General features: G+C 42.2%; 1 protein-coding gene across 1 annotated transcript; it reads left to right on the top strand.

Moving 5' to 3' along the window:
- The first annotated feature begins 12301 nt into the window (after positions 1-12301).
- On the top strand, positions 12302-44160 carry LOC121462058 (protein mono-ADP-ribosyltransferase PARP14-like). The gene is made up of 16 exons (XM_041673479.1): positions 12302-12488; positions 17151-17281; positions 18256-18289; positions 22186-22419; positions 25638-25874; positions 28102-30341; positions 31622-31676; positions 32250-32399; positions 32659-32721; positions 33083-33247; positions 34385-34591; positions 34679-35278; positions 39071-39264; positions 40812-41252; positions 41726-41943; positions 43853-44160. The coding sequence occupies exons 1-16, from the start codon at positions 12302-12304 to the stop codon at positions 43986-43988; spliced, it is 5292 nt and encodes a 1763-aa protein (XP_041529413.1). The 3' UTR covers positions 43989-44160.
- The last annotated feature ends 27929 nt before the right edge of the window (positions 44161-72089 follow it).

Below are 72089 nucleotides of genomic sequence, written 5' to 3'. Positions count from 1 at the left end.
GGCGCTGTTAATCAGATCATTTAGGGTGTAACCTGTGTGCCAGGTTTATCTCAGTTGCCAGTTGAGTGAAGTAATTTTTTGAGGGTGTTCACAGGAACTTTTCGGGAGGTCGTGGTCTATCATACCATATCGGGATAGATGCAATCCACAGGGTCTGGTCCTCTGTGAAAACAAAAGAAGACCCTCTCCAAAGCATCATATTCTTAAACCCAAATTTTGAAATCGTAATACCCTTATATCCATTTTGGTTTAGCTTAGCAGCCCATGTAATGAAATGTCTCTCTGTACTTAGCTCCTTTATAGTCAAAAATTTTAAAGAAAACACAATGTACATAATCCAGACTCTCTGTGAATTTTCCATTTTTACGTGGCTTATTTTTCTTTATTTCTTTTAATCTCTTAACTATCTGTACTCTGTCTCTTTAAAGACTTTACCCTTTTTTTAAGACATTTGCTTTATTCTCTATATTCTTATTCTTCTCTCTCTCAAGCCTATGTACATTCATCCAACTCTGTGATCCACTGAGGTCTGTTATGTCTGAATCTGTTTTATTGTGAATCTGTAATATTTTTACTATCCAGGAGCATTTCTTAAAATGTTAAGCACTTCTTAAAAACTTAAGTTGCACCATGTACAGGTAATAGGTACCACCTGTGTCCTGCCCAGTCTAAACCTTAACTGTGCTGTTATTATGGTAATTACGGTAGTTCCTGCCAACCAGCACAGTTCAGCAAGGAGCAGCAGCTCCTGCCTCAGATCCATTTGGTGCCCCTGAGCTGTGCACAGTTCCAGGCACACAGCAAGTCCTCATTGGAGCTGCACTCAGTAGTTTAATTTTGAGACTGAGCATGCAGCACAGAAACTCTTTTTATCCAAGTTACAACCAAATCTGACACGCAGAGCACTGCGCAGTCTGAAAACACCTCTCTTCCACCATGCTCTTCCGCCTGCCTAAGCCTGATTCTGCCATCTGCCCAGGTGCAGGCGGGGAGCGCTGAGAGCACTCTCCTTCCGATCCCAAGCGGGAACACAAACATCCAGTCCCATAAAATCCATTGAAATGCTTTAAAGCCAGAGTTTGCATTGGCGGCACAGTCCCAAGAAGCCGCACTTTAAAATGACGCAGCTTTTTTTTCTGCTGCTGTTGCCGAATCAGGAAATCTCTCTACAGCACGCCACCAACAAACAGCAAAAATCTGTGTTAAAGTCTCTCTCCCTTATTTTTAAGCCTTCTCAGGTTTTTAAGTGGATTTAGTCCATCACGTCGGGCGCCATTCTGTTGTAGTATGGAGCGGCAGGCTGTGTCCCGCCACCCGGCTAGCTTTACCCGAAATAATTACACGGAAACTGTATTCTTTTAAACACTGCCTGACCCATTAGTTTCAGTTTCTTATTGGCTAGCTTTTACATATTGATCTAACCCATTTTTATTAATCTGTGTAGCCCACGAGCTGGCTTACCAGGAATGATCTTAACCTGCGTCTGTCTGGAGTGGGAGAATCATGGCGACTCCCTGAATCAGCTTCTTTCTCCCAGCATTCCGTTCTGTTTACTCCGCCTACCTAAAGGTTGGCCTATCAAATGGGTCTAGGCAGTTTCTTTATTAATAAGAAATCACTCCCACATCACAGGTTTAATGGGGCTCCTGCACTCTTGGGTGACCAGGAAGACACAAATGTGACCACCAGTGGGAAAGGAAAGAGACCATGTGGGAACTTTCCAGAAAAGCATTTTAAATAGTCTGGGGGAGTGGTCAAGATTTTGGCGGGCTGTATTGACCTCCCTCTGAGGAGGGGTCAAGGCTTGGCAGGCCTAGGGATGGGGCCTCCAAAGATGGAGGCCAGAGATCAGGACTTGGGACTTACAGAGGTAGTCATGGCAGGTTGAGGAAATTGGGATAGTAAGTTCTCAAGATTGCTTCCTGCTTACTTGTGGGCATCAAAGACTTTCTTGGGGGTCCCAGAGAAAGCTGGGTGCTAGTCACATCCTGGGGTAGCTGGTTGCTTTACTTCTGTCCAGGAATTGTGTCTCTTGGACCTGGTAAGATGTTGGCAGAGCACAGGATAAATTTAAGTTTAGGACAAAAAGATTTTTTAGGCTCAGGGAATTGAGGGGGGTGTATCTGACCTGTTTAAGATGGATCCTTCAATTAGGCTCCCTGGAACTCACAAAAATGTTTTGAGTTTGTGAAAACATAAGTTTTAGACACACACATTGTATAAACAGCAGCAATTTTATGTCAGAATGACTGTGACAGGTGTTTTTATACAATGAAAAGCATCTGTAGAGAGTGAGCAATGAACAGTATGAAAGGCAGTATGAGAAATTTGATAACTTTCATTTGTCCTCAGACCTTTATAACTTGTAGGTATATACCTCAATAACTTGCATTTGCATATTTCAAACATCTTTTATTTAGAACATGTTAAGAAGTTATACTGAAATTTGGTTGGTGAGGTTGTCCTTTTAAACAGTCAAAACTTCTCAGCTGTCATACTGCACCAGAGATCATTGAGAAGGATAAAATTTTACTTGAGTTATTAATTTAAAAACGACAGAGGTCTTACTCTATTGGCTATCTAGAGCCATGGTCGTCAAGGACAAGGGCATCTGGACTGCATTTCTTCTGCTGTAAGAAGCAGGGCCTACCAGGCTCCAGAAGATCCTGCTGGTTAGGAATTCTGTAGGCAGAGAAACCTACCTTGGCCTCAGCAGCTAGGCAAGTCAACTCCATCTGATTCTTTGTCTGTGTCTGGAGATGTCTTCAGTTTAGATGAAAGGCGGTTTTTCCCAGTGGTCAGTGCTTTCACTTGATGAAGCTAATTGAGAATGGATGTTGTTCTGTGCCCATCTGTCTTCTGCACAGAAGGTAGAGTTTCTGGAAAGGGAAAAGTACATTATCTCATCAGGGGGCTAATATTTCCTCCCATCTCTTTAGCAAGGCACTGGGTAAATCTGCCTTCTTGGGGGTGGTCTCTTAGGTGATTGTCTAGCCCAGCTGGATTAGTGGTTATGTCTGGGGCAGCTTGGAATATTAGGCCTCCATCATTTTCATGGTACACAGTCACTGGAAAATCACCATGCACGTAAAATGATTTTTTATGTTTCAGCTAATGGAAAGAGAACATGTGGTGCAGATGTACAGGAGAAATTTCAGCTGTAGAGAAAAATAAAATCCCAGCATGCACAGAAACAGATGAACTTAAGATCATTATGTTAAATGTAATAAGCCAGATTTAGAAAGACAAAGACTGCATGTCTTCTGTCATATGCTGACTCTAGGTGTGTGTGTGTGTGTGTGTGTGTGTGTGTGTGTCTGTGTGTGTGTGTGTGTCTGTGTGTGTATCTGTGTAAAGTGGAAGGAGGAAGCCAGGATTCAGACATGAGAGGTAACATGTCCTTGTCTTGCTGAGTCTGGGTATCTCATTTAATATAATTTCAAGATTTACTCATTTACCTACAAGACATTTTATAGTTTCATTTTTTCTTCTATGATACCAAAAAGGAGCCCTGTTGTTGTTAGGGAAATACACTGTTATACATTGTTATTAAGTCTCCATACCTTATAAGAATAAGCTTCTGTTTCCTAAGCCTAAGGATCCTACAAACTTTATGTTTTTCAACCTATGCTGAATGAAGTATGCACTGCTAAACTCCTGAGGCTGTGGCATATGATTGCCCTTTTGCCTTATGAAAATGTGTGTTCCCAGGAATCACGATGATCCCCCTTCCACACAATCAATTCTCACACTTCTCTACCCCACAGGCATCCTTGAGCCCTGAAGATCCCACTTTTATATTCCGGTGCTAACAGCCAGTTGTCTTGACAAGAGTTTTCTATCAACCCTAACCCTTCCGCATGAAAGGGACCTCACAGTCAGTGAGGGGCTGCTCCCTAAAATTCTGACATTGGGAGAGGAAGCCAGTTGAGTAAATATAGCTTGCTTCAATCAGACATTTGTGAAATTGGCTTTTCTCCCCTCCTTTATGGGTAAATAAAATTCCATTGTGTATTTGTCCCATATTCTTATTTTGATTATTCAGTGATCATTTGATGAACTAGGCTGAGACAATTTGCATCTGTGTCTCTCTAGCAGGATATAGATTTCTTTGGTAGATGCCCAGGAGTGATATATCTGGGTCATAATGTTAGTCTTTTGAGAAACTTCTGAATTGGTTTTTAAATTTTAATTTACTATTTTTAGACAGACTCTCACTATCCGGCTCTGACTGCCCTGGAACTCATTGTATAGACCAGCGTGGCCTAAGACTCAAAAGATTCACTGGCCTCAGTCTCCCCAGGTATTGGTATGAAAGACGTGTGTCACCAGCAATTTTGTAGGTATTTCATTGAGCATTTTTATATCTATATTCTCATGGTGTCCCTACTCTAGAGGCAGTGAGACCTGGAAGAATGGAGTATAAAAGAAAGGAGACTAAAGTCTCATTTGATAGCCAGCTTTATTTATCAGTTTATCCCCTGAGCGTTAAGCAGCTCCTTGCTGACTTTTGAAGTCCCATTCACAGGGAAGTGTTAGGGTTGATAGAAAACAGTTGTTGAGAAAATTGGCTGTTAACACCTGTACAGAAAATTGGGGCAATCAGGGCTCAAGGCTGCCTGTGGTGTGATACATCATGTGGAAGGGGGCTCATCATGGTATCTGGGAAGACACAGTTTCACAAGCAAAAAGGGTGACGAGCAAAGTTAACTTGAACAAAACTACCATGATTCATGCTGTGTACAATCACATGAACAGGGTGTGCCTGGAGACATTATCTAAATGACAGTATTGAGATAATGAGTAATTTGAGTAAACCCATTCCTACTTATTACACCTGGCAGGGGCACAAATGCACATTCCAAACACAAACTGATATTTAGAAGGAGCAAAGGTCACAAGCCTCTTATCTTCTTTTCTTGGAGTTTTCTCCCAAGCACTCAGAATTCCCTCACAGAGCTCCATTCTTGGACCTGTTCCCACACATGGAAATTATCTTGTGATTTTTTTTAATTGTGTCCGATGTAGTTTGAATGACAACAACACCAGAGACTCATATTTGAATACGTTGTCTACAGAGGGTAGTACTATTTGGGATGAAATAGGAGGTGTGGCCTTGTTGGAGGAAGAGGTGTGTCACTGGGGGGGAGGGCTTTGAGGTTTCAGAAGAGTCCTGGCATTTCCAGTATGTTCTCTGCCTCTGTTTGCAGTTTTACATGTGAGCTCTCAGGTGCTGCTCCAGGTATCTGCTGCCTGCACCTCCACTTGAAGGGGCGTAAATGACCAACAATTAGAATTAACCAGACTAGCTTTAATATAAAATATTCAGCTTTAATAAGGGGAAGTGATGGAGGAAGGTCATTGGCTAATAAAGGCACTGCCCTGGCCCGTTTAATTGGTTAGAGGATAGGTGGGAGAGTTACTTCAGGTCAAAGATACAGAGAACCTGTCTCAAAAAGCAAAGAGTTAAAAGTAAAAATAAACAAAATAGAGGTTAAAACAAAGCTGCACAAAGATGGAAAATACACAGAGAATTTTGATACTGTATGCTATTATGCTCTCTTTGAATTATTTGAATGCTGAGGAAAGAGCAAAAGCTACTAAAAGATATTTGTTTATAAATGCTGCTGAACTAATCCAACATAGATATTTTGAATTTGTATCTAAGGATATGATACTTTGGAAAGGAGTTTCTTATTTTGTTTTCACAGAGGATGAGACGCTGTTCATTTCTATTCCGATTTGGTATGATGGACCACGTCCTCCTGAATGGTTCCTGTGCACGCCTTCAAAAAATTGCTTCGCTCAACTGCCAACTGAGATGAAACTAGCACACAGGTTATACCATGAAAGACCTAATTAACGACGCCCCCATTCAGCAGGAAGCAGTTTGGAGAGAAAAAACTGCGCCCATGTTCCCAAATATGGTTTATAAACGTTCTTTTACATTTTAAGGGGGATATGATATAGATATGAATAATTTGCATTAGTATAGATTTTGCTTTATTGATAGAGATTTAAGGTCAATTTTGTTATATGTATAAGTGTTTCTGATTTTGATTAAGGTGTTGTGATTGTGTAGTTCATTTAAATATGTACTGTATAATTAAGAAATATAGGTTGTTAATGGATAATCATCGATAATAGTAAAGCTTGTAGTCATGTTAGTTAATATTTTCTAGATGTGCGTAGATATATTTTAGATAGACATTCTTCATGTCTTTCAAAGATTACAGAATAGGACATTTAATGTTTTAATAACTGAGGACTTTTCATGACAATGAGACACTCTGCTCCTGGCAGCACCAATGTACTTCAAGAGGAAGATGGGCATCGAAGAGGCACCTTATGGAGTTTGATAGCCATTTGGGCAGGAAACTGCTCTTGCCTGGACTATTGCATAAACTGGACACAGAGAACCCACAGAGAGAGGACTACTGAACTTGTCTAAGGTGAGATGATCTTTCGGGGTTCCTGATTCATGAAAGAGTCCGCGAGACATTCTGCAGGACACAACAGATAGTGACTGAACTGACTTTGAATTTTCCTGCTTTATGGAAATGTCTGCTGGATACCATGGGCCTGAAGGCTGAAGATGGATGCCCCAACGGTACAGAGGAACTTTGGGTGACTGTCCAGGCAGCGAGATGTCTCTGTCATTTCTAGAGTTTTAAAAGTTGCTTTTTTCTTGTTTGCTTAGGTAGTAGTGTATCTTTCTGGAGTCTTTGATGGAGTTAAGAATAGTTAGTTATAGTTATAGTTTTCCTTAGTTATGATAAAGATTGTTGTAACTTTTACTTGATAACTGTTTTGTTATATGTAATTTTGCTATGTTAAAGCCTTTTTTTTGTTTAAACCGAAAAAGGGGAAATGATGGAGGAAGGTCATTGGCTAATAAAGGCACTGCCCTGGCCCGTTTAATTGGTTAGAGGATAGGTGGGAGGAGAAAACAGGACAGAACGCTGGGAGGAAGAGGAAGTGAGGTCAGAGACTCGAAAGCTCTGCTCTCAGCAGCAGACGCCAGAGAGAGACACCATGCTGCGCTCCTGGGCAGACACACGCCATGAAGCAAGCCGCCAGGTTAGACATGCTGAACCTTTCCCGGTAAGACCGGTGCTCACCGATTATTAGAGATGGGTTGATCAGGATAACAGAATTAGCCAGTAAGGGCTAGGGCTAAAGGGCCAAGCAGTGATTAAATGAGTACAGTGTCTGTGTAATTATTTTGGGCATAAGCTAGCCGGGCAGGCGGCTGGGGGTGCTGAGAACGCAGCACCGCGCCCCTAGTACTACAGGGAAGAAGGGGAGCTTACAAAGCCAGCGTTCCAGCGGAACGCAGGAAAACAAAGAGGAAGCGAGAAGCACACCCACAAGATTTATAAGTAAATCTTGGCCTTAGGGGAACTCACCCCACAAACAAGGTAATTGGCTGAGCTTCCCCTTCATCCACTCTGCCATCATGGACTGTATTGCTTTGGGCCCATCCTTTGATGAGTTTCCTTGGCCATGCTGTTTTACCACAGCACATGAAGTAGCCGAGACAGAGTAATACGTGCTAGTCAGGGTTCTCCAAAGAAGAATGGATAGAATTGATATTAAAGAGGATTCATTAAACTAACCTATAGGATGCAGTCCTGTAGGCCAACAATGGTTATCTCACACCAGAAATGTCAAAAATCCAATAGGCTTTAGTCTGTGAAGTTGGATGTTGCTGCAGTCCTGGTCTGGTTCTGACATCCCAGGTTGGTAGAAACTCGTAACTGTGACTTGGCATGGGTGCTTGAGGTTTCTGTGCTTATAAACCCACTTCTGCCCTGCTCAGGGGCCAGGAGGATCAAGGTAGCCTGATCGATCAGTGACCCCACTCATGTGCTGATTTACTAACAAATGTGCTGTTTCACTGCCCATAGGCGTTGTCTCTCTCCCTCCTCATGGTACACAATGCACACAGAGTCCATCCAATAGGACATAGAAAGGAGAGCATGAGCTGTCATTAGCATCCAGTCCTGCTCTGCTCCTTGACTGTCAGTGCAGTGTGACAGCCACCTTGAATCTTGATGCCATCCGGGACTCCTGGTTCTGTGACTTCTGCACTATGATAGACACCACCTGGCACTGTGACAAAATAACCCTTCTCCCTCCAGCTGCTTTTGTCAGGTGTCTCAGCAGAGCAACAGGAAAAGTAACAAAGGCAGCAGCATCCACCTGGGGTATTAGAGAGCCTACGTCACTCCTAGTTTGGAGATGCTCTATTAGAGACTGCTGTACCAGCAGACTGACACTGGATTACACTAAGGGGTCGCCCAGAGTGGAAAGACCCAGTGTTGATGGAAACTTCAACTGTAAATATCACTTTTATTGTGACTGTAAGAAGGAGCCAAACTGAAGCCATTTTGAATAAGACTTCCATCTTGAAAAGTAGGGTGAAGCCAGGTTAAAGTTCCCAAGACTGCCCCAGACCTCCCTGGGGAACTGACATCACTGACCTCCTAGTTAAGACATGTATGGTGGGCAAGTCCCCCTGCTACAGTTGGGTAAACCACTGCAGGAAATCTTCCTAGGAAAGTTCCCTATCCCTGAACCTTGACTGGGGAACAATGTAACTGTGACTTGGTGCAGATGTTTGCAGATTTTCTGCTTAAATAGTTGCTGAAAGGAACCTTCAAAGATGCAATCAGCTCCCGAGTTTGTACTGTTGTCCCTGGGCGGTTGATTTTTGATGACAAATCCAATAAAGAACTTCCTTTGTGTGGACTCTTGAGCCTGCTTGGGCTGTTTTGGACTCTTGGACCTACAATTTGGTTTCGTTTCTTAGAAGTTGATTGTGTGAGGAAAATGAGAAACTGCTTGCCCAGCCTGGAACTCTAAGTTTTGGGAAAGGGGTTGCCTGTTTCCTTTGTGGTTTGGGTTAGAGAGACAAAGACCAGCAGAGTTGACACTCTAACCTGCCCAGCTGTGTCCTCTATGCCAGGGTCCAGAGCTGTTTGGACCAGCTGACAAGTGCCATATGCAGGCAGAAAACTGGAGGACACCTGGGCACTGTTCAACACTATTAAAGATCAGGAAAACAAAAAAAAAAGCAAAATAGTATTCCCTTCTGTGAATCCCTGTCCCTCACTATACTGTTTCAGTTCTTTGGAATTAAGTAACAATTTGCTTTCTCTGAACTGTCTTTCTCCAAAGGGTCTCTGAAAGTATGGAATATATACATATTAGAGTACTACTCAGCAGTAAAAAACAAGGACTTCTTGAATTTTGCATGCAAATGGATGGAAATAGAAAACACTATCCTGAGTGAGGTAAGCCAGACCCAAAAAGAGGAACATGGGATGTACTCACTCATATTTGGTTTCTAGCCATAAATAAAGGACATTGAGCCTATAATTCGTGATCCTAGAGAAGCTAAATAAGAAGGTGAACCCAAAGAAAAACATATAGGCATCCTCCTGAATAATAACCTTCATCAGGCAATGAAAGGAGACAGAGTCCCACATTGGAGCACCGGACAGAAATCTCAAGGTCCAAATCGGGAGCAGAAGGAGAGAGAGCACGAGCATGGAACTCAGGACCTCGAGGGGTGCACCCACACACTGAGACAGTGGGGATGTTCTATCGGGAATTCACTAAGGCCAGCTGGCCTGGGTCTGAAAAAGCATGGGATAAAACCGGACTCGCTGAACACAGCAGACAATGAGGACTACTGAGAACAATGGCAATGGGTTTTTGATCCTACTGCACGTACTGGCTTTGGGGGAGCCTAGGCAGTTTGGATGTTCACCTTACTAGACCTGGATGGAGGTGGGAGGTCCTTGGACTTCCCACAGGGCAGGGAACCCTGATTGCTCTTCGGGCTGACGAGGGAGGGGGACTTGATTGGGGGAGGGGGAGAGATATGGGAGGCAGTGGCGGGGAGGAGGCAGAAATCTTTAATAAATTAATTAATTAATTAAAAAATAAATAAATAAATTGCTGAGCTAAAAAAAAAAAGCGTCTCTGAACTTGACAGACCCTGAGATAGGACTTTTTCTTCTACTGCTGACAGCTGACAAACTTTAGTGCAACCTCATGAATACAGATATATAAAAATGTGTATATAAACCAAGCACCTCCTGATAATAACTCATAAAGTTATTTTAAGACAGTTCTTGAGTTCATATATGCTTTTATCATTTACTAAAAATGGAGGCAAATTTGCAGATTGCAACAGATGTGTTTTTTTTTTTTACATAAAGAATTAAATCTTGCTGAATATTTGCTACTGCAGGACATGGAACTTTTCCATTTTTTTCCGGATTTAATGAACATTTTTCTTTCGCTGTTGTCGATGCTAAGAACCCTACTATGATTTAATACTCAATATAAAATGGCAGATGCATGTTGAGGACCATTTTAGAAATAGAAAGAAATTCTGTCTTAATTCCAAGGCAAGAATTATTGAAAGAATTTTTTTTTATAGTGAGTGTTTTGCCTGCATGTGTGTCAGTGTATGACATATGTATGAACAGTCCACATGTGTATGAAGAGAACACAGAAGCCGGAAGAGTGTATTAGATTTCTTGGAACTGGAGTTACAGAAGGTTGTGAGCTGCCATGCAGGTGCTGGATTCCAATCTGGGTCCTTTGAAAGAGCAGCCAGTTCTCTTAACTGCTGAGCAGTCTCCCCAGCCCCCGAAACAGTAATTTTTAAAACTAAACGTTCTCACATGACGCATGATGTCAGGAGACAACACCGGGGAAGCTGGGCCAGAAGCAAGGATGTGTTATACAGTTGATTTTGAATTAATTTTTGGTGGTTGTGCTTTCATAAATGTTTTGGTGTTACCAAGATTTTCACAAGCCTCACATGGAGTTGTGTGACCTGTTGGATTATAATCCACAGAGAAATGGGAGCCATCAGTAGAAACCGCCTAGATCTTCTCCAAGCCCCTGTCTTCATTCACGATGCTTTGCTGCTGGTGCCTGGGGAAGTCATGGCTGGTGCCACCAATATGTCCCACATTCCTTATTTGTGTTAACATTTACACATACCTAGGACTTTTCTATCTTCAAAATATTTATATCCAAGAAACAATCTCTCACCCCCACCACAGCCTGACTCCCCATCTTCCAGTTCAGTCACCTTCTGGGAAGGTCTGGCTAGGTTTGCAGCTTCTACTTCCTCCTTCTGTCAGAATTCAACCTCCCCAGACTCCCTGCCCTCTCTGTTTTCATCAGACTGGGTTGCTAGGGCCCACAGAGGGCCAGCCCACCCTAACCCTGGAGTGGCAAAGCCTCTAACTGTCTCACACATCCGCTCATTGCATGTTGAGGAAACACAGTTCCCAGCTCTTCTCACCCCTGTCCCAGTCAGCCCTCTTCACTCCTGCGCTAGGATCCAGTCTCTTGCCCCACTCCAGACCGAACTTTTCATATCCGTCAGCAAATGCTGCCTTCAGTGGCAGCTGAGAGCCCACGTTTCCTCCAGGCCTCTCTGGAGTGTGCAGGTCGGCAGCCTTTTTTCTCCTGTGCCCACTCCAGCACCAAGCAGCAGCCCTAGTGATTCTGTGAATGTGAGTCACCACCCAGAGTCTCCCCTCCCCCAATCCTCTAAGGTCCTTTCTCGATAGTCCTTAGGCTTCAGGTGCCATGTCCACCTGCCCATAAGCTCTTCTGTCCTTCCCTTAATTAGGCTGGGAGCCCCTGCTCTCCTGCTCCAGCAACACCCATTTACTGTCTTCTCTCCTGCGTCCCCACATCTGTGTCCCTCCCTTGTACACCCAGAAAGCATTGGTTGGTGTCTAGCACACGTTTCTCAAAACTGGGAGTTTTTAGACACAGTGTTCACGAATGAGAAAATAGAATTCAGAAGTAGGAAAAAGGCAGATCAAATTCTGAGGGGTGGTCCCCAAGTGAACAGGGAGTATCTGTAGAGGACCATTTGTGAGCCCCTTTTCTTCTGTCATACAGTGTGGGTTTCAGGTATACTGAAGTTATCCTAGGGATGGAGTAAAGCTCAGCTGTGGCTGGGGTGAAGTGCAGGCTGAGCCCCGCTAGGGAGCCAGTGTGAAGGTGCACTGGAGACCAGAGTCCATGGGACTGCCAGCTTCCTGGGGTTGACTCACTTCTGTTGAGGGAGGGAGAAGAAAGAGGGAACTGGGAGTGCCCAGGGTCCTTGGGTGTGTGGGGGGGATAGGGGTGGGGTTTACACTATTCCAATCCAGGGACAGCTAGTTGAAACAGAAAGCAAAAGAGAAGTTAACTCAAAGTGAACTCTGAGCTGCTTTGGGTGACTGGGCAGTCGAGGTTTCGCAGGCCTGCCAGGATGGCAGCATCTGGACCCTTCCCGCTGCTGGTGGAGGGGTCTTGGGGCCCCGACCTTCCGAAGACCTTAATCAACAAGTTGCAAGCATACTTTCAGAGCCGGAAGAAGTCAGGCGGAGGGGAGTGTGAAGTTGTCCTGCAGCCTGGGAGCCCTGCCAGCTTTCTGGTGCTCTTCTCTCCAGAGGACGGTGAGGGACACAAAGGTCACACCCTGCAGGGTTTGGAGCCATGGATGGCAGGTCCAGTATTGGGCTACAGCTTCATGGGAGCAGGAGGTCCTGGGGGCCAAATCTGGGTGGAAAGCACATTCTGTAGTGGTGGTTGTTCCCCTTTCTCTTCCATGAGTTTCCTGGCTGTTGTGAACCTTCTCTCTCTCTCTCTCTCTCTCTCTCTCTCTCTCTCTCTCTCTCTCTCTCACCCTCCCTCCCTCTCTCTCTTCTTCCTTCTTTAATTTTCCCGTTTTTATTATTCAAGTGGTACAGTTAAATTAAGAATCTTGAGGAATTGTAGATCATCTAGCACCGCGGGGTTCTAGCTAGGGAGGGGCGTCTTTGTGAGGTGAGCTTGAGGAGGGAAAAGCCCAGGAGCTCTGGTGGCACAGCCTGGACAAAGTTCCTGCTTTGTCCTCTGCCCCAGGGTGGCCTCAGGTGGCTTTGAGCCTGGGTGGGGTTGGAAGTGGGGTGGCGGTGGGGTTCCCTCATCTCTGAGAGGCTCCAGAACAGTAGAGCAGTTGAAAGTTCCCCACTCCTGTCTGCAATCTGCAAGGGAGGCCCAGCCTTGTTTGCTTTATCAGGTGGGTGACTGGAAGCCCCAGACCTGTGGCTTCTGGAAGGCCACCATCAGTTCCCACCTAAGATTTTGTAGACCAGGGTCATCCTCAGAATGTAGACAATTCCTCCTTCTCCTTGAATTTGGAGAAACATTTGGGGCAGAGGAGGGGCAAAGAGGCCTAGGAAGCAAGGCTGTAGTTAACAACCCATCAGGGATCCAAGAAGAAAAAAAGTAGAGAGAGACTGGTGTGGGGGCTGTAGACACAGGTTTTCAGAAAGCCTGGGTGAGAACCTTATTGTCCTAGGTTTGATTTCACCAGGGCATGCTCCACAGACAGCTGGTAGCAAAACCTGTTTCCTCATTTTCTCTTTTCCTAGAGCAGTGGTTCTCAACCTTCTCACTGCTACAACCCTATAATACATGCTGTGGTGATCCCCAATCATAAAATTGTTTTTGTTGCTACTTCATATCTGTAATTCTGCTACTGCTATGAAGTGTAATGTAAATATCTCTGTTTCTGATGGTCTTAGGCTACTTCTGAGAAAGGACCTTTGACCCTCATAGGGGTCGTGACCCACAGGTTGAGAACCACCTCAGAGGGTTAGAGGGTTCCCAGTTTGATCCCAGCTGTCACTATCCCAGTAGACACAACCCTTATGGAGTGTGTTCTTCTCTTGAGCTCTCTCCCAATGCTGATTGCATGTTAGGGGTACAGACTACTGCATCCTGGTCACAGGGACGTCGGGGGGAACTAGACCCGGCCCAGCTCTATTCTAGACACTTTAGTACAGAGAATGTGGGTGAGTGGGGAAGCATTTGCCACCAGCACTCTGAAGTGACCGGGATATGCTGAAGTCTGAAAAATCTCTGTTGTTTATTGAGAGCCTCAAACCAGCAAAATGGAGATCTCTAAGATACTGGTAGTTTAGTGACATACACATCACGGGGAAGTATGGTTGTGAGGATCCAATCCCAGCTGTAGGCTTCGCAGCAGGCCCTGGGTAGCTGAGGTGAAGGCTGGGCTCACACCCCCTTCTCAGCTTTCTCCCTCAGGGGCTCCCAGTCCACAGCCCCCTCTTCTCCCAGGTGGCTCAGCTGATTCCTCTCATTCACTCCCAGCACAGATTACTCAGAACACTAAAATGGAACATTGTTGCAGGCCAGTCTTTGGGGTGACTAGAACTTCTATTCACTTTCAGTTTCCTATTTGAGGCCCCACTTCCTCCTCAGCAAGGCAGCTGGAATTTCCCAGCAGATTTACCCTGCAGTCCTAGGGCAGCAGCTTTCCTTTCCTATAGAGGCCCCACCCTCCTTCACAGAAATACCCTGAGCAGACATGAATTCATGTAAACCTACACCAGCTGGGCAGTACTACTGAGCCTACCAGTGCAGTAGTGTATACCAGTACCAACAGGGAGGTCTCACCTTTGTAGGTCAACTGGGTTTTTTTTTCCCCCTTAGGACAGTGAGCTATACTCTCAGACCCAAACTCAAATCCCTGTAACCCCATTTCAGGTGGATACACTTTATCATAAATTCTAGTCCTAAATGGCCTCCTGTTTATTAAGTGAGGGCCTAGGTATTATTGAAGTAAGGGAACTCATATTCTTCAAAAAAAAAAAAAAGCTTTGACAGGTCAGTGGTGGGGCACGCCTTTAATCCCAGCACTAGGGAAGCAGAGGCACACAGATCTCTGTGGGTTTAAAGTTAGACTGGTCTACAAAGCAAATACCAGGACAGCCAGAACTGTTACACAGAGAAACCCTGTCTCTGAAAACCATACATGCATACATAAAAATCTATTTTTATTGCATGTGTATGGGTGTTTGCTCTTTATATGTCTATATAACACATGCATGTAGTGCTTACAGAGGTCAAAAGAGGGCATCAGATCCCCTGGAATGCATACATCTAGGAAGAGACGGCCATGCTTGGATGCCTTGGATAGACTTCACCAAAGTCCAGGAAAGAGGAGGAATGTAACACAGAGGTGCAGGACATTTGGGAACAGGCTTCATACTGTTCACACAGAGGTCACACTGAGGTCACACAGTCCTCAGTCCCCTCACCAGCCTGTACAGCTTCTCTGGAAACTCCTGACTACTCATAGAGTAGAATTAGAGTCCCATGTTCCTTCTCAGGGGATTCCAACGTCTGTATCTGTGTGGACATCTACGTGAAGTCACTAGACCTACCGACTTCATGGTTGAGGTGGGAGAGCCATCATGTTTCCCTTTGTGACAGGCTCTGAGCTCATCAGACTAGCTGTCCATCAGAGAACAAGGGGACCCTGATGTTTTGCTATATCTGTGAACACCAGGGCTCAGGTATCTTTTTCCTTGGCCATGCCCCTCCTGTTCCTTTTGTTTCTCTATGTTGGGCATGCCCCTTCCTGCTCCTTTCCTGTTCTCTATGATGCCCGCGCCCCTCCCTGTTCCTTTCTGCTTCTCCATAGTGTGAGCGACAGATTTTCCTCTTCTCTCTCTGGCTGCAGCTTCTGATATCACAGTTCACATTTTCTTAGCTCTTCATGTTGTTGACAGTGTTCCTAGAAAATACTTTCAATGGGAAACCTTTGCTCCAGAGTGTTTATTTCTTTATAGCCACTCAGCTAGACTGTGGGTAAATTGCAAATCAAATGGCAAGTCTTTGGATTCCGTTGAGTTTCACTAAGGTCAGCTGTCTGGTGTTCTAATTCTGTTTTTGCAATATCTCCTCTATTCTTGTTTTTTTCCCCTTTACTACCATATGTGGGTTGTTTATCATTTCAATCTAATGGCTGGATTCCTGTTCATTCTGATGATGAACAACTGGGTCACCTCTGTACAGCATGGCTCTCACCCCGTGTACCCAGTTGTCCCTGTAATTATAAATATTCCCACCTTCAGAGCCCACTGAGTACAGTACAGGTTCTGTACTACTACACTCTATGTTTCTTCAATGTAATGCACTGACTGGCTCAAAACAATTCTACTGACCTCAGTAGTCAGTAAGAATACTGAGGCTGTGTAAGTAGGATTTGTGTAGCAGGATGCTGACGGGATTCACCAGAGTTCCCTTGTGTGATAACATATCCAAGATAATCACCTTTAATAGAGGAAGGGTTTATCTGGGCGCAACAATTTTGGAGATTTTGGTTAATAGTCATTTGGCCTGCTGCTTTTGAGCCAATGGCACAAGGTAGTACACCCTATCGGGAACTCTTGGCTATGTAGTGATACAGAAAGGAGAAAAGGGCTGGGGTCCCAGGATCATCCCTTCTCCAGGGGGAATCTGACTTCCTCTAGGCTTCACTTCTTAAAGTTTCCAGGACCTTCCTAATGAACATGAGCTGGCAACCATGTTTGTAATCTCAAGGCCCTTGGTGTGCACTCAATAACTAAGATAAAGCAATGAATATTAAAAAGTAATCTGGGCGTGGCAGCATATGCTTTGACCCCAGCATGTGAGAAACAGAGGCAGGCAGGTCTCTGTGAGTTTGAGTCCAGCCTGGTCTACAGAGCAAGTTCTAGGTCAACCAGGGCTGCATAGTAAGACCTTGTCATAATAAATAACATAAACAAATAAACAACACCACCCCAGTAAGTTTAGGGGCAGCGGAATGGCTCACTGGGTTAAATAACTTGCTGTGTAAGTGTGAGGGCTGGAGTTTGAATCTCCAGCCCCCTTGTAAACATCTGGGCATGGCTCCATGTGCCCAGTGTAGAGGGCAGAAATGGGCAGATCACAGAAAGCCTAACCAACAACCGAACTTCAGGTTAAGTGAGAAACCCCATCTCCAGGCCAGAAGGCAGAGAGCAATGCAGGGAAATACCCAGTGTCCTGCTGTGGCCTCCACGTGACCAGGGGTGTGCACTGCTCCATATGCCCACACATCTACAACATGAATAATGCACACACAGTGACATTCACATCCCCGTGCTGAGTTCTCCTTCTTTTACAAGGGCTTGCTGCTTAGGGAGATGGGCTGAGCTGCTGGCTCATAACAATAAATTTGTAGAAATCATGGACTAATTATGTAGGTAAAGATTGCTTGCAATTTGGCTTAAAATATTTTTTTTCTTTTTTTAACGTTTCAGTTAGGCAGAATGTTCTGGAGAAAGACAATCATGAGTTAGTGTGGCCAGGAAAAGGGACATTCAAGTTAACTGTCCAGTTGCCCAAAGACCCAGATGAAGCCTCAGTCTCTAAGGAGGCAGTTCCAGAAAAGGTAAGGACATGGGGTGTTATTCCAAGGTGCTTGGATTTTCTATGATGAATATGGGGTAGATGAGCTAGGTGAGGTGGCACCCACCTTTAATCCCAGCACTCGGGAGGGAGAAGTAGGAGGATCTTTATGAGTTCAAGGCTAGCCAGATCTAAATAGTGAGTCCAGACAATGAGACTGTGTCTCAAAAAGAAAAATGGTTGATGAGGGCCTAAGTCACACTAGCCTGAGAATGGCAGTTTGGGACTATGGAGAGGGCAAGGACTGTAAGCAATGGAGAAGCTGTCATTTTTTGTCACTTTTGGAAGAGTCAAGACTGGGGAGCTCAATAGTAATATATTTGGGATGTCAAAGTTGTATCCATTGGTCTTGGTGTCTTTATAACCAGAAGCCTGCTGTTCTGTTTCCATCATCTTGAGGCCAGCAGTGTACCCCGTGTGTGCTGTTCCCTCAGCTGTGAAGAAGATTGTCAGGGACCTCTCTGAAGCACGTGCACCATGTTCATACAGTAAACATGAACTAAGTGCCAAGTCAGGCAAACCTCTGGCTAAGCTGCCTCACGGGAGTCTACTGTGTGTGTCTCATTTCATCAGTGATTATTGTGACCAGCAAAGAAGACACCATGTGACATGTAGCTTTTGATCCATTCACTAGCCTAGTATTCAAATGTGTCATTATCATTTCAATTAATTTACATCTCCAGTCTGGCCCAAGAAGTGTTTTATTTATATATGAAATGATTCACAGTCGCTGGGCGGTGGAGACACAAGTCTATAATCCCAGCACATGCGACATAGAGGCATTTGAGGCCAGCCTGGTCTACAGAGTGAGTTCTGAAACAACAAGAACAAGTTACACAGAGAAACCCTGTCTCGAAAAAAAAAAAAAAAACCAACTAAACCAACAAAAACCAACCAACCAAATAAACAGAAAGAATTGATTCTTATATTAATGCTGTCTTACTGTTTTGGTTTTAGGAATCGAAGACTAAAAAAGGTACTGCAGGAAAAGGTAAGTCTCCACTAAGGCAACTCTAGTGTTCATCAGGCAGTTTGTGTTTATTAAACAAGTAGCTTGTGTTGTAGGAGGCTGCTCATTCATTTCCGGCCACAAAATAATCACTCAGAAACCATATTATTTGCAATACTGTTTGGCCGATAGCTTAAGCATATTTCTAGCTAGCTGTTATATCTTAAATTAATCCATCTCTGTTAATCTGTGTATCGCCACATGGCTGTGGCCTACTGAATAAAGTTCTGGTGTGTCTGTCTCTGGCAGAGGCTACATGGCTTCTCCTGACTCTTCCTTCTACCTCTCAGCATTCAGTTTAGTTTCCCTCAACTAGCTCTGTTCTGCCCTGCTATAGGCCCAAAGCAGTTTATTAATTCATTAACCAATAAAAGTAATACATAGACAGAATGACTTCCCACACCATTTCCCCTTCCTGTTTAAATAAAAAGGATGGTTTTAACTTTAACATAGTAAAATTACATATAACAAGACAGGTACTAAGCAAGAACTACAATTACAACATTTACATCTACTTTATCTCTTATCATAACTAAAGAAAAGTATAACTATAACTATCTATTCTTCAACTCCATCAAAGACTCCAGAAGGATATAATATTACCTAAGTAAACAGGAAGTGCAGTGTGAGCAACTTCCAAAACTCTAGAACTGACAGAAACATCTTGCTGTGTTTACAGTCACCCAAAGTTCTTCTGCATCATTGGAGCATCTATCTTCAGCTTACAGGCCCATAGTACCTTGCAGACTTTTCCATGAAGCAGGAAATTTCAAAGACAGTTCTGCCTATATTGACAGTTTGTCAGTTACTTTTTTCCGTGTCCTGCAGAATGGCTGGCAGATTCTTTTATGAAGCAGGAACCCCTTTAGGCAAGTTTATCAGTCCTTTCTCTGTGGGTCCTGCATCTCCAGTTCATATAACATAACATCAAGCAGTCCAGGGAAGATCAGGTTTTTGCCCAAATGGCTAACAAACTCCATGAGGAGCCTCTTTGATGCCCGTCTTTCTCTTGAAGTAATTGGTGCTGTCAGGAGCAGATATGTCTCACTGTCATGAAAAGTCCTAAATTTTTAAAGTATTTTAAATGCCATATTCTGAAGAGCTCTGAAAGATTTGAAGAATATCTAGAAACCTAACTAACATGAATACAAACTTGACTACTATAGATGATTATCTATTAGCCTATATTTCTTAATTATACATTGCATTTTTAAATGAGCTACACAAACACAATGCCTTAATCAAGAGAAGAAATATATATAACAAAATTTACCTAAAATTTTTATCACTAAACCACACCCCCTTAGTATGTAAACAAGCATTTTTACACATTATTTGGGAATTTGGGCATAGTTCTCTCCAAACTGCTTCCTGATTTTTGTTGGGCAAAGTATTTTGGGGGGTGTTCACAGCAATCTTTCAGGGGGTCTTGGTCCATCAGACCACATTAGTCTGGAAGACACCCACAGGTCTCATCCTCTGTAGAAACAAATGCAGAACTTTTTTCCAAAGTAACAAATCTTTAGATCAAATTATGAAGTCAAGAAACATTTAAAGCATATATGTTGGTTTAGCTTAGCAGTCTGTACAATGAAAAGTGTCTTTGTACTTAGTTCTTTCACAGTCAAAAAATAAAATGTAGCAAATAATATTCATAATCCAGACTCTATGTGCATTTCCTTCTTTATGTGGCTTATTTTTCTTGCTGTATTACTTTTTCTACAAGTTAAATATTTTACTAACTTTACTCCTTTAATCTATGACTGTCTGTACTCTTATATTACATTTATTGTCTCTTTACACTTTCTGCTCCCTCCCAAGCCTATATATATATTTTAAAACACACTGTGTCTCATTTAGAGGTCTTTTATGTCTGAATCTGTCCTATTGTGTATCTGTAAACCTTTCCTGTCCAGGAGTGCTTTGTAAAATGCTAAGCAGCAGCATGATGTGGGCTAAGGCTTCTTTGCCTTTTAGCTCCTCCCAGTCCATCATGACAGAGGTGTATTCACCACCTCTATGAACTCTGCACACTGCACCAGTTCCGGGTATAAAGCTAGTCTATGTAATGCCATTAAGCAGTATGTAACATGCTGCTCACAAACCCCAAGGGAGCCTCCAGCTCTTTGGGCTTCCTTCTGAGAAATGGGACCAGCTTGTTTGGTGTTGGGAGATGTCTACAGCTGAAGAGAGGAGAGGAAGATCTGGGAAATAGTGATAGACACTTGTGTTTTGGTGGCCAGTAATAGGAAGGACAGGACAGGACAGGACAGTGGATGCTTGCTGTGTGCCTCTCTGGGTAGCAGTGCTCTGTGAGGTGAGCACTGGGTATATCTTAGATGGACCCTACCTTCTGAGCACAAGCCTCATCTACTACAGGAAACAGCCAGCACTGGGACTGGGGTGGAGTTTCCTGTTTCCTGGTCGGTGGGCAGGGCCATGTCCTTCCCAGAGTTAAATGAAGGAACAGCTAATAATACCCATGAAAAGGGCACCAAATGAAGAACCATACTGGATAAGGTGAGCAAGAGCAACCAAGATATGCAGACACCCAAGTCATAGGGAAATGAACTCTTTCCCTCCATAACTCTGCCTTCCGCCCTGGAGACTGGGTCTCTCACTGAACCTAAGTTTGCCCTTTTGTCTAGGCTTGTTGGTCAGGGAGCTCTTGGGATCTGCCCATTTCTGCTCTCCACACTGGGCACATGTAGCCATGCCCCGCTCTTTACAAGGGGGCTGGAGATTCAAGCTCCAACCCTCACACTGACACAGCAAGCTGTCTAACCCAGCCAGTCATTCCTCACTGATGCTGTTACAGTGTAATCCTTAAACTCTTACTTTGTCCAGCACGAGTATGTACACAGCTTCCTATACCTTTGCTCCTGGGGGAGGCCAACAGTAGTTCTCTAATGCAGTGGTCACCTGATGAGCCTCAGCTGTCTGCCGTGTGCCGCAGCACAGAGATGAAGACTCTACCCTGACTGTAGAAGCTTGGTTCTGTAACCACAGTCAAGTACTTGAAAGACATATATGAGGGAGGATTCCCCTTCCTCAGAAAGACAGAGCAGAAAAAGTAAATGAAATTGAGTTAGTGATGACAACAACAACAACAAAGGAAAAGAAACCAATGCTACTTTTTGTTTATAATTTACTAACAACAAGAGCAACAAAAACTCACGGTATTACATTTTAGAATTTTGTTTTTCTTTGTTTTTGAACTTCCTCTGTAGACCAGGCTGGCCTTGAACTCACAGAAATCTGTTGACTAAGGTTTCTGCCCCACATGGTCCACAGCTGTTCAGTCCCAAGGAAGCATACAGAAATTATAAACAGCTTGACCTATTAGCTCAGGCTTCTTATAAACTCTTAAACCTTACAGTAACCCATAATTCTTGTCTTTGTTAACCACATGGCTTGGTACCTTTCATCAGCGAGGCATTCTGATCTTGCTTCCTCTGCGTCTGGGTGACGACTGTTGACTCAGTCTTTTCTATTCCTAGAATTTTCCTGTTCTGGTTGCCCCTGCTATACTTCCTCCCTGGTCACCCCACCTATACGTCCTGCATGGCTACTGGCCAATCAGTGTTTTATTAAAACAATACAGGCAACAAATCTTTACAGGGTAGAAGAAAATTGTCTCACAGCAGAGATCTGCCTGCCTCAGCCTCCTAAGTGCTAGGACTAAAGGTGTACACTACCATGCCTGGCTACATTTTAATTTTTAATTCACTAAAGCAAAAGATCCACTACCTAATGTTTCTTTTTAGCAGAGTTAGCCAAGATATGGGAAAGGGAGGAAGATTGTCTTAGGATAATTTACATAATAGAACCACGATTTAATACTTTACACCTGTCATTGTCATTTCTGATTTCCTCAGATGATTTGGATACAACACATTCTCCCAGCAAGAGATCAGAAAAAAAGGAAGATGTCTCCAAAGAATGTGAAACTGTTCCCTCCATGGTGGCTTTTGAAAACCTGCCTGAGAAGGTGACTGACATAGTGCTGACCTTCCTGGTGGAGAATATAAGCGGCTTCCCCAGTGATGACTTTAAGGTGGAAGTGATCCGAGATTTTGGCGTTGCCGTGGTTACCTTTCAGAAGCCTATAGGTGAGCCCCAGGCCCAGGGAGGCCCTGCATCCCCAGACTTCTGTCCACCACACCCCAGAGTTTGGGACATCTCTGAGTATGTGACACTTTGTTGTATTGTGTAAACAGGGCCTCTAAGCCAATACAGGTGGCTTTTCCCCTCAGATTTTCGAAAGATGAACAAATTTATTTTGAGATCTAATTTAGGTCTGTTTAATATACTGCCCTTTATTATATGTTTGCTTGAGTGGGTGGGGTGAGATGGGGTGGGGTGGGGTGAGAAATAGTAAGTCCCAGGTGATTCTAACTGGAGGACTTGAAACTCTTCCTCTACTTCCCCAGGAGGAGTTAAGACTGGCCTGTCACCATGCCAAACTTCTGTAAGGCAATGATGCCAACAGACTTACCCTTAGTGCTCAGTGTCAGGCACCTGCCAATCTCTGCATGAGTTAATTTATTCCTTCCTTTCAACAACCCTGTGACAGGGCTCAATGTTGCTGAGAGATTGAGCCCGGGCAGCCAACTTCCACTCCCCTTTTTCCTATCATATAACCACACAGCACTTCTCATGATGTAACCCTTTCATGGTCATACATGTGGAGAAGAGAGAGCCCACTTAATGTAGAAAATGAGTGCCCCAGCCAGCAAGATGGCAGAATGGGCAAAGGCACTGCCCCCAAGTCTGACAGGCTGAGTTTGATCCCTGGGACTCATACAAGTTGCCCTCTGACGTCCAGTTGCACGCACACACATGCATTGGCATGTGCACACACATAAACATGGAAAAGAAAATTACTGCTCTGTTAGGTCATTGTCATAAGCAAGACCCAGCTCCACCTAAAACATGGCAGATTTCCAAATCTAAGCCCCATGTCCCACGGGCACAGCAGTGGGTGTCAGTCAAGTTCACAAGGGGTGTGGTCAGAATTCTGGTCTTGTCACTTAACTAGTTGTATGAAGATGACCAAGTTATAATTTTCTCTGGTCCTCATCCACTCATCCATAAAATGGGGATGATCTTACTTATGTAAATTCCTGTGAAGATTAAGTGAGATACTTCTTCAGGCATGTTAAGGATTTGTTAAAGACACTTATTAGAAATTTATTATTATTTATTATAAAGGGACATTTAAAGATTTGTTTATTTTATGTGTACATGCCTGCATGTATCTGTGTACCACATGCACGCAGTGCCTGAAGCAGCCAGTAGAGGGCATTGGATTCCATGTAACTGGAGTTACAGATGGTTGTGGGCTTCCAAGTGGATGCTGGGAACTGAATCACAGTCCTCTGCAAAGGCTACAAGGGCTGTTAACCTCTGAGCCATCTCTCCAGACCCATAAAGGGAAATTTAAATTGAAATGATCTTGCTTCATTGAGCAACAATCGTGAGTGCATTCTGTGTTAGCTTCTGTTACTGTAATAAACACCTGAGGTCATCAGTCTCCAAAAAGAGAGGTTTATACCAGTTCACAATTGGGGTGGCTTCAGTTCATGGTCAGTTAGTCCTGCTGCCCTGGGGCTTATGTTGAGGCAGTCTGCATGGTGGTAGCATGGAGGAGAGAGAGACAGAGAAAGACAGACAGAGAGAGACAGAGACAGAGACAGAGAGGGGGTCATCTTGTCCCCTATCTCCCCCATCAATGACTGGGACATTTCCCACAGGCCTCACTTGTTAAAGGATCCACTACTTCCCATAGCACCTGGGTGAGGACTAAGGCTTTAACACATGGGCCTCAGGGACAGTTTCCTTCCAAACTATGGCCACTGTTATGGGCCAGGTATTGGTTTAGGGGTGGTGGCACAAAGGTCCCTAAAATCATAGTTCCCTCTCTAGAAGAACTAAGTCTGGGAGGAGGAGGGAGGCATGTGTGTCAATGAATAATGGAGACGAAAGAGAGTCTATCTCCCAGGTGTAGTAACCTGAGAGGGGTGGAGACAGGACCGTGCATAGTTGTCCCCACCTGAGTGTGTCCTCCAGCAGTGTCACCTGACCATCTCCACAGGACACCACGCTTGTTCATACTGGCACTGCTCCCTCCTCTTATCCATTTGGCAACCCCTGCTTTAGTGTTCAAATTAGAGACCATATATAGTCCTTATACACTCTGAGTCTCAGTCCCTGTTTCATCTGGTCCTGATTGGAGCTCCAAAAGGCAATTCAACTGTGCTCAATACCCATATCTTCCCAGTGATATACAAGCAAGGACTTTCTCAGATCCCAGCACAATGATTGGCACATGACAGACCCACCATCCAATCTGTTAATTTAAAGAGACAGTTAGGATGAGTCTTGAAGATAAATAGATCAACTGAAAAAAATAAAGGAGGTAGGGCTGTAGACATAGCCCTATTTTGTTACCATGGTTCAATTTAATTCTCAACATAACAATAAAACAAAAATACCTCTGTATCCCATGTTGGAGAAGAACATCTCACACATGGGCGCTGCAGCCACGGATGCTGCAGACACAGGCGGTGCAGACACGGGCGCTGCAGCCACGGATGCTGCAGACACGGATGCTGCAGACACGGATGCTGCAGACACAGGCGGTGCAGACACAGGCGGTGCAGACACGGATGCTGCAAACACAGGCGCTGCAGCCACGGATGATGCAGACACAGGCGCTGCAGCCACGGATGATGCAGACACAGGCGGTGCAGACACTGGCCCTGCAGATACGGGCATTGCAGACATGGGCGTGCAGACACAGTACAAGGACAAAAGGAATGTCAAAAACATGACTAGTTGGTTTTTGTCGTTGTTGGCTTTTTTTTTTTTGGTTTTGACTTTGGTTTTTTGAGGCAGGGTTTCTTTGTGCATCTTTAGCTGTCCTGGAACTAGCTCTGTAGACCAGGCTGGTCTCAAACTCACAGAGATCAGCTTGTTTCTGTCTTCCAAGTGCTGGCATTAAAGGCATGCGGCACCACCACCAGATTCATGACTAACTTTTCATGGCAACATGAAAATAAAGCTGAAAGTGTGACTTGGATGCGTGTTTGGAGTCAGGAGCCTGGCTGTGGATGTGGGCTCCTGCCTGCAGGCAGAGTAGGCATCAGGGTCTTGAGAAAATGGAGAGGGGGTGTCACTGAGGGGTGGCAACTCAGTAGGGTTGGCCATGGCCAAAGAACACCTCAGTAGCAGAAAATACAGCAATTGACTTCAAAAACATTTCTTTCATACCATGTAGATATGTCACCAAAATTTTCTCTCTCTCTCTCTCTTTTTTTGTTTGTAGATACCAAAAAATTTATTATTGATTGTATGGGTCACCATTGGAACCAACAGCTGCAGCTTGCCCCGAGACTTCTGGAAACAACAAATGTAGTTAGGGTGGAAAACCTGCCTCCAGGGATAGATGAATACCAGCTGCAGCTCTACTTTGAAAACCCTTTCAACGGGGGTGGAAGAGTCACCCAGGTTGAGTGTTTCCCAGAAGACAGCTCGGCGCTGGTTGAGTTTTCAGACTGCAAAGGTAATGTGTCTTGGCCTGCCACTTGGACAAGACCTGGATGGTTGGCCATTTCAGTCATTCCTTAATCTGTCAGAAATGGCACCAATCTCTCATTCATCTGGATTTGGTGCAGAACGAGGGCAGTAAGGCAGGCTCTGGAGAAGCAGAACAAGCTCATGAGAGACAGGGAGAGTCTCTGAGGAGTCCGGCCTGTGACTGAAGGTCGCCATTCTAGGAACATTGACAGGCCGTACTCACAGCCATAGATCTGTGTTTTATGTCCCTGCATTGATTCTCTAATCAACAGGTTTAGGGAGAAATGGACTCAGAAGCATGTAGAGTTCTAGAAAGCATTCCTGTTCCCCCTGTACTGTCCCTGTGCTGAGACCGGATAATGGGGATTTGTCATAACCTCAGGAGAAGATGAAAGTCCTGTTGTTGATGACATCATCAGTGGTTCTTGAGTCAGACAGACTTGAGTTACAATCCTGATTGGTGGTCACGGGCATGGTGACCTTTGTGAGTCCTCAAACCTTCTGTTTTCTCATCTGTAGTGGTAGTGTTGGAGTTACCTCAGAGGATGCTGTAGGAGGAAAGGAAACAGTCCCTCAGCAGTGCTTGGCCTAAGGGGGTGCTGAGTCTGAGCTGGAGGTCACTCAGGCTGTCCAGCCTCTCTGGAGCCCTGTGGGAGGTTGGGCCTCTGAAAGTCACATTCCTTCCCTCAGGCCTGATACCTGCCCTAGGACTGAGTCCTTCACCAGGGTATCATGTTTTAGCATCCATCTGCCATGGGTGCCATTTAAATCCAAGTTGTTGCGGGATTGATTCTAATTTCCATGCTGATACTACTTACACGTGCCAACAGCTAAAACAAAGTGAGGAGAGTCCTGGAGAAAGAGAGAGAACGTGAGCATTCAGTCAGGGTGGGTTGTGGATGCTGTCCTGGTACACATGGTGACTGGGAGATATAATGGGGAAGGCCTTACTAAATTGTGACCTCTGGGGCTGGACTCTCCAATGACTGTGAGGACGATTTTGATTTGGTATAGGAACAAGACCATGGGATCTGGGTTGGCTCACACTGGCAATTAGCTCCGATACTTGCCTGGGTTTATAGAACCCTGACTTTCCCCAGCCTCGGCTTTCTCACCTCCATCTATGGGTGTAATAGAATCTCTACCTGAGAAGGCCACTGTCAAGAGTAAACACAGGACATTCATGTAAAGCCCTTGGGAAATTGACACATAGTGCTGTCACAATTCTCTTCTTCTGAGAAATGAAGTTAGCTATGGGAGTTAAATTCTGGGACAGAATGCAGAGTGACCCGCCTGGAGGATTAAACTTCTTCTCATTCTTCTCCTTCTCCTTCTTTTCCCTCCTCCTCCTCTTCCTCCTCCTCCTCCTCCTCCTCCTCTTCTTCCTCTTCCTCTTCTTCTTCTTCTTCTTCTTCTTCTTTTTCTCCTCCTTCTCCTCTTTTTTCTTCCTCCTTCTTCTCCTCCTTCTCCTCCTCCTCCTTTTCCTCCTTTTTCTTCTATTTTTCTCAGTGTAACAGTTCAAGCTGCCCTGGAACTAACTCTTATAGAACAGGCTTGCCTGGAAATCACAGATCTCTACCTGCCTTTGCCTCCCGAGTGCTGGGATTTAGGCATGCACTACCGCTGCCTGGAAAAAAAATCTTTTCTTAAAAACACATTATTTATTCATTTTTTATTGTATATTAATTGTTGTCTTGTCCGCACGTACATCTGTGTGAAGGTGTTGAATCCCCTGGAACAGGAGTTACAGACTGTTGTGGGCTGCTTTGTGGGTGCTGGAAATTGAACCCAGGTCCTTTTGAAGATCAGCCTAGTTCTCTTAGCTGATGTGCCATTTCTCCAGCCCTTAAACCATTCCTTGTGTTTGTATAAACACCAACACCATGCTTGTGTCTAAATTTGTATCTGTTTCTTATTGTGCCATATACATCAGTGACATCAGAAAAACAATAGACTCAAGCATGATTTCAGTGTAGAGCAATTTGGGTATAAAGTCATCATAGCCCTAAATGGAGTCTGTCTTGTTGCGGTTAGCATCAGTCTACAGCTGAGCACACGGGAGAATGTCACTTTTGAGTTCTACAAACAGCAGAGACTTTTACCCTCCTGAAAAGTTTTTGTTGTTGTTTTGTGTCTTTGGAAATGCATGACATTGAGATTAATGTAATTTATTTATGTATTTGTTTGTTTGTCTGTTTATTTTGTATCAAAAGTGTTAGACACCATTCTGGCCAAGAAGCACAGTTTCAACAGGATGCCACTGTCTGTCTTCCCCTATTATCCTTCTCTGGGCACAGCCTTGTATGGCGAGGAGAAGCCACTGGTCAAGCTTCCAGCATCTTTCCAAGAGTCACTGGGCCTTCCTTTGTGGAAGTTCTTTCAAAAACATAACCATCTGATTGAGGAGATAAATGACAAAATGAGACGCTGTCACTGCGAGCTAACATGGTCTGACATCAACGGCACAGTGACCGTCAGACCTGCTGCCACTTTAGTCAGTCACAGACCAAGCATCAAGACCTGGCAGAGAGACGCCTCCAAGGTGCTGTCTGACATCAAGGCTAAGTACGAAGTTAAGGTGTTTGAAGTGTATCTGCCAGTGTGGGACATCATACAGCATGAGGTAGGAGATGACAGGGTTCTCATTGAGTTTGATAAGGAGAGTCTCACCTTAGCCGGGAAATCAGAAGATGTCCAAGACATCGGCCAGAAAATCAAGGAGTTAATAGACAGCACCACGGAGAAGGTCCGAAAGGAGGAGCAGAGTCTGAAGGAGAACGTGGCCATTTCTCCGGGGAAACATTTTCTTTTGCATCAGAGTGGTTTCCTGGATGATCTAAGGAAAGAGAACCCAGAGATGGAGATTCATTACGATGCTGCCACTCAGCACCTGTGCTTTAAGGGATTCCGTGCAGATGTGTATAAAGTAAAGTGTGACATCAAGGAAAAGGTGTATTCCATGGCTCAGAAAGACGTCCCGATTCCTTCTGAAGTCTTCATGTTTCTGCAGCAAGTAGACAGTCAGGAATTCTCCAAGACTCTTTTTGAGGCACAGAAAATTCTTGCCAAGTATGAACTGAATGGTACAGCGCTTCTTTTGATGGCCTGTTCTTTCAGAGCCCTGGCAGAAGCAGAGAAGGAAATGCTTGATGCTTTGAGTTATAAAATCATTGATGTTGAAGACAAGGAAGTTTTTAGAGGCAATGCGTGGAAAAAGAAAATTCACTCTCTGCAAAAGAGACATTCCTCCAGAGCAAGCATTACGATAAAGGATGAATTAACTTCAGAAACCCCGGCTGAGGTCATCATTGCAGGCTGTGTGAAACAAGTAAATGAAATCTATGGACAACTTTTTGAGTTCTTGGAAAACACCATGAAAATTGAAAGACTGGTTAAAATTGAATCGGTCCTGATTTTTGAGTATTTAAGGTCAGACAGGAAGCTATTCTGGCCAAAGATAAAAAAGGCCAATGTGCAGGCAAGTTTTAAGCTGGAAGATGAACCAGTTAGTATTTTACTAACTGGCTCCAAGAGTAAAGTTCTAGAGTGCATGGACATGGTCAGGCAAATCAGGGATTCAGTCTGCATTAAAAGGTTCCAGATTGATAAGCCTGGTGCTAGGCACTTCTTCCAGGACAAAGCATCCTATTACAAAAGCGAGATCAAACACCTGTATGGATGCATCATTGAGCTCCAGGAGGGAGCAGAGAAGGACAAAGGCAGCCTTAACGAGCAGAAGTGCCTCTTACAGAAGGACATAGCCCCTGGAGTCACGCTGATTGTACAGCAGGGAGACCTGGCTCAGTTTCCTGCCGATGTGGTCGTGAATGCAGCAAACGAGCATCTGAAACACGTTGATGGTCTGGCCCTCGCTCTTTCAAATGCAGCTGGCCCTGAACTTCAAGCAGAATGTGACAAAATAGTGAGAAATGGTGGCATGGTCAAAACTGGCAATGCCGTTATCTCAAAACCAGGCAAGCTCCCTTGCCGTCATGTCATCCACGCAGTAGGGCCTCGGTGGGATGGAAATAAGGCCCAGGAGTGCGTGAGCCTGTTAAAGAGAGCTGTGGAACAAAGTCTCACCTTAGCTGAGGAGGTCAAGTGTCAATCCATAGCCATGCCAGCTATCAGCTCTGGAATCTTTGGCTTTCCCTTAGACCAGTGTGTGGCCACCATTGTTTCTGCCATCAAAGACAACTTCCAAAACAAGCCAGACAGGCACATCTTGAAAAAGATTTATCTGGTGGACATATCTGCAAAGGTTGCTGGGGCCTTTGCTGAAGCTGTAGAAACTACATATAAAGCCACTCCCTCCCACATAGCTTCCCCTTCTTGTTTACAAGCATTGGAATTAGTGGTACCTGGGGAAACACTGCAGACACAGGAATATGTGCTGGTGTCTCCAGAAGGCCTTAAAATCCGGCTGGTGGTAGAAGGTGTGCAGAATGTCAAGGTGAGTATCCCTGTCACCAACAATGTGCAGTGATATCACTGGCCTCTGCCAGCTTTATTGAGGGCCAAAGGAAGACAGGGTGGAGAGAAAGGACTGAACAAAATTTCATGCTCTCCTACTCGGGCCTTCAAACATTTCCCATGGACGCTGGACTTCTTCCCAAATCACTTAGCAATAGAGATGGGTGTTTCTGTAAGGATCTGAAGGGCTCTGGGATGGCTCACTACATCCCGGTAACTGTGGTCCATAGTAGGGGACACTGCACGGCTCTCCTCATCTTCATCATTTCCCATCTGTCGAGTCTGCTCCATCTAGTGCTGGCTTCTGTCAGTTACAGGTGTGAGAGAGCATGGGGAATGCAGAGGATAGGAATTTAACCAATGACACCAGGAAGCGTGACTTTGGGTGCTGGAGTGGACGAGGGAGCTCGGTTTTGGGAACCCATCTGTGGGTCCTTTGTGAGGAAGCAGTGGGCAGGTGGGTGGGAGGAAGGTCCAGATGTTGGGAGTCATGCAAGGACAATTCTCGTTTTGTATTCTTGTTGGAGGAAACTAATGTTTCCTGGCAGACAGCAAGTCCCAGTAGTCCTTCTATCTCAGTCCTACAAACACACACACACACACACACACACACACACACACACACACACACTGGGGATATAGGCATTTGTATGTATATTATGTGAATCCTGATGTGAATGCCACAATAGAGAGAGAAGCTCACCAAGATGCCAAGTCTTCATTTTCTGAAGGAGCAGAGGGGTTCATCCTTATGGAAGAGACTGACACCCAGCTCGCACTAGCTCACTCTGGTTACTTCATTCAAGCATATACAAAGTTAACAGAGTCTGGGAAAAGTTCCAGATCCTGTAGTCATCTTGCTTTTCCTGCCTGTGAAAGCAGACAGCCCACACATTATGGAATGCTGTAATCTAAAGTAAGAACCCCAGGTTGCCAGGAGTGTCTTCAGATAAAGGTCATTACAGCTGCAAGCTCTCACAGAGCACCAAGTGCAGAGTCTCCAGAGAGACAACATTTCTTCAAGGTTTAAACAGTCTCAAAACAATTCTTAGCCTCCACCGATCAACCCAAACATAGCAAAGGCTTTGCTGAAACATGTCACTCAAAGTCATGCACAAAGGCTTTACGATCCACATCACTACATGTGTGCTTTACGATACAAATCACTACATGTGTGCATACAGAATCAGAAGCTCCCAGGATGCAAATTCACTGATCGCATAGGGAGTATAATGGTTAAAACAGTGTTTGTGTTTCCAGGCATTTTCAGATGAATTTGACAAAAGGAGTCATGGAAATCCAAGTGACACCCAAGGTACAGTAAAGTGTTTAAGTTGACCAGTGATTTCTTGTTACCAAGTAACTGTTCAATGACAGGGAAAGGATGATGGTGATCATTTCTTTGATAAGTCAAACTGTGGAACATATTAAATGAAAATTAAATGATATTCCATGCATGTGAGTATAAAAGACAGTGGCCTGTTTAAGCAACTCGGGGCGAAGGGAAAGGTGGGCCAGGTCATATAAGCTGTAGAATGGGATTTTTAAATTACTGATGAGACTACCACCTCCAATGGATCATGTGTCATGGCTTTTCCAAGAGACACCTTAAGAGACAATACAAGCCAACACTTCTGTGTCACACGTGGATTTCTGTTTCTGAGTTCATCTTGTTTGGGGTTCACTGGAGCTTTTTATGAAGCAAGGTTTTGCCATGTTGCCTAGGATGGCCCCAAAACTCCTAAATTCAAGCCATCCTCCTGTCCCAGCCCAGAGCCAGGGCCACAGTAAATGGCAGCCAATACAGTGATAGAGCAGCCTGCAACCTCAGCTATTCTTGCTTCTGATGACTTGGTGCCTGATTCTGTCTAATCTTTCCTCTGGACAGGGTTTTATGGGAGGCTCTCCAGCCCTACGTTAGGAGTGCATGAAATGAATATTGGCCCAATCCTCTTCCAAGTGGCCATGGGGGACATCACCAAAGAAGTGGCAGATGTGATTGTCAATTCAACATCAAACACGTTTACTCTCAAATCAGGTACTTAGTGAGATGGATTCTGTCTCATGCAAGAATCAGTGTGATAGATCCTTTGAAGAAGTGTTTCTATAGACAAAATGGTTTGTTGACTTGGGCTTGTTCCTGTTAACTAATATCTTTAAAGTTAATTCAATGGGCTTTTTTACAATTGGCAACATTTTTGAAAATGTCTCCTCTGTCCTTACTGCTCTATGACGGGGTGTGTTGAGACAAAAAGGCGTCTTTCTGGTCAGGTCACCATCTTGATTTTCTCATGTAGGAGTCTCCAAAGCAATTTTGGAAGCTGCACGACCAAATGTGGAGAAGGAATTTTCTGTCTTGGGTAAGGAGCGATGCTGCTTCTTGGTGCCAGATCGTAAGTGGAAGATTGACTGTGGGAGGCAGTGAGGAAACCGAGGAAGGGCCTTGGGCTAGGAAGACAATGTATTAATCTGTTTTGGTTTTGTTTTATTTTGAGACTCATGTATTCATCTTAATATCATATATTTTATGAAAGAATTCCATATGAAAAATGTTAAAAGTGGAAAGATATTTAACAGTTAAGAGAAATTAATCCCCAAATTTCATGATATGTAGTATTTTGTGAACTTTTAATTCATAAAACGTTTTCTCATGAAATCAGACATCTTGCTTTCTCCAAGCGCAGGTCAGCGTCTGACTCTGAATCTGCTCATGTTTCACAGCTCAGCAGAACAGTGAGTACATAGTTACTGAAGGTGGATCACTGAGATGCAAGAGTATTATTCATGTTGTTGGTGGGAATGACGTGAAGAGATCAGTTTCCTGTGTTTTGGAAGAATGTGAACAACGGAACTACTCATCCATTTGCCTACCAGCCATTGGCACAGGTCCGTAGCCACAGGCTGTCCAGGCTCCATCCCGAAGTGTCCACTTCCGCATGGGTTTGGTCCTCACTGGGTCTGGGTGATGACAGGGACACCTTCCCTAGGAGTAGACAGTTTCCTCACTCCAAGGTTCCCCATCTACTAGGGAAAGAGCAAAGCCTGTGGGTTCTTTAAGTAGAAGGAAGAAAATGAGCAGGGTGCATTTATGTGCACCGGTGGTCCCAATGATGGGAAGGATAGAGGCAGGAGGAGTGAACTGTGTATCCACAATTGTCTACAAGGTTAGTCAAAGGCATCTGCTGTAATTTCCTGCCCCAGCGGTGGGCACCATTAACAGGGATAATTCAGATGGGCTCTCAGTTGATCAAACCAGCTTTCCCAGGAGACTTTTACACTGCCTGTCATGTGACTTCGGCAGCTGCTATTCACTTTGGGCTATTCCCCAGTCTTACCTTGCTTTGAGGGCTTGAGAAACAAGATCTGAACATAGTGAAGACAGGAGTGGATCTACTCAGTGGCTGATTTGAATTCTGCTGGGCAGCAAAAATAGTGCAGAGTATGGGGAAGAAAGACATCGTGGAGTCTCAGGGTAACTAATAGGCTAAAATTACAGATTATAACAAGTATCTTACAGCCTTATATTACCTTAGTTTAAATCAGGTTCCCAGAGGTATCTGGCAGAATCCCCAGACATGCATAAAATCTATCAGATGCTAAGATTGTTCTGTAAGGACCATGTTGTTTCAAGATGCATTATCATTTTTTCTTCTTATTTTTTGCCTTTTATGATCTTTTGAAGACTCTAGTAAATCAAGGAGGAAGTCACCTGGACTCTGTAATGGGAGGGGAGTTACCCTGGGAGCCAGGATCATCTGAAAAGGACAGATGTGAATGTCACCAATCAGAACGGGTTTCAGGGTCTTGTCCTGGAGCATTGGCCTGTGGACAGCATGGAACAGAAACTCCTCCCCACTGTGTCTAGGATGTCAAAACTATTTGATGACATCATGTTAGAGAACTATATAGCGATTAGGATGGGGCCAGGCATTTTTATTTCCTGTGACATCTGGAATTGCTAGTTTATGTAGCAGCCTTTTAAGCTGGTGGATCTTAACCTTGTCTTTTGTATGTGTTTTAAAGGAAGTGCTCAACAGGACCCAGATGCAGTTGCTAGAGCCATAATGGATGCCATTGAAGAATTTATCCAGAAAACATCAGTGCGGGCTGTGAAGAAAGTCAAAGTTGTTATCTCCCAGTCTCATATCCTGAGTGTTTTTTATGACAACATGAAAGACAGAGAAGGCTCCCCAGCTTCTCCCCAGACGTCTCTACTGTCTAGGATCTCCTGTGAGTTGTTCACTTTTATAAAATACATTTTCCTTATCTTGATGCTGAAGGGAGTAAAGAAAATATTAATTTTCATTTTCTTTTTAGCCTTTTTAGGCTTTCCAAAGCACACTTCACGCAAACAGAAGACCTTGTTTTTGGAGAAGAAAACAGAGCAGACAGTTTTCCAAGTATGTGGCAAAGATGAAGACAGTGTGGAACACACGATCTCCTGGATACAGAATCTGATCGCCCAGGAGCAGCTACTCTATCGCAGTGACGATGAGTGTGTCAGAGACTTTGGAGAGAAGGAGTACAAGAAGCTGAATGAGCTGCAGGAGAGGCTGAACATCGTCATTGAGCTGGACCAGAAGGCGCCTTTGATTAAAGTTGCAGGAATCAGCAGAGATGTGATAGGAGCTAGAGATGAGATTGAAAACTTGATCAAGAGCATCCGATTGGCTAAAGAGAAGGAAAGCCAGGCAGACTATGTCCTCACATTCGTGGAATGGCGATATATTGTCAACAACATCACACACTGTTTCGACAAAATAGCTACCATGCAGTTGGAGGATGCACAGCAGGCAAATCACAAGAGCACTGTTGTCAAAATTAATAATCAGGACTTCACAGTGAACTTGAGGACAAACACGGCCACAGGCCCTCAAGGACAAAGTGTCACAGTTCAGCGCATCTTAAAAGATGAAAGTAAGTTATGTGCTCATGGGTGTCAGCCATTGTCCCACCTCTGAGTTTAACATTATTTTAGCAGGGTTTATTTTTTTTATTGTTGTTGTTTTGTTTTGTTTTGTTTTTTTTGTTTTGTATTGCAAAATAGAATTTCTCTGAGGAACAGACTTAACTGTCCTGGCACTAGCTCCTGTTACCCTGGCTGGGCTCAAACTAGAAATCCTACCTCGGTCTCCGAAGTGCTGGGGTTAAGGGTGTGTGCCACCACCACCCAGTTTACTTTGTTTTTGACAGTATTTTACCATGTAGCCATGCTGGCCTGAAACTTTTGTTTTGCTTTTGAGACAGTGTTTCTAGGTGGACCAGGCTGGGCTCAAATTCAGATAATTGCCTCCTTCTGCCCAATTCTATGCCCATCTTTTCTTTCATGAGCCAAATGTTACTGGGTACCAGGTCAGAAAGTGGCCTCCAGAGTCCCTGTGGATCTATCCCCAGAAAGAGAGTGACTCACTCGCTATTCACTCTCTACTGGCCTTGAACTCATGATTCCCTTATCATTACCTCTACCATTAAAGTGCTAGGATTATAAGTGTATACCACCATTCCCAGACTAGAATCATGGCTTCTAATAACCAAATGATGTTCTATAGTAAAAGTTATGCTGCCTACATTTGAGTTCTGAATAACTTTCACCCATCAACAACCAGCTATTCCAGATGTCAGACATAATTGCTCAGATCCTCTATTCTTATTGGGATAAAAAACATTTTCTGGAAGACACAACACACATGCCCACTCACCTCAGATAGTGAGCCCACAAGAGAACAAAGCCTGACAGGGTGAACCAATGACTTTTATTGAGGGTCTTACAGGTGTATGGGTGAGGGGTTACTTAGAGGAGCAGAAATGACTCAAAGACAGCTGCTGCACCAGAGCCCAGCACAGCTCGCAAAGCCATCAGTCTGAAGCATACAGCAAAGGCTGCAGGCAGATCAGCAGGTTGGAGAGCGTCCTTTCCAAGTAGCTCTGGTCTAAACCTCTTCCATGCACCTCGGTTGGTTTTTGATTTTTCCATGTACATGGTCTGGTGTCATCATTGCAGCTTGTCTTCTCTTAGAGTCAGTGCTGCATTTCTGAGTCTTCCTTGCAGCTCTATTCTGCTGGTCTCAAAGGGACTCTCAGCAGTCTTAGTGATTAATCTAGCGCCGGGGGGGGGGGGGGAGGGAACCTAGTGAATTTGATCGGGTTTAGTGACTTCCCAGAGAGGACACTGGAGGTCATCTGTAAGTTCTCTCTTATTTCTGTGTGAATGCGTGTTTCATATCTCCCCTGAAGCTAAGAAGAGAGTGCTAAAAAAGAGAAAGCACCAGATAGTGATAGATGGCAAAACTATGGCCATTTTCCTGGAAACCACGAAAAAGCCAGTGGAGGAATTGAGACCCAGACATCCATCTCTGAGACAGACAGCTGAGATCCACAAAAGCAAGATGCCAACAACGGCTTCCAGTTCCTGCCTACCATCCCCGCTACTAGTTAAGCTCCAGAAGTCCATGCCCTATGTCTACAGCAAACTAAAAATATACTTTGAGAGCCGGAATTCAGAAGGCAGGGAGTGTGGTGTTCAGCCCATGGGACCCAGTGCCCCCAACACATTCGAGGTGAACTTCTTAAAAAGGGCAGGTTAGTCGGGACAGCAAAACAGGGTCAGGGACAGGTGCAAAGGCAGCCATGCAGGTATTTAAACAGACCCATTCATGCTTCGAAGGAGAACACAGGAGAGTGTGGCACTGCCCCTGGGAGCCTCTACTGCCCACAGACTTCTTCCATCCCACAGCAGGGGACAGCGCTTTAGATGTGCCCAGCCCCTGACCTGGTCTGGCTGCTTCCTAGGGATAACTTCCATTTGCTATCTGAGTTGCCCATTTTCCCAGCAGACAGTCTTGAGAGGAGAAAGCAAGTTGGGATGAGGATTGGAGCAGGAACCGAGGGCCTTGTGCCAGCTAGGCAAGTGCTTCTCAAACTGAGCTATACCCAAAGCACCTTTCTGTTGTAAATAACGATTCCATTGACTTGTTTCTAAAGAATACAAAAGTAATATATGATCAGTTTTAAAAAATTAAAAGCCCGGTAGTGGTGCACACCATTATTTCCAGCACTCTAGAGGAAGAGGCAGACTTCCTCTGTCAATTCTAGGCCAGCCTGCTCTCCAAGACCTAGTTCCAGGACAGGCTCCACAGCTACAGACAAACCCTGTCTCCAAATACCAAAAACAAAAACTAAAAAAGAAAGAGAAAAAAAGAAAAAAATCCCTGCAGATGCACTGTGGAAACATGGGGAAATTCTCATGTATTCTTTTCTGTGAATCAGCTAATTATTGTACATTTAATTATTCTAAGCTTTTTGGTTATTAGTTTTCAGGGGGTTCCCAACTTAAATATACAGGGAATATTATTCTATGTCATAGAAATTAGAATTAGAGACAATTACAGCATAGATTTGCTGTTACCTCTCTGAGACAGAGTTTCATCATATGTTCTTGGCTGGACTTGAACTCATGATCCCTTTACCCTTATCTCTACCATTAAAGTGCTAGGAATATGGGTGTATACCATCATGCCCAGAGTATATACGTGGCTTCTAAAAAACAAATGATGTTCTACAGTAAAGCTTAAGCTGCCTATTCTTGAGTTCCAGATAACTTTCTCCCACTAAAAACCTGCTATTCCAGAATGCCAGACAACTGCTCAGGTCCTCTGTTCTGGAATACAAAGCTCTTCCTGGGGAAACACAACACACATGTCCACTCACCTCATATAGGAATCCCACAACAGACCAAAAGAAGGCTACCACCAAAGCCCAACATGGTGAACCAATGACTTTTATTAAGGTTACTTACAGGCATATATGGGTGAGAGGTTACTTTCTGCTCCTGCAGAAATGACTCAAAGACAGCTACAGCACCAGAGTCCAGCACAGCTCACAAAGCTGTGATTCTGGAGCACACAGCAAACGCTACAGGCAGCTCAGAAGGTTGGGGAGCGTCCTTTCCAAGTAGGTCTGGTATAAACCTCTGCTAGGCAATGTGGTTTGTTTCTGATTCTTTCAGGTACAGGTCAGTTGTCATCATTGCAGCTTGTCTACTCTTAGAGTCATTACTGGTTTTCTGAGTCTTCCTTGTGCTCTGTTCTGCCAGCTCAGACCGACTCTAGGCCGTTTTTATTGATAACTCTAGCAAGGAGGAACCTAGAGAATCTTGTCAGTTTCAGGGAATTCCTCAAGCTATTTTAATTGGTTTACCTTCTGTTTTTAGGTGCTTACCTTCAGGACAGAATGATCTGATCCTGAGGAAATTTAGACAGTAATCCTACATCATAGGGTTCATCCAACTAAATAATACAACATAATATGTATTTCCAGAGTGCTTACCTTGTGTGATGGATTAAAGTCATCTACAGATTCTTAAAAGTCTATGGAAGGTTAGGTGTGGTGACATATGCCTTTAATCCCAGTACTCTAGATGCAGAGATAGGCAGAAGTTTGTGAGTTGAAGTCCAGCATGGTCTATTTAGGGAGTTCCAGGGCAGTAAGGACTCCATAGTGAGACCATATCTCAATCAAATAGACAAAAACAAGCAAACAAAAAACACATGGGAGAATATGGATAGCTTGTGTGAAAGTCCTGCATATAAGGGACATCTCTGGATTTTGGTGTCTTCAGAAGTTCCTAGAATCAACTCAGAGAGGACACTGGGGTGTCATCTATAAGTTTGCTCTCATTGTGAATGTGTGAGTTTTATGTCTCCCCTGAAGCTAAGAAGAGAGTTCTGAAAAAGAGAGACCATGAAATGGTGATTGATGCCAAACCTGAGGCCATTTTCCTGGAAACCACAAAAAAGCCAGTGGAGGGCCAGAGACCCAGACCTTCATCTTTGACACAGTCTCTGGATGAAGCATCATCTGATGAAGAGCTTGGTTATAATTCTGATGACACTATTGTCCATATGGTGAGTGTTGACAGAAGAGCTGGCACTGTTGCTACAACTGCCCCTAGGTCACCACTTCAGCACTTTTGGTTCAGCAGACTTAGCTGGGCACTAGCTGTGAGCTAGGTCCTGCTCTAGGCACTGGGCTACTGAAGTGAATAAACAGGGACAAGATTCCTGTCCTCATGCAGCCTGTAGTGAGTAAGGGGGTCTGCAGACTGTAAGGAAGTGAATGAACTGAGGGAAAGCACTTCAAAGACAGAGATGTGGTAGGAGAATAAAAAAGGAGTTTTGCGTCAGAGAGGAACAGGGTGAAGGCATGCAAGGGGAAGATGGGAGACCTTCTTGCTGAGGTGACATTGAGCCTGAGGCTTAAATGATGAACAGGCACCTGCCATTAAAAAATGCATTCAGTAAATGATAAGGCTGGGTAAGGTGTGGCAGGCACTGTCATGGGGCTTGGGGCACAGACACAGTGTGGACTGCTCTTAGGGCCTTGACATCGAGTAAGGGAAACAAAGAAGAGTAAACAGATGTATTATAGAATTCTGTCCAGTGACAAGTGCGGGAAGAATAAAGGAGGATGAGAACAGTGACAGAGCCACCATCCTAAACAGGGTGTAAACAAACAAACCCACATGATGCTTCATCTAGAGAACATGAGTAAATTAAAGGACCTAGTGTGGGGTCCAAGGAAACGCTGAAGGAAGACCCCAGACTCAATCAGAATGTAAGAGCAAGGAGTGATTTTTATCAGCATATGTGAGGCCGTCCACCTGTACAAAATGGCGACAACCCAGAGGGGAGCAGGCAGGCTTCTTTTAAGCACAGCTAAGGGGAGTTTTGGTGACAGTTAGGTCACCTCAAATATAATTGGTTAATCAATCAACAGTTGCATTAGTACAATTTAGTTGGCTGTGGTTATAGTTATACCATTTTGCTGCATACTTGGGCAAGGCAGTGCATGTTTGTTTTAGGGAGCTTACTGGAACTGTCCTTTTTGGTCACTGCTTTGAGGTACTGTAGGAGGTGCCTCAGGCCTGGTGCTTGCTGTCTCGCTCATTGTCCTTTTAGGAAACTGAAACTCAGGCCCAGCTGTAAAATAGGAAAAGTCAGACCTTTCTCTAGCTTCCTGGTTTTGCAGTAAGAACATTCTAGGCTGAGGGAAGCACATGCACAGGCCTCACAGGAACTGAAGCTCAATGAGGCAAGAGGAGGGGGAGGCAGTGAGCAAGGGAGAGAGCTAAGGACAGGAAAGGGTACTGTGTGACAGGGTGTAAGATTTTAAATCCAGTAGGGAATTTCACCTGATATTTTTGAGCCTCATGATAAGGGATCTTGATTGAACTTTTTTTAAAAAAAATTATTTATTTTAGTGTATGAGTGAGTGTTCTACCAGCATGTAGGGCTTATGCTAGAAAGGAGCATCAGAGTCCAATACTGATGGTTGTAGGAACTGAACTCAGGTCCTCTGGAAGACCAGCAGTGCTCTTGACTTAAAAAAAAGCACCCAAATACACACTTTGTGATATATCAAGTCAATGACTTTAATTGATTTGCCTAATCAGCCTCCAGAGAAAAAGCAGTATGTCTTCAAAAGAATGGGACTGTCCCTACCGTCTGGAGAGAGAATAAATGTGGATCACGAGACACCCATGGATATCGACAGGAATGACGCAAATGCAGCTTCACCTCCTCTCAGAGGCTCTGCTGACAGCTCTGGGGCCTTGAAGGGGAATGATAATGAAGATTCCTGTGCCATCTGCATGGATACCATTATCAACAAGCGTGTGCTCCCTAAGTGCAAGCATGAATTCTGCTCGTCTTGTATCACCAAGGCCATGTCAATCAAGCCTGTCTGTCCTCTGTGTCAGATGTCCTACGGTATCCAGAAAGGGAACCAGCCAAAAGGAACCATGACTTTTACCACTTCAAGACAGTCACTTCCGGGTTATGCAGACTGTGGCTCAATTGTGATTCAATACATTATAGAAAGTGGCATCCAAACAGTAAGTGTACCAGGGAACGTGAGGTTCTTTTGACTCTGCTAGAGTTCCAGCACCCAAGGGGTCGTTCTGTAGCCTCTTAGATGCTAATTTTCCTGGGAACTCATTAGGTGATTGTGGTAGGGACATAATAGCTAGAGGCCATAGTGTTCACTTAGAACTTGGATGTCTTTTCAGCTATTTCAACAGTGTTGGGGCTGAACGCAGCCCCTTGTGCATGCCAAGAAAGCACTGCCAAGCTGTGCATCTAGACTTTCATGTCTTTTTTTTAAGGTAGAGACTATATGTCAGGATGGGGGGAGTTGGGTGGGTACGACTATAATCTAAAGAGGAGAACTCTGAATTATTCAGAATATGAGCCAAACAACATTTTGTTCCTGGTTTTCATAGGCTTCACCTATAATGCACACACCTTTAGTATAGCAAATTTCAGAGGCATGCCATTTTTTATCTAACATTTTCCTTTCCTCATACAGGATGAGCACCCAAACCCAGGAAAGCCTTATAGTGGAACACGACGAACTGCATACTTGCCTGATAATCAGGAGGGAAGACACGTCTTGGATCTACTCAGAGAAGCCTTTATCAAAGGGCTGATTTTCACAATACGAGACTCTCGAGTACCAGGAATGTCTGATGTCGTTACATGGAATGGCATCAGTCATAAAACATCCACGTTTGGAGGACCAGGAAAGTAAGAGCGCTTTGAAATGTAATGGTTGCTGAACAAATTATAGGGAGTGTGAAGTGCTGCAGTATGAGGCTGTGGTATGAAACAACATACTAGCAGTAGATGTTAGCCCAGTGTCTTAGTTAGGGTCTGTTGCTGTGATAACCAAAAGCACCTAGGGAAGAAAGGGTGTATTTGGTTTACATCTCCTGAGTCATAGTCACTGAGGGAAGAGAGGAAGGAACTCAAAACAGGCAGGAAACTGGAGGAGCTGATGCAGAGGCAGTGGAAGAATGTTACTTCATGGCTTATGCCCCATGGCTTGTTCAATCAGCTTTCTTATACCCACCCATGACCACCAGCCCAGGACTGGCACTACTGACAATGGACTGGGCCTTTCCCACATCAATCACTAATTATGAAAATGAGCCAGGTGCTGGTAGCACATTCTTTAATTCCAGCTCAAGGAAGTCAGAGACAGTCATATCTCTGTGAGTATGAGGCCATCCTGGTCTACAAGAGCTAGTTCTAGGACAGTTTCCAAAGCTACAGTGAAAGCCCTGTCTCAAAAAACCAAAAAAAAAAAAAGAAAGAAAAAATACTAATCTATAATGATAACTTCAAAGAGAAAAAAATGGTTTGAGGTGGGTAGTGGTAGAATGTGCCTTGAATCCCAGAATTTGGGAGGCAGAGACATCTGGATATCTGAGTTTGAGGCTGTCTTGAAAAAAAAATTGATCCCTCCAACCTTCTATTCTGCCATTCATAATATATGACTTGGTTATTAAATTTTGCATCAAAGCTGAGCAGTGGTGGTGCACACCTTTAATCCCAGTACTTAAGAGACAGAGGCAGGTGGATCTCTAGTTGGAGGCCAGCCTAGTCTGCAGACAGAATTTCATGACAGTCAGGTCTACACAGAGTAACCTTGTTTCTATGCCACTCCCAAAAATGCATCAAAAGATGGGGTTTCAGAACCCAAGATGAATGGTGCCCAAGTTGATTTAATTTTAGTGTTTCATGTCAATTTGAAAGGTAGATCCTAAGAATACTTGCTTTGACTTTTTAAAAAATGTTTGTTCTTATTTACGTTTTTGCTTTGCCTACATTTATGTCTGTGTGAGGCTGTCAGATCCCCCGAAGTTACAAACAGGTGTGAGCTGACATGTGGGTGTTGGGAATTTAACCAGGGTCTTCTGGAAGCACAGCCAGTGCTCTTAACCTCTGAGCCATGTCTCCAGCCCTGCTTTGATTTCTTTTAAGGTCATCTTACTCTTCCTCACTCACATCTTCCCATAAGTCCACAAAGAGGCTAAACTCACATGGATGAAACATGGTAGAAAGAAAGTCTTCATTATAAAGAGCCCCAAGATGGTGGGCGATGTATCCCAGGAAATCTGACTATACTTCATAAATCTCAGAGTTCCTGTACTTGTGGCATCCAAAAGAAAAATATCCTGAGACCTTGTCAAGTTTCCCATTTTGAAAGTCCTACTATAGTATGATTACCTTCTCTGTAGAATTTGAAAGTCCTACTATCGTATGATTACCTTCTCTGTAGAATTTGGCTTTTATAACATTATGTGCATCCGTACTTGGAATGAGCTAAGGTGTTAAGCAATGTGTGGAAAACAGATGCTGTTCAGTTAGCTGGACACTTCAGTGACTAGATACCAGCCACTGTCTGATTGCCTGAGGATGCTGGATGTCAGAATATTAGATGCTCAGATGTAAACTGTACAAATTTTGTTGTTGCTGTTTAGAGGCAGGGTCTCACTGTGTGGCCCAGGCTGGCTTCAGACTCACAGAGATCTGACTGCTGTCACCATCCCAGTGCTGGGATTAAAGGCCTGTACCACTATACCCGGCTATTGTACAGATTCTTGAGAATTATTTGGGGGGAAGCTAACAGGATTCCTTTTTCTTCATGCAGTTCTGGCTACCCCGATCCTCATTACCTGGCATGCGTCAAGGAGGAGCTGAAAGCAAAAGGAATTGAATTAGGAAAGCACTGGGAAGACGTCTGTCCACTTTCAAGAGAAATTTGTTTGGAGGCCGCAGTAGGATAGGCCTCAATCTTTGTGCAGAATAAACTTTGTAACAGTTTTCATGTTAAGTAGATGTAGTTTCTAATAAAAGCAGAAGTCTGCTTGCCGGTCATTTCTAGAGTGTTTCTCGTTCTTGGAAGGCAAAATATGAAGGGCATGTGCTGGGGAGATCATAACGTGAGAACACATGAGCTCAGACCCGCAGCACCATTATAAGAGTTGGTGCGATGACATACACTTGTAAGATTAGCCCTGGGGAGTGGAGACGGAAGGATTCCTGGAGCTCACTGGCTAGTTAGTCTAGCCAAAACCAAACCATGGGCTCCAGGTTCACTGAGAGACCTTGTCTGAAGAAATCGGGTGCATCTGGGCAATGTGGCACATGCCTTTAATTCCAGGAATTGGGAGGCAGTGGCAGGCTATCCCAGGCCAACCTGGACTTCATAGCCCAAGTTCCAGGACAGCCAGGGCTATATAGTGAGACCCTGTCTCAAAACAAACAAAGCAAATTTGAGGGTAGACAGAAATAAAGACATCTAACATCACCCTCTGACCTCTAAATGCACCTGTAAACACACTCACACCTGTGCATACACAGAGAGAAAAGTTTTAGGACAGAAAAACATAAAGGATTTCAAATTTTTGCTGAGGAAGTCTGATCTCATTCTTGAGTTCTATCAGGGGTGCTGCCCAGTATGAAGTCACCTTCTGTATCTTTCATTGAACCGCTGGCAACTAGTAGACCCTCTCCTGCTGCTTGTTTTCTTGATACATGGTCTCTCTGTGCAGCTCTTGAACTCTCTTTGTGGACCAGATTGGTCTTGAATCTCGATCTGCCTGCATCAGCCTTCTGAGAGCTGGGGTTAAAGACTGGTGCTACATGCCTGATTGTATTTGTTTGTTTGTTTTATTTTTTTGTCATTGCCTTTTGCTTTTGGTTGATTTGGTTGGTTTGGTTTTGGTGTTGGTACTTAAGCCCAACATCAATTTGTTCCATTCCAAGACCTTTGATCATGTTCCATGGCTATCTTTCTTGTAGAATGTTAGTTGTTTGGTTTTTACTTTAAAAGTAAAACCCTTGTGTAAATGTTAAAGTGAAACCATTGTGTAAATGGAAAGTTTAAAAACAGGATTGACTGGAAAAGACTACCACTTCCCTCCCTACAGTGAGAAATATGCCCACGAGGTCAGGCAACCTTTTATATTAAGTAGAACAGGAAGACTCTTGTGTGTCAGGATATAGAACCTTGTAGACAGTTGGTGCTTGGTGTGTATTTGTTGCTCAGCCAGGTTCAATTGCTATACATAAGGTTATGTAGTAGATCACCTGACATTTAGAAGGCCAACCCACCAGAGACTTATGCGTCTGCTGGAGGTTAAATTCACATTGTCACAGCCTGTGAAAAACACTGCCTTTTTAATTGCTGGCTATCTCCCCTGCAGTGTATTCCTTATGTTGGGCAGAGTTTTCCTGTGTTCTCTTAGTAGGATGACTTTTCCCCAAACTGTATATCCTCACAAATAAAATAAGACACTCAAACCTTTTGCCCCACACTGCCACAAAAAAATAAACTTAGAAGCCTGTTCTCTATAATTACCTCCCTGACGGGATGATTGGGCCAGAGGGAAGTCCTTCTGGAGAGATCACAGGAGGAAGTTTCACATAGTGGAATTGCAGGTGTCTAGCCTTGCTAGATCTTGTCCTTCAAGATTTATGATGAATTAGTGTGGTATTGCAAGTGTCTATCTTTGGAGTATCATAGTCCTTGAAGAGATCAATAGCACCTAGCTGACCAACCATGTCCAGATATTATTAATCACACTTAAGAAATGTAAAATAATGCACATATTCTTATTTTTTCTTTAGATCTCTCAGTATTTTTTGTAACCTATAGTGGCCTCTTTAAGAGACAGCTGGACGGCTGGAACGTTGCCACAGCTGCAGCTGCTGTTAGATATATATTAACTGATAAGATTTTCTATGTATCTCAAAGAATACCTGTGTCCCCAAGAATCTGACTTGTAGCTTTTCATTAACAACAAATTGTTAGTGAATGGCTATATATTCGCTTGGGAATTTGTAACAGCTAAAGAAAGAAAATTGGAAGAGTAAAGAATGTAGAAGAATAAAGAATATAGAAAAATGAAGAAGCCTCACAGCCTTGGCTGCCAATGCTGACTTAGAAAGACCTCTTTTAAAGGATCCGTGGTGTCCCTGCTTACCACCAGCAAATGGAGCCCATAGCCCCCCAAAATGCTGACTACCAAAAAGCCATGCTTGAATATGTTCTTTTGTTTCTAGAATTTCTTTCCAAGCTTTTTCAGGTTTTAATTTTTTTCAGGTTTTTTATTTCCTCCTAAATTTTATTTTTGTTTGAATCTTCTTATTTATTGTATATCTGTAAAGCTTTTTAAAATAACTTTTAAAATAATACCAATCAAAATTTCTTCTTCCTTCTTTCCTCCCACTTTCCTCCTATTCCCCAACTCTTCCTCCCTCTCTCCCTCTCAGGTCCTGAGAGATGGCAGGGTACCCTGCCCTGTGGGAAGTCGAAGTTCCTCCCTGCTCAATCCAGGCTTAAAAAGGTATGCATCCAAATAAAATAGGATCCCCAAAGGCCAGTACATGCAGTAGAGAAAAATCCCAGTGCCATTATTATTGGCTTCTCGGTCTGCCCCAATTGTCTGCCACATTCAGAGAGTTCAGTTTGATCCCATGCTTAATCAGTCCCCGTGCAGCTGGATTTGGTGAGCTCCCATTAGCTCAAGCACACTGTCTTAGTGGGTGCACCAACACCTGGTGGTCCTGACTTCCTTGCTCATGTTCTCCCTCCTTCAGCTCTTCAACTGGACCTTGGGAGCTCAGTCCAGTCCTCTGGAGTGGGTCGCTGTCTCTATCTCCATCCATCACTGGACAGAGGTTCATATTCATATATTTGGGTCTGGGTTATCTCACACGGGATAGTGTTTTCTATTTCTATCCATTTGCATGCAAAATTCAAGATGTCACTCTTTTTTTCCTGCTGAGTAATACTCTAATGTGTAGATGTGCCATACTTTCTTTATCCATTCTTCCATTGAGCTATATCTAGGTTGTTTCTAGGTTCTGGCTATTACAAACAATGCTGCTATGGAACATGGTTGAACAAAAGTTTTTGTAGTATGATTGGGCAGCTCTTGGGTATAGGATTGTTTGGCTATCTTGGGTTTTTGTTTTTCCATACAAAATTGATTATTATTCTCTCAAGGTCTGTGAAGAATTTTGTTGGGATTTTGATGAGGATTGCATTGAATCTATAGATTGCCTTTGGTAGAATTGCCATTTTTCCTATGTTGATCCTACCAACCTAAGAGTATGGGAGATCCTTCCATTTTTCTGGTATCCTCTTCAATTTTTCTTCAAAGAATTAAAGTTTATGTCAATAGATCTTTCACTTCCTTGGTTAGCGTTACTCTGAGATATTTTGTGCTATTTATGGCTATCATGAAAGGTGATGTTTCTCTGATTTCCCTCTCTGCTTCTTTATACTTTGTGTATAGCAGGGCTACTGACTCATTTGAGTTGATCTTGTACCCTGCCACATCACCGAACATATTTATCAGCTGTAGGAGTTCTTTGATAGAATTTTTGTAGTCACTCATGTACACTATCATATCATCAGCAAAGAACTAAAGTTTGACTTCTTCCTTTCCAATTCAAATCCCTTTGATCTCCTTATGTTATCTTATTGCTATTGATAGAACTTCAAGCACTATGTTGAAGAGATATTGAGAGAGTGGACAGACTTGTCTTCTTCCTGATTTTGTGGAATGGCTTTGAGTTTCTCTCCATTTAATTTGATGTTGGCTCTTGGCTTGCTCTATATTGCTTTTTTATATTTAGATATGATCCTTGTATCCCTAATCTATCCAAGACCTTTATCATAAAGGGGTGTCGAATTTTGTCAAATGCCTTTCAGCATCTAATGGAATGATCATATGTTTTTTTTTCTTTCAGTTTATTTATATGATGGATTACACTGATAGATTTTTCATATATTGAACCAGCCCTGCATCTCTGGGATGAAACCTTCTTGAACATAATGGATAATTCCTTTTTGATGTGTTCTTGGATTCAGTTTGCCAGTATTTCATTGAGAATTTTTGCATCGATGTTCATGAGTGAGATTGGTCTGTAATTCTCTATCTTGATTGAGTATTTGTGTGGTTTTGGCATCAGGGTAACTGTAGCTTCATAAAAGGGGTTTGGCAATGACTCCTGTTTCTATTATGTGGAACTCATTAAGGAGTATAGGCATTAGCTCTTCTTGAAAGTTTTGATAGAATTCTGCACTAAAACCAACTGATCCTAGGCTTTTTTTGATTGGGAGGTTTTTGATGACAGCTTCTATTTCCTCCCAACTTACAGGTTTATTTAAATTGTTCACCTGCTCTTGATTTAATTTTGGTATACGTTATTTATCTTAAAAATGTCCATTTCTCTTACATTTTTCCAATTTTGTGGCATACATGCTTTTGTAGTAAGACCTAATAATTCTCTGAATTTCCTCAGTGTCTGTGGTTATATCCCCCTTTTCATTTCTGATCTTGTTAATTTCTTAATTTGAGTGTTCTCCCTCTTCCTTTTGATTAGTTTGGATAGGGGTTTGTCAATCTGGTTGACTTTTTTCAAAGAACCACTTCTTTGTTTCATTGATTCTTTGGATTATTTTGTGTTTCTATTTTGTTGATTTCAGCCCTCTGTTTGATTATTTCCAGTCTTCTACTTCTCCTGGATGAGTCTGCTTCTTTTTTCTGGAGCTTTCAGGTGTTCTATTAAGTCTCTAATGTGAGATTTCTCCATTTTCTTTATGTGGGCACTTAGTGCTATGAACTTTTCTCTTAGCACTGCTTTCATAGTTCCCATAGTTTGGGGTATGTTGTGTCTTTATTTTCATTGAATTTAAGGAAGACATTAATTTCTTTCTTCCTTGGTCCAGGGGTGGTTCAGTAGTTGACTCTTCTTTTTGCAACCCTTTACTCTGAGGTAATGTCTGTCTTTGAGGTTGAGGTGGGTTTCTTGTAAACAGCAGAATGTTGGATCCTGTTTTCGGATCCATTCTCTTAACCTGTGCCTTGTATTGGTGAATTGGATTCATTGATATTAAGTGATATTAATGACCATTGGTTGTTAACCCCAGTTATTTTTATGGTGGTGGTGTTTGTGTGTTTCTCTTCTTTGGTTGAGTTGGTGGAGAGTTGTCAGATATCTATGCTATTGTGGGTGTTGTTGGCTTCCTTGTGTTGAGGCTTTCCTTCTAGTACTTTCTGTAAGGCTGTGTTTGTGGATATGTATTGTTTAAATCTGTTTTTGTCCTGGAATATCTTGTTTTCTCCATCAATGGTGAATGCAAGCTTTGCTGGGTATAGTAGTGTTGGCTTACATCAATGGTCTCTTAGTGTCTGCAGCACATCTATCCAAGACCTTCTGGCTTTCATGGTTTTCATAGAGAAGTCGGGTGATAGGTTTCCCTTTATATGTTACTTGACCTTTTTCCTTTGCAGCTCTTAATATTCTTTCTTTATTCTGTATGTTTTGTGTTTTGTTTATTATATGGCTAATGGATTTTTTTTAATCCAGTCTATTTGGTGTTCTGTAAGCTTCTTGTACCTTCATAGGAATATCCTTTAGGTTGGGAAAGTTTTCTTCAATAATTTTGTTGAATATATTTTCTGGGCCTTTGAGCTGTAATTCTTCTCCTTCTTCTACCCCTATTATTCTTAGGTTTGGTCTTTTCATGGTGTTCCAGAGTTACTGGATGTTTTGTGTTAAGAATTTGTTGGATTTTCTGTTTTCTTTGATCAATACATTTATTTCCTCTATAGTATCTTCATCACCTAGATCCTTTCTTCTATCTCTTGTATTCTGTTGTTTTACTTGTCTATGTAGTTCCTGTTCATTTACCCATATTTTCCATATCCAGCCATCCCTCAGTTTGTGTTTTCTTTATTACCTCCATTTTGGTCTTCAGGTCTTGAACTCTTTCCTTTACCTGTTTGATTGGTTTGTTTTGTTGTTTTCCTGTGTATTTTTGAGGGATTTATTAATTTCTTCTAACTTATTGTTTGTCTTCTCTTCTATTTGTTTAAGGGAGTTTTTCATTTCCTGTTTAAGGCTCTCCATCATTTTCATAAGGTTACGTTTAAAGTTGATTTCTTCTACTTCTTCTGGGTTAGGATGTTGAAGTCTTTCTGTTGTGTGTTCACTGGATTCTGGTGTTACCATGTTGCTTTTCAGGATTGTGGAGGAATTCTTGTATTGGTGCCTGCCCACCTCTTTCTTCAAATGTGGCCAGCAGAGTCTTGGCATCCTGGACTAAACTTTGCTGTGGCTAATGATGTACTTGGGAGTTTTTCTTGGTCTGCCCTCTCTTAGATCCCTCAGCACAGGAGCAGGCCTCAGATTCCCTCCTCCCTGAAGCAGGCTGTGTTGTGGAATCCAAGGACCTCTCAGATGAAAAGGCAGGCTTGGGGGGAAGGGTGGAATGGAGTAAAGATAGCCAGCAGCAGGCAACTCACCCCACTGGATGGCCAGAAAAGCTTTGGGAATTGGGGGTAGATTAGCTATGGCCTGTCATTATCCCTATTTACAGATACCAACAAATCTCAACAAAATAGAGAAAGCAGGAAGTTTTGAGGCAGAGGAGAGAAACAGAGTCAGTCACCAAGAATCAGAAGAACAAGAATCCAGCTAGGGAGAAGCTTAAAGACAACTGAATCCAGGCACTCTGCTGATCCATTCCAGACATTGTGCCCCTGGAAGCTTACTGCTTATGCTGTAGAGAGAGAGCTGCAAAGTCCTCACTGATACCTGTGAAATTCCAGAGACAAATGAGGATGTAGTCTGAAAACTCTGAGCAGGCACAGACAGCAGAATAGAATCCTCAGATATCCCAAGAGGCAAGAACTAGAATTCTGGACCTTTGTGGAGGAGGGTAACATGGAGAATGTACTATGTTTTTCTCACAGAGACATCAAAATTAATGTAGACTGAGCTTTGCCAGGACCATGCCCATATACTCCCACTCAGCATAGCTTACTATGGTGTTGATAATGAAATTCTTTATGGAATTAATGTAATTTTATTTTTGTATGGGAAAATAAATGGAAAAGAGTATCAAAATGGTATTCTAGACACCAAAGAAGTTATGATACAAATTTGGAGTTTTATAAATATGGAGGAAATAGGCATTAAAAATCCACACCTCCCACCATTCTCTGCAAAATAACTTACAGGTAGATTAATGATGGGGGAAGCCTTGTTAGCCAATCATCTTTAAGAAGTGGAATCTAGTTAAGGCGTGGCTTCCTGGAGCCCAGGAGAAAAACTGGGACTGATCAGGTACTTGCTCTCTCTGGGTAATTCCCATGGGATACATTGGAACTTTGACTTTCCGTTCTTGTAGCATGAGTTTCCCCTTATAAGTAAAAATATAACTGTTTTTCTTTAAGCTAGCCTGGTTATTTCCCAAATCGAGCTATCTTCTACAGTTGGTGCCTGGTTCATGGCACCACTAGAGTCTCTGGTGGCTCTGGCCAGCATAGAATTCCTGCATATTGGCCGCTGCTACCGCCTGACTTCTGGTTCCCTGCAATCACGGAAGCTCAAGCAGTGCAGCAGGGAGTTGCAGGAGGCCAAGGTAGAAAAGGCCGAGGAGCTCATGACCAGCACTGCCACCACCACTGGGGGCAAGAACTGAGGAGCTCACACCCAGCCCAGCTCTGTCATGCCACTGCCGGCAACACACCCTCCTTCCTGAGCAGGAGGCATCTGCCTCCCTCTGCTGACTGTCTTGTGAGGCTGTTGAACAGCCACAGACATCCACAGAGCATACAGTCTGTGATTTATCTTTCAACATTTTGCTCTAAAATCAGATTTCAGACCAGCCATGTGAGCACTGCTATGCCCTGCAGAGTTAGTTTTGTAAGTGGCAGGTAATGGTTATTGCACCTACTCCAGCTAATTAAACCACAGGTGAGATTTATAATTCATAAGTTGCTGATTGAAAAAGGCAATATGTCAGACAACCTAACTTTCCAAGTTTTAATAGCCTCTTCACTTACTCCATGCGTAAGGTTTTACAAAATATATGTGATGTACCTTCTACATCCACTATTTTTATTTCTGGGGCTTAGTCTTGTCCTCAATATTTTTTCTTAAAAATATTGTTTGACAATAGGGCCAAAAATGAGGCATTTTTAGAAATGGTTCAGTTGTTACAGACTGAATCCAGGCTACTAATGAAAGAAGTTGGGAATCTGAAGAAGGACACGACCACCTTAACTAACAATATTCAGTCAACTGAGGTACTTTTAGAAATGGTACAGACTAGTACGAAACTTCTTGAAGAGGAGGGTGTACATCTAAAGGAGAATACAAACACTTTGACTAACAAAACTCAGTTGAGTGAGGTACTTTTATAAGTGGTATAGACTGACAACAAACTTCTCAAAAAAGAGATTGTACATCTGAAAGACGATTCTAAGAATTTAACTAACAAGAACCGGTCAACTGAGATGCTTTTTTAAATGGTACAGACTGATAGTAATTTATTTAAAGGGAGATTCAGCACTCTGGAGAAGGAAACAGTCACTTTGACACATAAAACCCAATCAATGACAGTGGATGCTGAAACATTATTTGAGAGAATTTGCACTGTTGAATGTATTAATTGGATTCTGTGAAGGAGGTATCACAGATTGACTGATAGAATATCTCTCCAAGAAGGTAATATGCATGCCATGAAGATTATTTTTAAGGATGAGACATTATCTCTACTGGACAGACTTTATTCCTTGGAATCCTCAATGAGATCATTAGAGTAGAACACTGGACAGGGGGTCCAGACATTACAAAAGGCTGTGGTAAACAGATTTGAAATGATTGAGGAAATAATTGAATTTGATGACCAGGAACAAAAGGTAAACAGGCAAAATTTAACATCATCAGTATATAAAAATCTCCAAAATAGCTTCCCCAGAGTTCTACCTGTCTTTCCAGTAATAACACCTGAAAAAGTATCTTGCTCCAAGTACCATTAGGTTGTCAAAGAATGCATATGGGAGTCCATATGTATGACTGATCTAAAAGAAATTAAGCAATTGTGGATTATGGAATACATTTGTCCTTTGTTAGGGAAGTGGTCAAAACATGGACTTTCAGTAGCAAGGCCATGCCTCAAGATTGGGCTCAGTTAACTTCAGCAGTCCTATAAAGTGGACCACAATTGCTTTGGAGATGCTATCTTAAAGAGGAAGCGAAAATTTTATAGCAACAAGAAAAAGCAAAAAGACATGAGATTTCCCTAGATCAAATTCTAGGTGAAGGACTTTACTCTGATCCTCAGGATCAAGCTCTTTATGATGACCACACCTTTTCCCTATGTAGCACAGCAGTTTTAAAGTCTTGAGATAGAATTCAGGAACTAGGAAAGAGAATTGAATCATATCTTAGGGTTAAACAGGGTCAGAATGAGCCTTTTAGTGACTTGTTGCAAAGATTAACTAGGGCTGTACAAATTAGGGTAACTGACCCAGAAGCCAGATGTATAACAATTGAATCTTTGGCTTATGAGACTGCCAACATAGAGTGCAAAAGGATCCTTGGGCCTTTAAAGATCAGATCAGCACCCATGGATAAATGGGCTTGCATACTATGAATATCAAGACACTTGACTATAGCACTGAAGCTTGGGTAGGAGAAGCAATTTGCAATAGTAAGAGAAGACATCAAAATACCAAATATTTTAATTGTGGTAGAATGGGAAATCTGAGAAGGGAATGTAGACAATGGATTTTTATGAATAATACCTCCTCTGGGAATGACAGAAATAGGAGGAATCAGCCTTCAGATGTATGTAGGAGGTGTGTGGCAAAGGTCGACATTGGACCAATGAATGTGGGTCAATGAAAGATAGACAAGTCATCCTGATTCCATTGGGACACACTGTGGGGTCCTCTCAGAGGCTCCCATGATGAATGTGGTCCAGTCATTCTCATTTACTGTGAAGAACGTGTCTCACCAGGAAAATTAAAAAATCTAATGCGGGACTGGAGAGATAACTCAGAGATCTTCCAGAGGTCCTGAGTTCAATTCCCAGCAACCACATGGTGGCTCACAACCATCTGTAATGAGATCTGGTGCCCTCTTCTGGCCTGCAAGTACACATGCAAGCAGAATGCTGTACATGTAATAAATAAATAAATCTTTTTTTAAAAAAGAAAAAATCTAATGCCTGCTATAAAAAGCAATACTGATCTAAATGATGGGATAAATGTGGAGGATGAGTCAAGAACTCTGATAGGACAGAGGACTGATAGGAAAGTAAATTTTGGCACACTTCTATAAATGAACAAATACCAAAGCTAAGACTGTGTATAAATGGCAATTTTATTGAAGGCTTATTAGACACGGGTGCTGATGTAAGTATCATTACTCCAGAATCTTGGCATCTAAATTGGACTCTTAAGGAGGTAGATGTTCAGTTCTGGGGAATTGGAACCCTATCTTGGGTAAGACAAAGCACGAGATGGATTCATAGGGCCAGAAGGGCAAATAGGAAAACTAAGGCCATATATATATATATATATATATATATATATATATATATATATGGCCAATATTGTAGTGAATTTGTGGGGTTATGACCAATTGTAGCATTGCAATAGCCAGATTAACATTTCTACAGCCCCAAAAACATATATTTCTGAGGAAAATGTTAGAAGATATTACAGACAACAGACACTGGACATTCAGACTGTACAAGAACACAAAGCAATTGATAACCCTTCAGATGTACCAACAATCCTGCCTTTAAGCTGGTTGACCGAAAAGCAAATATAGGTTAAGCAGTGGCCCCTACCTGAGGAAAAGTTGCAGTCTTTAGAACAGCTTATATAGGAGCAACTAGATGCTTGACATATAGAAGAATCACCAGTTCTTGGAATTTTCCTGAATTTGTTGTTAAGAAGAAATCTGGAAAATGGAGAATGGTGACATATTTTACAACTATCAACAAGGTTTTTCAACCTATGGGCCCTCTGCAATCTGGAATTCATCTGCCCTCTCTGTTACCAAAGGGATGACCTCTCATTGTTATTGGTTTAAAGAATTTTTTCTTTCTTCACTATAACTTTACAAGAAAAAGTACCTACTTAAAATAATTCTCAGCATATTAAGAGATATCAATGTACTTCCTTTCCACAAGGAATGCTCAATAGCCCCAGCCTATACCAATACTTTGTCAGCCAGCCAGCCATTGGAAATAATATGTAAACAATTTTCTAAGTCTATAATTTACCATTACATGGATGTCATTTTATTATCTGATTCTAAATACTTTAGAAAGGATGTTTGAAGAAGTAAAGAAAGTTTTGCCAAAAAAAGGAGAAAGTTTTGCCTAAATGGTGATTACAAATTGCTCCTAATAAGATTCAAAGAGGTGATTGATTCTGTTAATTACTTAGGTTATAGAATAGGTTTACAGAAAATTAAAACTTAAAAGGCACAAATTAGGAGAGACCAGTTACTGACTCTTAATGACTTTCAAAGATTATTAGGAGACATTTCCAGTCTATGACCAGCTGTTGGGATAACACCTGATTTAATAATTCATTTAAACAAAACCTTAGAGGGTGATAAAGAATTAAATAGTCCCAGAGAATTAACAGCTGAAGCAGAAAAGGAATTGATGATTATTGAGGAAAAATTGCAAGAGGCACATGTGGATAGAGTGAATCCAAATCTTTATTGTATTCTAGTCATATTGCCTTCCAGAATTTCTCCTAATTTCTCTGACATGAATATTAATGCAGAGGGATGATATTATCTTAGAATGGATCTTTTTACCACATAAACCAAGTAAAAAATTAAAAACTTATGTGGAAAAAAGTATCTGAATTAAATATAAAAGGGAAATTGAGACTTTATCAATTAGCAGGTATAGACCCAGCAGAGATTATAGTGCCTTTTACTGCTGATAAAATAAAAAAAGTTATGGGAAGACAATAACCCTGGCAAAGAGCTTGTGCTATTTTTGGGGGAGAAATTAACAGTAATTATCCCCAAAGCAGCAGACTTATCCTTATAAAGAGAACTTCTTAGATTCTTCTTCGGATTGTATGTGATGCACCAGTAACTGGACATTTTATACTGTACATTCTATAATGATGCAAATAAATCAGTGAAGGCAGATTACAGATGAGAAGAATTAAGTAAGATAGAATAAAGCCCTTATAATTCTGTCCAAAAGGCAGAATTATATGCTACTCTTATGTTACTAAGGCATTTTTAAAAACCTCTCAATGTAGTTACTGATTCAAAATATGCAGAAAGAGTTATCTTGCATATTGAAACTGCTGAATTTATACCAGATGATACAGAATTGATTTCATTATTCATCCAGGTGCAAGACATAATCAGGAATAGGCTTTGTCCTATATATATAACATACATCCAATCCCATATGGGTCTGCCAGGTCCTCTAGCACGAGGTAATGCAGAAATTGATTAATTATTGATTGGAAGTGTGTTGCAGGCCTCTGAATTTCACAAAAAACATCATGTCAATAGCAATGGTTTAAAGAAAGCATTTTCTGTTACATGGCAACAAGCTAAGGAGATTACAAAGTGGTATCCTACTTGTTCTTTTTATAATCAAACACCATTGCTTGCAGGGAGTAACCCAAAGGGTACTCAGAGGAATGAGATTTGGCAGATTGATGTGTTCTACTTAACAGAATTTGGTAAATTAAAATATGTATACCACACCATAAACACATATTCAGATTTTCAATGGGCAACTGCCTTGATCTCAGAAAAGGATGATTTAGTAATCATATATTTATTGGAAGTTATGTTCATTATGGGTACACCTACACAAATAAAGACAGACAATGATCCGGCATATGTTTCTATAAAAATGAAGCAGTTTTTTGCTTATTATAAAATAAAACACATTACAGATATCCCAAAAAATCCTACAGATCAGGCAGTTATATAAAGGTCAAATTGCACTATAAAGGATATGCTGAATTAACAGAAAGCATAATGCTTTATTAATCTTGAATTTACTTAACACTAATGAGAAAGGAACATGAGCAGCAGAGAATCATTGGATAATGAAAAAAACTTCTGAATTGAATCATCCAGTATATTTCAAGGATGTGTTGACCTCACAATGAAAACCAGGAAATGTGCTACGCTGGGGAAGGGGTTTCACTCTTGTTTCCACAGGAGAAGAAAAACTATGGATACCATCAAAATTAATAAAGATTCTCTTTGTAAAGGAGAGACCTTTTTTTAAAAAAATTTTTTTTGTTTATTTTTTTTTAGTTGTTGCAAAAAAAAATTTCTGCCTCCTCCCCGTTTCCCATTTCCCTCCCCCTCCTTACACACATCACTCCCTCCCCCCACTCCCCTACCCGTCTCCCCCTCCCCCCTCTCCTTTCCCCCTCCCTCTCGAGAACGAAGAGCAGTCCAGATTCCCTGCCCTGCAGGAAGTCCAAAGTCCTCCCACTTCTATCCAGGACCAGGAAGGTGAGCATCCAAACAGGCTAGGCTCCTACAAAGCCAGTTCATGTATTAGGATCGAAACCTAGTGCCATTGTCCTTGGCTTCTCATCAGCCTTCATTGTCTGCCACGTTCTGAAAGTCCAGTTTCATCCCATGTTTATTCAGTCCCAGTCCCGCTGGCCTTGGTGAGCTCCTAATAGATCAGTTCCACTGTCACAGTGGGTGGGTGCACCCCTCGTGGTCCTGACTTCCTTGCTCATGTTCTCCCTCCTTCTGCTCCTCATTTGGATCTTAAGAGCTCAGTCCGGTGCTCCAATTTGGGTCTCTGTCTCTATCTTGATCCATCGCCAGATAAAGGTTCTAAGGTGATATGCAAGATATTCATCAGTATGGCTATAGGATAGGGTCATTTCAGGTTCCCTCTCCTCAGTTGCTCAAGGTACTAGCTGGGGACATCTCCCTGGATACCTGTGAGCCACTCTAGAGTCAAGTCTACTGTCAACCCTAAGATGACTCCCTTAATTAGGATATATATTTCTCTGCTCCCGTGTCCACCCTTCCTTTATCCCAACCATCCCATTCCCTCAAGCTCCCCCCATTCTCCCCTTCTCATGGTTCTCACTCCTTTTCCCCTTAGCCCAAAGCCACCTCACCCCCAAGTTCCCAGGTTTTGCCCTGCAATCTTGTCTACTTCCCATATCCAGGCAGATGACTATATGTTTTTCTTTGGGTTCACCTTCTAATTTAGTTTCTCTAGGATCACAAATTATATGCTCAATGTTCTTTATTTATGGCTAGAAACCAATTATGAGTGAGTACATCCCATGTTCATTTTTTTGGGCCTGGGATACCTCTCTCAGGATAGTTTCTATTTCCATCCATTTGCATGCAAAATTCGAGAAGTCATTGTTTTTTACCGCAGCGTAGTACTCTAATATGTATATATTCCACACTTTCTTCATCCATTCTTCCATAGAAGGGCATCTAGGTTGTTTCCAGGTTCTGGCTATTACAAATAATGCTGCTTTGAACATAGCTGAACAAATGCTTTTGTCATATGATAGAGCATCTCTTGGGTATATTCCCAAGAGTGGTATTACTGGATCTTGAGGTAGGTTGATCCCGAATTTCCTGAGAAATCGCCACACTGATTTCCAAAGTGGTTGCACAAGTTTGCATTCCCACCAGCAATGGATGAGTGTGCCCCTTACTCCACAACCTCTCCAGCAAAGGCTATCTTTGGTGTTTTTGATTTTAGCCATTCTGACAGGTGTAAGATGATATCTCAAAGTTGTTTTGATTTGCATTTCCCTGATTGCTAAGGAAGTTGAGCACGACCTTAAGTGTCTTTTGGCCATTTGAACTTCTTCTGTTGAGAATTCTCTGTTCAGTTCAGTGCCCCATTTTTTAATTGGGTTAATTAGCATTTTAAAGTCTAGTTTCTTGAGTTCTTTATATATTTTGGAGCTCAGACCTTTGTCTGTTGTAGGGTTGGTGAAGATCTTCTCCCAGTCAGTGAGTTGCCTTTTTGTCTTAGTGACAGTGTCCTTTGCTTTACAGAAGCTTCTCAGTTTCAGGATGTCCCATTTATTCAATATTGTCCTTAATGACTGTGGTGCTGGGGATATGCGTAGGATGTGATCTGTGCCCATCTGTTGTAGAGTACTTCCCACTTTCTCTTCTTTCAGGTTCAGTGTGTTCAGCCTGATATTGAGGTCTTTAATCCATTTGGACTTGATTTTTGTGCATGGCGATAGATATGCATCTATTTTCATTCTTCTATAGGTTGACAACCAGTTCTGCCAGAACCATTTGATGAAGATGCTTTCTTTCTTCCATTGAATACTTTTATCTCCTTTATCAAAAATCAGGTGTTCATAGGTTTGTATGATAAAATCTGGGTCTTCTACTCTATTCCTTTGATCAACTTCTCTTTTTTATGCCAATAACAAGCTGTTTTCAATACTGAAGCTCTGTAATACAGTTTGAAGTCAGGGGTGGTAATGCCTCCAGAAGATCCTTTATTGTATAAGATTGTTTGGGCTATCCTGGGTTTTTTTGTTTTTCCATATAACGTTGATTAATGTCCTCTCAAGTTCTGTGAAGAATTTCAATGGGATTTTAATGGGAATTGCATTAAATCTATAAATTGCCCTTGGTAGAATTGCCATTTTTACTATGTTGATCCTCCAAATCCAAGAGCAAGGGAGATCCTTTCATTTTCTGGTATCCTCCTCAATTTCTTTCTTCAAGGACTTAAACATCCATGGTTAGAGTTACCCCAAGATATTTTATGCTATTTGTGGCTATCGTGAAAGGTGATGCTTTTCTGATTTCCCTCTCTGCTTCCTTATCCTTTGTGTATAGGATGGCAACTGATTTTTTGGAATTGATCTTGTATCCTGCCACACTACTAAAGGTGTTTATTAGCTGGAGGTTTTGGGGACGCTCATGTACACTATCATATCATCTGCAAATAATGAAAGTTTAACTTCTTCCTTTCCAATTCGAATCCCTTTGATCCCCTTATGTTGTCTTATTGCTATTGCTAGAACTTCAAGCACTATATTGAAAAGGTATGGAGACAGTGGACAGCCTTGTCGTGTTCCTAATTTTAGTGGGACGGCTTTGAGTTTCTCCCAATTTAATTTGATGTTAGCTGTCAACTTGCTATAAATAGGTTTTATTATAGTTAGGTATGACCCTTGTATCCCTAATCTCTCTAAGACCTTTATCATAAAGGGATGTTGAATTTTGTCAAATGCTTTTTCAGCATCTAATGAAATGATCATATGGTTTTTTCCTTTCAGTTTATTTATATGATGGAATACATTGATAGATTTTCATATGTTGAACCAGCCCTGCATCCCTGGGATGAAGCCTACTTGATCATAATGGATAATTTTTCTAATGTGTTCTTGGATTCAGTTTGCCAGTATTTTATTGAGGATTTTCACATCAATGTTCATGAGTGAGATTGGCCTGTAATTCTCTTTCTTGGTTGAGTCTTTGTGTGGTTTTGGTATCAGAGTAACTGTAGCTTCATAAAAGGAGTTTGGCAATGATGTTTCTGTTTCTATATTGTGAAATACATTAAGGAGTATAGGTATTAGGTCTTCTTGGGAGTTCTGGTAGAACTCTGCATTGCAACCGTCTGGACCTGGGCTTTTTTTGATAGGGAGGTTTTTTATAACAACTTCTAATTTTTCGCAACTAACAGGTCTATTTAGATTGTTCACCTGGTGCTAGTCTAACTTTAGTATATGGTTCTTATCTAAAAAAGTGTCCATTTCTTTAACATTTTCCAATTTTGTGGCATACAGGCTTTTGTAGTAAGATCTAATGATTTTCTGAATTTCCTCTGTGTCTGTGGTTATGTCTCCCTTTTCATTTCTGATCTTGTTAGTTTGTGTATTCTCTCTCTGCCGTTTGATTAGTTTGGATAGGGGTTTATCAATCTTGTTGATTTTCTCCAAGAACCAGCTTTTTGCTTCATTGATTCTTTGGATTGTTTTCTGTGTTTCTATTTTGTTGATTTCAGCCCTTAGTTTGATTATTTCCAGTCTTCTACTCCTCCTAGAAGAGTCTGCTTCTTTTTTTTCTAGAGCTTTCAGGTGGGCAGTTAAGTCTCCAATGTGTGTTTTCTCCATTTTCTTTAAGTGGGCACTTAGTGCTATGAACTTTCCTCTTAGGACTGCTTTCATTGTGTCCCATAGGTTTGAGTATGTTGAGTCTTTATTTTCATTGAATTCAAGACAGACTAATTTCTTTCTTGATCCAGGTGTGGTTCAGTAGTTGACTGTCCTGTTTCCATGAGTTTGTAGGCTTTCTGGGGGTAGCATTGTTGTTGAAGTCTAACCAATCCATGGTGATCTGATAAGACACAGGTAGTTACTAATATTTTTTTGTTACTGTGTAAGTTTGCTTTGTTACCGAGTATGTGGTCAGTTTTCGAGAAGGTTCCATGAGCTGCAGAGAAGAAGGTATATTCTTTCCTATTTGGGTGGAAGGATCTATAGATGTCTGTTAAGTCCATTTGATTCATTACCTCCCTCAATCCTCTTATTTCTCTGTTAGGTTTCTGTCTGATTGACCTGTCCATTGGTGAGAGAGGAGTGTTAAAATCTCCTACTATTAGTGTGTGTGGTTTGATGACTGCCTTGTGTTTTAGTAATATTTCTTTTATGTAAGTGAGTGCTTTTATATTAGGGGCATAGATATTCAGGTTTGAGACTTCATCCTGATGAATTGTTCCTGTTATGAGTAAAAAAAAATGTCCTTCTCCATCTCTTCTGATTGATTTGAGTTTGAAGTCAACTTTGTTAGAAATTAGTATGGCCACACCTGCTTGTTTCTTAGGTCCATTTGCTTGATAAACCTTTTCCCAGCCCTTTACTCTGAGTAGATGTCTGTCTTTGTGTTTGAGGTGTGTTTCTTTTTTTTTTAATTTACTTATTTATTAAAGATTTCTGTCTCTCCCCTGCCACTGCCTCCCATTTCCCTTCCCCTCCCCCAATTAAGTCTCCCCCCCTCAGCCCGAAAAGCAATCAGGGTTCCCTGTCCTGTGGGAAGTCCAAGGAACCCCCACCTCCATCCAGGTCTAGTAAGTTGAGCATCCAAACTGCCTAGGCTCCCACAAAGCCAGTGCGTGCAGTAGGATCAGAAACCCATTGCCATTGTTCTTGAGTTCTCAGTAGTCCTCATTGTCTGCTATGTTCAGAGAGTCCGGTTTTATCCCAGGCTTTTCCAGACCCAGGCCAGCTGGTCTTGGTGAGTTCCCAGTAGAACATCCCCATTGTCTAAGTGTGTGGGTGCACCCCTTGCGGTCCTGAGTTCCTTGCTCGTGCTCTCTCTCCTTCTGCTCCTGATTTGGACCTTGAGATTTCAGTCCTGTGCTCCAATGTGGGTCTCTGTCTCTGTCTCCTTTCATCGCTTGCTGAAGGTTAATATTCAGGAGGATGCCTATATGTTTTTCTTTGGGTTCTCCTTATTTAGCTTCTCTAGTATCACTAATTGTAAACAGCAGAATGTTGGATCCTGTTTTCGTATTCAGTCTCTTAGCCTGCGCCTCTTTATAGGTGAGTTGAGTCCATCGATATTAAGTGATATTAATGACCAGTGGTTGTTAACTCTGGTCATTTTTTCTTTTCTTTTTCTTTTTTTTTGGTAGTAGAGTTTGTGTGTTTCCCTTCTTTGAGTTGTGCTGGTGAAGTGTCATTAGATGTCTGAGTTCTTGTGGGCATTGTTGGACTCCTTGGGTTGTGATTTTCCTTCTATTACTTTCTATAAGGCTGGATTTGTGACTACGTATTGTTTTAATTTGTTTTTATCCTGGAAAATTTTGTTTTCTCTATTTATAGTGAACGAAAGCTTGGCTGGGTATAGTAGTCTGGGCTTGCATCCATGGTCTCTTACCTACTGCAGTACATCTATCCAGGACCTTCTGGCTTTCATGGTTTCCATAGAGAAGTTAGGTGTAAGTCTGACAGGTTTACCTTTATAAGTAACTTGGCCTTTTTTCCTTTGCAGCTCTTAATATTCTTTCTTTATTCTGTATGTTTTGTGTTTTGATTATTATTTGGCAAGGAGATGGTTTTTTTTTTTTGGTCCAGTCTATTCGGTGTTCTGTATGCTTCTTGAACCTTCGAAGGAATATCTTTCTTTAGGTTGGGAAAGTTTTCTTCTATAATTTTATTAAATATATTATCTGGACCATTGAGGTGTACTTCTTCTCCTTCTTCTACCCCTATAATTCTTAGGTTTGGTCTTTTTATTGTGTCCCAGATTTTCTGAATGTTTTGTTATGAGAATTTGTTGGTTTTGCTGTTTTCTTTGATCAGTATGTTTATTTTCTCTATGTTATCTTCAGTGTCTGATATTCTTTCTTCTATCTCTTGTAATCTGTTGGTAGTACTTGTCTCTGTAGTAAGGAGAGACCCTTTTAAAAAGAGAAATTATAGCTCCTCAACAATGGTGACAACCATACAGGTGGTAAAGAAACCATATAAGTTTGGGGCAGGGATTTACTCTTCACTTTACAGGAAAATGTGCATCTTCAAAAAATATTCAAGAGACTCTGATTGTATGGATGATGACAGAAGGAAAAATAACTATCCAATAAAGATCATCAAGAAAAGGGAATATGATTTATGAGGTCAGCTGATTAATACACACATACACACATATGTGAATATGTAGAACTGGCTTTGGAGTTGGACAATGGCTCTGTACTTCTGTAAATCCAATCAGGGTTTCTGTCTCAAATCGGGAGCTATCTGTTATGGGACCGAAAGAAAAACAAATAGAAACTTTTTTTCTTCTCCATGTCTAATTTGTCTACATTGTATTCTTTCTTGAATGTATGTCTCTATGAATAATGTTTAAGCTTTCCATGATGAATAATAGACTTCCCTACAGATCCTTTTCCTGCAGTAATCTTTGATGTTTCCAGGAAGAAGATGGGGCCCCACAGCAACCATTCCACCTGTTTGAGATGACATCACAATACTGATAGCACTACTATAAGACCAGTTTTGGGGTACCAGCTGTTGACATGGTATACCTTCTCATGACATTCTGGACAGAACTCCAAATAAGAACTTTGGGGAAAAAAAAACCCTATCATCTGCTTGGAAATCGTTTGCAGCTATGTTAGACAGTAATCTTGAAACTTAACCATCACTTTACTTTTGCAGGATCCCATGAAGAGAATATCGTCCCCATGTCAGCGAGAAGCAATTTTAGAGGACAATGCCCCCCTTTCAGAAAAGTTGGTCTATAGGGCTGGGAACACTGTTTAGGAGTTGCTGATTACTATTTATATTACATAGAGGGTTGGGGTGAAAACTGTTAAAAAAAAAAGAGGGGATAGTAATAGTGGGTAATAGAGTAAATATTGTGAGCTATTATTCATGGATAATTTATATTGGCATAATTTTTACATATTGACACAAGTTCAAATTATATTTGTTATTTTTGTTTACATTTTTGTACACCTATGCAAATTACTCTATTAGACTGTATATATGTATTTCTTATCTCTGCTTAGGACATTTTGTATATTCATACAACTTTTAGGATATATTTTCATATTGCATTATATATTACTCCTACCTCTAATGAAGATACTTATAGATTGTTTACATTTTGAGGTCTGTCCTTATTTGTTGCACATTTGTTTACAGATTATTTAATATTCTGACATGAAGTTTTAGTCTTTAAGTTATACAGGTATTAATTATTATAGGTCAATAGTTGTTCATATTTGTTGTACAAACAGTCAGATCAATTAGGTTCTTTAGATACATAGAGATTGTATTCTGTCTAGATAGGTAATCTTCAACCACTTCAAGGATCTGTGGAACATGGCATTTAAATAACTTAGGGTTCTCTTGACAAGAGACATGACAGTACCAATCTATTCCAGAGAGAATGTTAAGCACCAAAGACACTTCACTTGGAGTGTGTTTTCTTCTTGGCAAAACTAGCCTTTGGGCAAGGAACTGCCCATACCTCAACCACTGACAAAGTACATGGTATCGGGAATGGATAAGCAGGACACAAGAAAAAAGACTGTCAAATCTTGCCAAGACAGGGTAAAACAGTTTTTAAAAAAATTTCCTGCCTCTGAAAATGGTCTGTCAGCTACATTAGGCTTAAGCCAATGTTGGTTGATTCAGTGTTGCAAATGAGACTTTAGCTGATTGCTCAGGTAGCCAATTGTCTTCGTGCTTGCTTTGAAAGCTGCTTGATTGCACTTCTTGCCTGCTCAAGTAATATTATTTCCCTTCTCAGGCCTTCAATGGGGTTGAAGATTAGATAGTCATAGTTATCTTCCTCATGATTTAGCCAAATTTATTTCCAATGCAAGATTTAAACTCCTTGAAATAGAATGTTTATTAAAACATTTGCCATGTGTTCCTTGCTTAATATTGCTTATGTTGTTTGTAATTTTATGCTTGGTATCTGTTCCTATTGTATATAGTTGTATTGGGTTTGGGTCAATCTTGTTTAGACAAAAGGGGGAGGTGATAGGGGAAGCTTTGTTAACCAATCATCTTCAGGAAGTGGAACCTAGTTAAGGTGTGGCTTTCTGGATCCCAGGAGAAAAACTGGGACAGACCAGGTGCTTGCTCTCTCTGGGTGATTCCCACAGGATACAGTGGAACTTGGACTTTCCATTCTTGTGGTGTGAGTTTCCCTTATAATAAGTAAAAATATAATTGTTTATCTTTAAGCTAGCCTGATTATTTCCCAAATTGAGCTAACTTTTACAGATTAAGAATTAAATGCCTTATAAAACAAAATAAAACAAAACAAAAACCACAAGATATGTACCCATATAGGAAAGACTAACAGATTGGGAAATCACCTTTTGACTATGAGTAGAAAAAAATTAAAGCTTTTATTCATTTATTATATCTGCAGTATTCTGACCACATGTATGCCTACATGAGAGAAGAGGGCATCAGATTTCACTACAGATGGTTGTGAGCCATCATTTCTGAGTGTGGTAGGTGGAATTGAACTCAGGACCTGTGGAAGAGAAGCTAGTGCTCTTTCCCTTTGAGTCATCTCTCCAGCCCTGGAAAGGAAGATTTAAAAGATAGATTTAGGAAGTTAGGAAGATGGCTTAGTGGTTAAGAGTACTTCTTTACTGTTGCAGAGGACCTGGGTTCCTTTCCTAGTATCCACATGGCAGCTCACAACTGCTTATGACTCTGGTTCCAGGGAGCCCAAAACCTTCTTCTGACTTTTGCAGGTTCCTGTACACATTAAGATCATTTTGGAGCTGGAGAGATGGTTCAGTGTTTAAGTAAATGTGTAACTCTTTCAGATCTGAATTTAGTTCTCAGGACCCAAATCAGTCAGTTTATAATCATTTGTAACTTCCGGGAATTCAAGTCCTATGGCCTCTGAGGACACCTCTTGTGCACATAATTGCACACAGGTGCACACACATAGACATAATTAAAATAATAGAATAAATCTTTAAGATTAAAATTGTAATTATTTAGATAATTTCAGCTATGATAGGAAGAATACTAATAAGATAAGACTTAAAATTTCAGAAGGTAGAGAAAATGTTTACACAGAGGCAAAAGTTAAATAGGCAAAAAACATAAAGACTACATAGAAGCTATTAAAAACACAGTTTATACTTTTTACATTTATTTAGTGTGGGTGTCTCTCACCTCATGACATATATGTGGAGGTCAGCGGGCAACTTTATGTAGTTGGTTCTCTCTATCCACAAGGTGGTTTCTGGGGATCAAACTCAGGTTGAACAGACTTGGCAGCAAGCGCCTTTACCTTCCGAACCATTTTGCTGGCTCCCAGTTGTGCACTAAACAAAAATGGAAGGATAGTTCACTAAGAAAACACCAACAGTAAGCAAAGACTTTAAAAATATAAAGACAATCTTGTGACTAAGACAACTGCAAACTAAACCTACTGTGAAGTTTTATTTTATATCTAAAAAAATACAAAAAACTTTCAAATAGTTATGAAAATATATGCTTGCAAGGCCTTGGGAGAGAAGATATTCTCAGCATTAATAAAAACAATATAAATTGATTCAGTTTTTTGAAGGGTAAAATAGTGCTTTATTAAAAGAATCATAAATATTTCCAACCCTGACCAATGGGTAGAATTTATCCAGAAGAAATTTATGTTTAATAAAAAACAAAGAAAATGACACATAGAATGTTTATTTTATGATAGTAAAATGCTGGAGGAAAGGTAAGATTCTTCTGACATTACATATCATAGAAAGTAACTGTGGTATACTAAAATGTTATCCTCCAGTGCCATCCTAAAATGATCAACATGAAAATGCTATGAGAAATAGACAGTATTTGGTTAAATAATGTTACACAAAAGGGAACCTACAGAGACAAACATATGCTCTGATTATACTTTAGAATATCTATGAGATGGACACATGCTCTGATTATACTTTAGAAGAACTATGAATACCTGTGGGTCACAGGGAGAAAAGAAAATGAAGGGGATTTTTCAAAACATTCTGAGAACAACAGATTTGTACATTTTTCTGTAAAGTTGTTAAATATTAGATTTTTAATTTTTTTTCAGTGGTGGTATAATGACTTTCTTTGTAGGACCCTGAACTGCTTTAAAGAAATAATTACTGCTTTTCTAAACTCAGCTTGTCAGTGGATGACAGTATTTCCATTTAGTTATCTGAAAGTTATTGAAAAAAATGATGTATACTGAGACAGGTTCTCACTTGGTAGCCTAGCCCTGTGTCTTTGTGAGTTTCCCCCTTTTCAAGTCACTGCCATTATGGACCAGAGCCTATATGTTTCTTGCATTGTTGTTGAAGTGGCAGGCCCATGCCAGGCACCTGCCCCCACCAGAAGGGGTTAGGCAGTTCTTTCCCTCATGGTCCTCATTCAGAGGAGACATACTACCCAAGATTTCTCATACCTCTCTCTTTTCGACTCAAAAGTCTTATGGTGGATGTATTGTACTAAGGCTTTGAGTCCCGATCCCAAATCTCAGCATAGACTTGTAATATGGGTGCCTGCAATTTGAAACCAGATCTTCAAATGCCCTTGGGCTGCTTTTTACAAAAAAAAATTCTTTTAAATTAGAGTTATCTGACACTGTACATTGTAACCCACCTGGCTGGTCAGTTATTCCAGGGTCCCGAAGAGACGCTATCTGAAAAAGACATGGGTGGAAAAGATTAAAAATTACTACTAACAGTTTATGCTTAAGAAAATATGGGTAAAGAAAAAACTCCATTGCTGGAAGTGTAAACTGGTGTTGGAGGTGTAAACTGGCAGTCACTTTTGGATCATACATAGTATTGAAAGACCTGGAAAAATCCAGACTCCTCCCGCAGGAAGAGAAGAATCAAAAATCTAGGACTAGCCGGTTCAGTGACCCTGCCCCAGCAACCAGCTGAAGACGAAGCCAGACCGCAATCTTGAGAATAATCTTGAGAAACAGGGAGTTTCCCCCCTGCGATTATCATTGTATTGTTCTAGGAACTAGCTGATCACCCTGGGAGTGGTCCCGAGAGGCAGGGAGTCACCACCCTGCAACCATCATTGAATTTTTGGAATTTTTTAAGACCCTTTTGGATCACTGGGCTGTGCCTCTTCCCTCACTTGGGGCCAAACTCGTGCCCTGCCAACCAAAGCCAACCAAAGCCCCATGCGACCATAGCAAGAACGGTCTCCCATGAGTCACTGGGGGGGCCGTGCCATCCTGAGACCTGAGTGAGAGTCTCCCGAGCATTGGGGGCCCCCATTATGTCTATTTTTTTAAAATTAGGCAAATATTTACCTTAAAACTCAGCAATACCCCTTTGGGCCTAAATACAAAAGTTGTTTAACCATAAGGACATGTGCTCAGCTATGCCCATAGCAGAATTACTTTATCATAGCCAGAATCTGAAAACAACCCAAATGTATCTCTTTTACACCTAGGATAAATGAGACACCATCCTTTTAAATATCCATAAATTTATAACATATCTTGGAGTAACTCTAAGCAAGCAGGAAAGAAGTTTGGGTCCTGTCATCTCTGCTTGTGAAGGCAGAAATGTTATGTTTTTTATTTTTAACCATTATCATTTGTTAGAGTATAACTCTGGCCCTTGATGAACTTAGTAAGAGCCTGAGTCTCAGCAGTCCACCCTGAAGCAACACCTGGAAGCAGGAAAGGACCACAAGCTGAGACAATACAACTCCCACCCAAGAGTGGGCTGTACAAATGGAAAAACTTGTATGATAAGAACTTTAACTCTTTTAAGAAAAAATTAAGACATTAGAAAATAAAAAGATCTCCTATTTTCTTGGGAAAGTAGAAGAAACACAGCAAAAATGACAATCTCACTGAAAGCAATCTACAGATTCAGTGTAAATGTCCATTAAAATTATAGCAACATTGTTGTGCTTTCCTGTCGCTTTAAGGGACAAGCCACGCCCACTCCCATTACCTCTGACCTGCCCACCACCATCGTGGGCCCTTCCTTTTCTGCTTCCTTGACGTGTATGCTTTTTATTATAAGGAAGACCTGGGAATGTTATGGTTTTGGTCCCTTTAAGAGACAAGCCACACCCATTCCCCTCCCCATCCGCTGAGGCAGGCTGATCCTTAGCTTCCGGAGCTCATTCTCTTTTCCATCTTCCTCTCGGAGAGGCAGCTTCGCTTCTGCCTCCCTCCCCACTTCTCTGCTTCCCCCTTCTCTGTCTCTTTCTCCTCTTCTCTCTCTCTCTCTCTCTCTCTCTCTCTCTCTCTCTCTCCCTCTCCCTCTCTCTCTGTCCCCCCTTCACCCTTCCTCCTCCATAACTCCCTGAATAAACATTCAACCTCACCATGCATGTCGTGTCTATCCATGTTTCTGTCTTCTGCCCGCCCGCCATGTGTCTCCCTGCCTGGAACCAGCCATTGCTCAGGGACCAGCAGCCGTCTCTGCCTGGGGCCCACTGCCTGCTGCCACATGGCCTGCCACCACTGCTCTGAGACCAGCAGCTGTCTCTGCCTGGGACTGGCTGCTCCCAGAGCCCGCTGCCTGCCACCACATGGCCCGCTACAACCATTTGGGACCTACAGCATTTCTGCTGCCTACTGCCCCGGGGATCTTGGAGCATTTTTTAAAAAAGAATAACAAACATTCCTCACAGAACTCACCTACAGATTTAATATAAATGTTTATTAAAATTATAGCAAAACTTCTTACAGAACTCAAAGAACAATCCTCAACTTTATAAGAAAGAAATAAAAACTCAGGATAGCCTAAACAATTTTAAAATCCTCTGAATGTATTACAATCTTTGATTTTAAAACTTATTTTTTTTTATTTTAAAACTTTTTTACAGAACCACAGTACTGAAATTAATCTACCTTGGATATAAATTTATACAGCTACAAACTAAAGATTTTTGACCAAGAAGCAAAATTTTAGAATGGAAAAGAAGCATATTTAATCTCCTTTTACTGTCCTGAAGCTGTAGCTTTGAGTCTAGTTTCCTTTATAGCAAACCTGCCTGGCAGCTTCTGCTCCATATGGCAGGGGGTTAAGACATAGGCTCTCTAGCCCTAGCAGCCAGCCTGCTTGGCAGGCATAGCTGTGTGGATTGTACCCTTACTTCTCATGTCTCGAGGGACTCCCTTTTGAGTCCGCAAGCAAACACATAAATCTCTTTTTTTGACTCTTTCTCCTCTCTCCCTGATAAATTTCTCTTCCTTTGAGATTGACTGTTCCCATGTCTATTGGATGACAGTGAACCTGCGCCTACCTCGTCCTGCAGATCTGTCTGAGTTATACAGCTGGCAGAAACTTCTCTTCCTTATTGTTATTGTCCCAGGACTGCATGTTGATGTCCAATAGTTGGCCGTGCTTCAGGTCCCTGTTCGGGCGCCACTGTAAACCTGCCCAGCCGGTCAGTTATTCCAGGGTCCCGAAGAGACTCTATCTGAAAAAGACATGGGTGGAAAAGAGGAACGAGGCCAAGCAAAATTCTCTTGTCAAAGCCTCCCTTTATTAGCAAAATGGTTGTGGCTTATATAGCCCTTGAATGAGGAATTTGGCTTGGGATGGGGGCAGGGGCATGGCAAGGGCAGGAAGGGATCTTGCTAAGGCAGCAATGGTCATGAGTCAGCACTCGGTCACGAGTCGACACACCTAGTGCTCTTTATGCAAGCAGAATCGTTCCTTTTGTGATTCCAACCACAAACAATTCTCTAGATAGTTGGGATGTGGGGCGGGTTCTGCTAACAGATAGCTTTCAAGATAGTTGGGTTTGGGGTGGGCTCCACCAACAAACAGTTCTCAATACAGTTGGGGTGTGGGGCTCTCTGCAAACATACCCAGGACAATGGTTCCTGCTATAATCTTTGGGAAAATGGCTCCTGACAGTACATCAATTAATACCTAATGTAAAGCAAACAAGCTACCATATGCCCATGGTTTATGGGTGCTATGCTCCCACCCTACCCCCATGCTGTTTGATGTTTGTCTCACTCTGGGATTCTTTCTACAATGGATCTGATTTTCCTATCCTTCTAGTCTAAAATCATATAGGTGTTCTGTCCTTATGTTTCTGTTCTCTTTTGTAGCATCTAATAATCTGGTCCTTAATGGGACCACCTGTGTCCTTCCCTGGCTTCTGCCACCTATACCAGGATTCTTAAGTTGGTCAACTGACACAAGTTCCTAAAAAGTTTTCTCAGCCGGTTAAAATAATGTGGCTACACTATGCTTCTTTTATGTCTATGTGTGTATGTGTGTTTGTTTCCATAGTAAGCTTGTCTTATTTCTATGTGTGTATGTGTGTTTTAAGATATGTAAAACTTGTATCTCCAGATTACAACAGCTCTAAAGAAATACAAACACACGCAAAGCTGCCATTTTTTATCTCAGCACCATCTTTAGTAAGAGTGCTCTTGTGTGTTGGAACTACCAAGGAGACATTCCACCTCAATTTTTTTTTTTTTGGTTTTTCGAGACAGGGTTTCTCTGTGGCTTTGGAGCCTGTCCTGGAACTAGCTCTGTAGACCAGGCTGGTCTCGAACTCACAGAGATCCGCCTACCT

This window comes from Microtus oregoni, unplaced genomic scaffold, assembly GCF_018167655.1.
Source record: "Microtus oregoni isolate MIOR12 unplaced genomic scaffold, Mior012 000023F_ref0000262, whole genome shotgun sequence".
NCBI classification, from domain to species: domain Eukaryota; kingdom Metazoa; phylum Chordata; class Mammalia; order Rodentia; family Cricetidae; genus Microtus; species Microtus oregoni.
This window is presented reverse-complemented; position numbering and strand designations above follow the sequence as displayed.

Excerpts from the sequence above, each read along its gene's own strand:
- LOC121462058 (XM_041673479.1), top strand. The coding sequence starts at position 12,302 with ATGGCAGCATCTGGACCCTTCCCGCTGCTGGTGGAGGGGTCTTGGGGC. Across the intron at positions 35,279-39,070 it reads GCGCATCTTAAAAGATGAAA|CTAAGAAGAGAGTTCTGAAA; the intron begins GTAAGTTATGTG and ends TCTCCCCTGAAG. Across the intron at positions 41,944-43,852 it reads ACGTTTGGAGGACCAGGAAA|TTCTGGCTACCCCGATCCTC; the intron begins GTAAGAGCGCTT and ends TTCTTCATGCAG.